Source organism: Coregonus lavaretus (assembly GCF_964263955.1).
Source record: "Coregonus lavaretus genome assembly, contig: SUPER_35_unloc_1, whole genome shotgun sequence".
Lineage (NCBI taxonomy): Eukaryota > Metazoa > Chordata > Actinopteri > Salmoniformes > Salmonidae > Coregonus > Coregonus lavaretus.
Window position 1 is genome coordinate 505,901 of NW_028167181.1, and position 61,165 is coordinate 567,065.

The following is a 61,165-nucleotide window of genomic DNA, read 5'->3' on the forward strand; positions in this document are numbered from 1 at the left end:
TTACCGTGTGCTTCCCAGTTGAAGCAGTTATTATTTTCAGCTGTTCATGCACACACCATTTCTTCTTTAGGCTAGTCGAAATTCGGTAGCCGAAGTCTATGCACCTTCGTCGGTGATTGGTCAACAGTAGGGATTCTTCAATGAAGTGTTTGTTGTCATTCAACAACAGACAACTAGTTTTCATGCAAATTCTTTCACTTGAGAAATACTGCACCAAACATCTTATTTAGATGTAAAATTGAGTGACTATGACCTCCTCGGCAAAAACTGAGCTGAGGGATACCCTGGAGCTGAGGGATACCCTGGGGCTGAGGGATACCCTGGGGCTGAGGGATACCCTGGAGCTGAGGGATACCCTGGAGCTGAGGGATACCCTGGAGCTGAGGGATACCCTGGGGCTGAGGGATACCCTGGAGCTGAGGGATACCCTGGGGCTGAGGGATACCCTGGAGCTGAGGGATACCCTGGGGCTGAGGGATACCCTGGGGCTGAGGGATTCCCTGGAGCTGAGGGATACCCTGGAGCTGAGGGATACCCTGGGGCTGAGGGATACCCTGGGGCTGAGGGATACCCTGGGGCTGAGGGATACCCTGGAGCTGAGGGATACCATGGAGCTGAGGGAGACCCTGGGGCTGAGGGATACCCTGGAGCTGAGGGATACCATGGAGCTGAGGGATACCCTGGGGCTGAAGGATACCCTGGAGCTGAGGGATACCCTGGAGCTGAGGGATACCATGGAGCTGCGGGATACCCTGGGGCTGAGGGATACCCTGGAGCTGAGGGAGACCCTGGGGCTGAGGGATACCCTGGAGCTGAGGGATACCCTGGAGCTGAGGGAGACCCTGGGGCTGAGGGATACCCTGGAGCTGAGGGATACCATGGAGCTGAGGGATACCCTGGAGCTGAGGGATACCCTGGGGCTGAAGGATACCCTGGAGCTGAGGGATACCCTGGAGCTGAGGGATACCATGGAGCTGCGGGATACCCTGGGGCTGAGGGATACCCTGGGGCTGAGGGATACCCTGGAGCTGAGGGAGACCCTGGGGCTGAGGGATACCATGGAGCTGAGGGATACCATGGAGCTGCGGGATACCCTGGGGCTGAGGGATACCCTGGAGCTGAGGGAGACCCTGGGGCTGAGGGATACCATGGAGCTGAGGGAGACCCTGGGGCTGAAGGATTCCCTGGAGCTGAGTGATACCCTTGAAGTCACAGTCACACCCCACCAAGTAGAGAAGGCCAGATGTATTGCAGCCAGGGGCTATCTCATCCTAAATCTGCATGTTTTAGCAGTAGTGGGACACCCTTCTGGTTACACACCAGTGAACAGAGAAAATAGGAAGACAGTTCAGGGTTATCCTATTCCAAAATGACAAAGAGAGCTTGGATCATAGAACGGTGATGTTGCTGACAGGGCAAAACCAAGTAGTAGAGTTCAGTCATGCATAGTTGTATGATAGAAGAATAGTGAATACATTTATAATCTTCTAGACTCTTGCCCTGGATCCACGCGTTAACAACATTGTTGATTCGTAATGTGACAGGTCAAATAAGGGTTAGATGGACATTGTTGAACAGACTTTTTAAGAAATTGAAAATGACAAAGAGATTGATTACGGGCAGGTTTGTATTTTCGTTTAAGTTTCTGGAAATTCTTGACAGCAGAGCCCCACGATAACTTAAATTCACCCTCCCCCTGCAAACCTCCAGGAAGAAAAACAACATTCATCTTATTCACAAGCCTCGAGCAGAGAGAGAGAGAGAACCCCACTAGGTCATCAGGCAGATGTTCACAATTACATGGCACCTTCATGGCATCCATATCACAATGCACAGGAGACATGGGAGGTCAAAGTTCAGCCTGCCTGCTGCCATTATGTACCTTTCAAGTGTAGTGTTGCTAATGCTTTGTGTGAGGCCAACTTCCATTCACTGCACCGTATCCCAATGTGATTATGCAGAGTGTGGGTAGGGTAAGGCTGCTTCATTGGAATATTCAAGATTTGGAAAGGAAATAGGCTTTTCGGAGGCATGTGGGGGAGTTCAAAATGACTCAGGTGGGATGATGTTTTGGAGTGTGCCAGTGGCTAACAGGATACTATAATTCCCTTACTGTGCAGTGAGCTAATGAGCCAACAAGCAAAGTGAATTTATACACATTGTAACCGCCACATGACCAAAATCAAATTGAATTTGCTCACTTCCTGTTATACAAAATATGCTTGTGAAAGCATATTCAGAAGTTGTTCATTGGAAATTAAATCCCTGTGGAAATTCAATCCCCTTTTAAAAACAACTTCACGTGGAATATGCTGATCATACCGGGAAAAAACCCTTACCGCAATTCCCCTTTGTCATAGCTGATATCATGTGATGCCTTATTTAGCTACTTTTCTATTAGAGTCAGGTTTGAAGAATGCAGGGGGTGATTCTGAGGCAGACCGATTCTCTTAGCTACCCCCCCATTCACCCGTGGCAAGCCCTGCTCCTCTCAGGCAGCCTCCTTATCTTTGGCCCTAGTTATCATGCCATTCTGGCTCTTCTCCCAGCGTCTGGGAGGCACAGCCTTCATTGACTCACCCTCCTCGGTGGAGCATTACTCCTGTCAGAGTCGGGGTAAATTCCATTAAAATTCCAGTCAATTCAGGAAGCACACTGAATTTCGAATTCCTATTCTCTTTTATGCAATTCATAGACGAACATTTGGAATTAGAATTGGAATTTGGTTTACTTTCTGAATTGACTGGAGTTGACCCCTACCCTGACTTTTCTGCCCCAACCCATAGAAACATAGTATTGTTAGGAATGGGAGTTGTTTAGGGCTTCGGTAGGCTTCCACTCTACACTTCCACTACACACATCCCTAGAAGCAGCAGAAACTGGGCCAGGTACTGAGAGTGATAAGCAAGTGATTGCTCACAGGTAATCATAGTGGAGAGGTGAAATTAAGTAGCCTTCCCGCGTTTATTTGATTAAATTTTTTTTCGATAGCATGCATTTTTATGTCTTTATATTAGTAATTTGTGTCATTAGCCTCAACATTAATTATCTGCTTGGGCTAGCTGACTACCGAGTCAAGACAGAGCTCGCCATGGACCCTGGTAAGAACGCTGTCACCTCGGCACGTGCCTCTAACAGAATGAGTTACAGTGAGAGAGGAACATTGTGTGTATTATTATTGAAACCAAGAGATTATAGTTTAGTTTAGTTTAGTTTATAAGGATCACCGTTGGTTATTGCACATGCAGCAGCTACTCTTCCTGGGGTCCACATAAAATGTACAAATACAGGACAAAGTATATATCAGTAATAGACTAGAACAACATAATATAGTACATTCAATTCAAAATAAACACATTTTTACTCCAAGAGACAACAAAAATACTTTTTACACACTATTCATATATACACTACCAGTGAAAAGTTTGGACACACCTACTCAATCAAGGGTTTTTCTTTATTTTAACTATTTTTTATATTGTAGAATAATAGTAAAGACATCAAAACTATGAAATAACACATATGGAATCATGTAGTTGTGTGTGGGGGGGGGGGTATACAGAAAATAGCCCTTTTTGGTAAAAGACCAAGTCCATATTATGGCAAGAACAGCTCAAATAAGCAAAGAGAAATGACAGTCCATTGTTACTTGAAGACATGAATGTCAGTCAATACGGAAAATGTCAAGAACTTTGAAAGTTTCTTCAAGTGCAGTCGCAAAAACCATCAAGCACTATGATGAAACTGGCTCTTATGAGGACCACCACAGGAATGGAAGACCCAGAGTTACCTCTGCTGCAGAGGATAAATTCATTAGAGTTACCAGCCTCAGAAATTGCAGCCCAAATAAGTGCTTCACAGAGTTCAAGTCACAGACACATCTCAACATCAACATTTTACATTTACATTTTAGTAGATGCTCTTATCCAGAGCGACTTACAGTTAGTGAGTGCATACATTTTTTATATATTTTTTTCATACTGGCCCCCCGTGCGAATCGAACCCACAACCCTGGCGTTGCAAGCGCCATGCTCTACCAACTGAGCTACACGGGGCCCCAGCATACATTGTTTTGCACCGATATTGAATTTCAAAAGCCTTTATTATAGACCACATGGAGAATTATAGAACCACAAAGTCCCATTTTACATGAATAAAGACTTGCTAAAGTGCCACAATTCAGCATTTTGACATGTCCCTCTGTGCACCCCTTGTGACTTATAGGAAGATTTTAGCCCACTTAATCCCAACATTTCTCCAAATGTTCACTATCATTGTAAAGCCCTAGTTATTTTGTTGCTTTGACAAATACATTTCTGAAGATTATTATTGATTTCATGTGATTAGTGATTCATTTACATCTGTCCCGCATTTTAAGGTCAACCATGTTACGTGAACTGAACTATCGTTTTAATACGGTGAAACTATTCCTTAAAAAAAAAGATTTTAAAAAAAAATACAAGAAAAAAAACAGAAAAGCAGTTCAGCTGGTTCTACTCTGTCATTTTCTGGTGTTTTGTGGTGGAAAACTGAGTGGGTCAAGCATAACACTTCAACCCAGTTACCCATAGATAGACAGGCTAGAAATGTTTTAACAATAAAAAGTTAAAATGTGAAGCTTGCATTCAATTGCCACTCTGCTGCACACAACAAGCTTCCATTTCCTCTGTCACAAGGGGATTTATGGCTGATTTAAGATGAAATCGTCAACTCTTACTTTATTTAGCACTTACTATAGTCATTATTTTATTTAACATGTGCTCTTTATGACAAAATGTTAAAATTAGGTAAAATCAAAAGTTTTTTGATCAAGTTACACTTATCAAAAGGCACCGAATTGGTGGAACGACCCATATACTAAAGGACATTTCTGTCAGGAATGCAGGCCTAATGAAATTAGCATGGAAAAGCAATCCTCTTGCTACAGTGTAGTTTATTTACAATGCAACAGTCAAACTCCCTGGTTCCTCCCCAGGAATAGCAGAGGAGTTGGAATTACGGACAACAATCCCATACTTGGCACAGCTACCCTCCAAGCCTTGAGGAGCACCCCACCCCCTTCCTCACACAACATCAGTACAGGTGCTCAAGAGGGACATTAGTCAACCAAAACCAGGCTTTCAGAAACATCATTTTCTGACACACCCTACAAGACTCTTACACCTTAGTGTTTTATATTGGTCTAATTTGTGTCTTTTTTTATATAGAGTATTTTTATAACTTCAAATAACGGATTTGGAAATAGGGTGTCTCTATTTATATGAAATAGTTCAAAAAACTCCCAAATGTCTAAGTATAACTGAAATCAAAGCAGATAAAGATAATGTGGTCTCTGCTGGTATATTGTAATATTACCTCCTTATTTAAACCTTCCTTCCAATCTTTACATTTGATAGGGGAGTAAATCAAATCAGTGGTTCAAATCCTGTTGTCCACTTGAGGGAATGGGATAAATAACACTGAATTTAAAAAGAGCTTTGTCTTTTACTGTTTGTAGCTCTTGCTCCGGCCGACCACTCGTCCTACTCTCCTACTCTCCATCCTCTCTCCTCTCCGGTCTCAGTTATTGTCTTTTAACTGTGCTTGTGATGCGTTTCGTTGTAGTGCATGATCCTTAGTTGCGGTTGCTGTCTGGGTCGTGCTGAACTGGCCGTGCTTTTCTTGTGACACTGTCTGTGATTTATTTAGAATTCAAGGTACACTTAACCAGCATGGCTACCACAGCATTCTGCAGCGATATGCCATCCCATCTGGTTTGGGCTTAGTGGGACTATCATTAGTTTTTCAACAGGACAATGACCCAACACACCTCCAGGCTGTGTAAGGGCTATTTTACTAAGACAGAGAGTGATGGAGTGCTGCATCAGATGACCTGGCCTCCACAATCCCCCGACCTCAACCCAATTGAGATGGTTTGGGATGAGTCGGATGGCAGAGTGAAGGAAAAGCAGCCAACAAGTGCTAAGCATATGTGGGAACTCCTTCAAGACTTTTGGAAAATAATTCCAGATGAAGCTGGTTGAGAGAATGCCAAGAGTGTGCAAAGCTGTCATCAAGGCAAAGGGTGGCTATTTGAAAAATCTCAAATCTCAAACATATTTTGATTTGTTTAACACTTTTTTGGTTACTACATGATTCCATATGTGTTATTTCAAAGTTGTGATGTCTTCACTATTATTGTACAATGTAGAAAATAGTAAAAATAAAGAAAAACCGTTGAATGAGTAGGTGTGTCCAAACTTTTGACTGGTACTGTACATGTTCGTATTCCTACATACAGTTAAATTAGATCATTAGAAAGAGCAGAGGCGCTGTGATACAAAATGTTTTATTTTTTATTTTATTTTATTTTTTTAAGTTAAACTTGCTTTTTGTTATCGCTCTAGACATAACTTAGCAACACATTAAATCTGGTTTTGGTTTGGGTACCGTGAAGAAACCCATAGTGGTGTGTCTGGTGGTGTATGGATGTCTGTTTGAAGTGTATGCAAATAGATTATACAAGTGGTTAGGCATTTTCAACACACAAACGTTTCTTAAAAAGACTAGAAGAGTAGTCAATTTCTCCTCATCCGTCAACCATGAAATACTATTTTTATTTTAGTCATTTAGCAGACGCTCTTATCCAGAGCGACTTACAGTTAGTGCATTCATCTTAAGATACTATAGCTAGGTGGGACAACCACATATCACAGACTATCATGTTGTTGATAGTTCTGTGTGTGCAGTTAAGGGCAAGGCAGGCTTGCTTTATAGAAATCAGGCAACATTAGTCATAATGCTCCATTGTTCTTTTCTTGATCTAATGCCACCCAGAGCACAGGGTGGCACAGTTGGCATTCCAAGCGCAAAGCCAAGACATATTTTGCCAATGGTTGGCAGTGACTAGTACCTCCAGACTGCTACAACATTGTATGATCCAATCCCCAAAGTCCAAACACAAAGAATAGCCCTGGTGATAAAATGTGTAATTCCAAATAGGCTGTGAGTCCCCTGCTATTGTCCCTACTGTAAATCCCCTAGTATTGAAGTAATAACTGCTGGAAAACAAAGTCACAGGAGTTGTTGCTGTTGTTTGTCTATTACCACCAGTCCCTGTGCATTCTCCTGAGAATAACCCCAATGTCACTCATTGTGTCATTGTGTCATTTGTGTCTCTTCGTGGATGGAGTCATTCCAGGGTCATTTCTAGAATTAATCTCTTTCTTTCACTCTTTCAGGTATTTCCTCCTTCTGTCTTTCCTGTCGCCGAAATGTAGCACATAGGTCTGTTCTGTGCATTGCATGGGGGCATAGGTGGTTGACATAGACCACAGGAGGTTGGTGGCTCCTTAATTGGGGAGGACGGGCTTGTGGTAATGGCTGAAGCAGAATTGGTGGAATGGTAGCAAATAAATCAAACACTTGGTTTCCATGTGTTTGATGCCATTCCATTTGCTCTGTTCCACCCATTATAATGAGCCGTCCTCCCCTCAGCAGCCTCCACTGAAGTAGACCTAAATGTTTGTGGACATTAAAGCACTTAGAGGAGGAATACCAGAGTAAAAACATTGTTACATGGCATTTTGAATTTGTTTTCTGCATTCCTTGGATAGCAACACATTTCATACTACACCACATGTTCACATTAAAGGACTACATGTAAGCCTATGCACACGATGTGAATTGTGTTATCTCTTCAATATGAGTGCTTGAATGAGCTTTTCATTTGTTCCACTCAAATCAAACACATGTAAATACACACATTCTCTCCAGTCCACATACTGTCTGTCACGTATGTATATTTCTCTCTCCTCCACTCTTTGTTTTGTTACCAGTGTTTTTCATTATCAATTGATCTCTGTTGTGTGGTACCAGGAATCCAGCCAGCCGATTATTGGCGTTGGGATTCATTTCCATCCTGGCAGCCGCCCCGTGTTTCTGTTCTGTGACATGGAGATGTTAATAATCTAGCACAACAATGGACCGAGTTCATTTCCAGCCAGTCAGTTAGTTAGTCAGCCAGCCATCCAGTCAGTCAGTCAGTCAGTCAGTCAGTCAGTCAGTCATTGAGTCAGTCAGCCATTCAGCTGTTCAGTCTGTCAGTTAGTCAGCCATTCAGCCAGTCAGTCAGTCAACCAGCTAGCCAGCCAGCCAGCCAGTCAGTCAGTCAGCCAGCCAGTCGGCCAGTCAGTCAGTCAGTCAACCATCCAGCCAGCCAGCCAGCCAGCCAGTCAATCAGCTAGTCAGCCAGTCAGTCAGTCAGTCAACCAGCCAGCCAGCCAGCCAGCCAGCCATTTAGCCAGTCAATCAGCCAGTCAGTCAACCAGTCAGTCAGTCAACTAGCTAGCCAGCATCAAAGTCAGTCAGTCAGTCAACCAGCCAGCCAGCATCAAAGGCAGGCAGCATTGAGAGTGTTTCCCCCTCCACCCACTTGAAGACACCCACCCTAGTCGGAGTGTGAGGAGAGTCTCCTTGGCTTTTACTGCCAACTTTACTCAGTAAAGTAAAGTAGACCCCTAACGTGTTATTAAACCGCCACAAGGGTTTACAGGACATTAGGCTGAATGTATAAACTGGTATGATGGGCTGGTGCTCACACTGTAAAGTCCTGATGGAGATAACAGGTTTAGTAGAGAGCAGTAGACCCACATGCCATCTTTGTATTAGCAAGGCTTATATTGATGACCCTTTCCCTTAGTTAGTAGACTACCTGCACAAGGCCTCCGTCTGGAACCTGTGTGATGTTTATTAACAATGGCACAGAGGAACGTTTTTAATACATTATTAAATCAGAATTTAATTTAGAAAAATTGAAATACATGGTTTTCCATTTCAAGGTCATACTACATTGTTTTCCCATGGCTTGTGTTTTCCCCACCACCAGTCCATTGGACAGACGGTGCCAAAAGAACAGTCTCTCATGCCAGACTTCAGCTACATTCACAAACCTGGGCTACATTCCAAATGGTACCCTATTCTCTATATAATGCACTACGTATGACCAGGTCTCATAGGGCTTCTGGTCAAAAGTAGTGAACTACAGTATGTAGGGAAAAGGGTTCCATTTGGGAGGCATTTCTCGAGTGAGGGTTCTCTTGTCTAGTTTTAATCTCTTCCTCTTAAGGGCTTCAAAAGCACTATACATATCCAGTATAAAATACATTTGTACCAATATGACTGTGATATTTACTCAAATTATCGGATTTTGATGTGAACATAATTGAAACCTCAATCTTTAAGTGTTTGATATAAAACAATATTTCTCAAACACAATCATATTTACTTTGTATTACATCTCATTCAGCTTTTGATTATTTTCTTGGCATTTCTGCTGTGGACACGGCTAACAAACCGTAGTTTGTTTTGGATAGGCGACCAATAGTTATAGTTTTGAATCGACAGGTTTGAGTTGAGTTTGTGTTCCTCAGTCTACCAAGTGTCACTCAGTACTTTATGTAGCTACAAGTAACTAAACTAATATAAAAACAAGTCGAATTTGCATAACATTTGCTTGTATAATACACCAAACAGGCACATACAGGGCAACTACTGGCTTCTGAATGCAAAAGCTTTGTGAGGGCTGTGGATTTATACCCCTCCTCCCTTACACCCACCCTTTCTATTGTTGTTCACTGAGTCAAAGACACACCCCGTTCCTAGCACAGACACACACCTATAATAGGAATCTACACCCCCCCACCCCCCTCTACCCCCACCCCTTCACAGAGGTCATAAGTCTTCCACAATTTCAATAGCAGGAAGATCGCATGATAGTAAATAATGGGTACAATGATGTAATATACGGTGTGAATGCTTCGACTGTGCCACAAACGCTTATCTGACAATCAGTAAGACCAAGGCAATTGACACTGTTTCCTTCCCTTTGCAGAGGATATTGATCATCCTTTAAAGAACCTTTTTCGGTGGTTAAGGCGTTTGTTATTGTCAAACCGTTTCCAAGGGGACAACCCGGACAACAAACTATATTCCAAAGACATCCTGTGAAGTTAGATGTATTCACTGGTGTTAGGGTGTGGGTTGGTTAGTTGTAATGGTGGTTGTCTCACATTTGGAAAGATTTGCTTTGTTTTATATTATAATTTACATTTGAGACTGGTGTATTTTTCTTCAGGACCTCTGTGTAACCTACAAGGTGCTTGCAAAAAATTGAAGTTGAGAACTGAAATTAAAAGCAAAACATCTGGATCGGCCAAACTTAATTTTCAGTCAATTATACAAGTCATCAAATATATTATTTTTGTTGATGCAGCTACATTTTGCAGCTCTTTTGTGGCAAAGGTCTTACTGTCAAACAGCGAAACTAACAATGTTGGTTTTGCAATCATGGACTGTAAGGTTTGAGACTGTACTACCCATTCTCGTTTGAAATTCAACGATGCGACAAAAGATTGAATAGTACTGAAAAACAAACTGCAGGCTTTATTGGTAACCAATAGGACTTAGCTACTTAGACCAGCTGGCACACCATAAACCCAATGTCTCATGAAATGTGTATTTGTGTCTCTGTTCTCAATGCCACAACCCTAATGGGTTCAGGATTCAGGAGTATTGTGACCATGTGACCTGACCAGGGAAAACTCAGGCGCTAGTTAAGGTCGTCACTAGTTACCACAGCCACAAAGTCATAATTATGGCTAAACTCCACCTATTTCTACAATTGGTCTTCTTAAAATCGGATTTTTAACCTAACCTTATCTCTAACCCTAACCTTAAACAAGTTAACTTGTCTTTACTGGTCAAGTCACATGGTCAGGAAGAGCTCCTGGCTCATACACACAATCACATTTTAATGTCTTCTGAGGAAGTTCTAAACGGTGCCTTAGAAATGGTGTCCCATAGAGAAAGTATGACGACTGTCTCTTGGCCGGAGAGAGAGAGACCTGAGAAACATAAAGGAACATGGCTGATTTGTATAACAAACCTGTCACAATTTCCTCCAAAACGCTGACAAAGCTTCTTGTCCGTGGGCGGTGTGTTCCCTTTGATTAGAATGGATGGCCCTCTTCTGCAGTGTGGAAAGGAGCACAATGTGGAAAATGTGAAGTGAGGAAGTACAGATGTAGGATCTTAATTTGATCATCCTGCAATGCAGGAAATGTAAAACTTGTAGTGTATTTGAGGTTTAAATAGGCTTCTGAAGTTTGTAATTTCCACTTTGAAATTTCAGACTTGATTTTCCCTTACAAGAAATGTATCAACCCCTACAAAAATGTCCATGAATTATAATCCAAATAAATAGTTCACATTTCCTGTTGCTGCAGGATAATTTTCCTGCTGTAGCAAACTGGCTCAAATTAAGGTCCTACATCTGTATGGAAGCTTAGACCAAGGTGTGTGTTAGGATTTAGACTAGGAATGGAAATCCAACCTGTGGCATACACAAAGTCAGCAAAAGGTAACTCAGTTAGATAGTTGCAGCCAGTTAGTTGTGCCAAGTCTATTATCTTCCTCTCTTGAGCTGGGAGTTCAAATTCTCACACAGCCCAGCAGTATTGTTTTTGGTGTTGCAGTTTGTGGTCGTGATGAACATAAACGCGTTTGTGTCTCCCCGTGGCGATATTGGCACGCCGAGGCCTACTCAGCCTTTCATGGTTTGCAGAAGGAGTGTGAGAATGAGATTTTACACGCTGTAGCGAATCAGTCTTCAACATAGTGGACTTCTCCACAATGCCCAACAAAAATACATGTATACATCCTGCCTGTAACTTAATAGGGTGCTCATAAACCTCTTATAAGAATATAAAATCAGTATTGCTTAAGCTTACCATGAACCTTAGATTGGGAGACATAGTAAAACTCATGTTTGTTTAACTAAGCAAGGTAAAGCATTTTTTTCCCCTTCAACAACAGCATACCAACAAGTGTCTGTGACAATTAGGCAATTCTAAAATGTGAGAAAAGCAATCTTCAAGCAGAGAAAAAAAATGCCTTTCCTTTCTAAGTAGTGTTCCGTGTTTATGGCTTAAATAGGGCTTACTAGTAAATGGGGCTCATGCCATTGATTCTGTTTGAATTTCATTCCAAGAGTAAAAAAGAGAATCCTTTATGGAGTGCGGAGAGGGCCAAAAAAGGAGCAGTAGTGTTGTGGACAGATGGAAGTTATCAGATTGCTGTGGAAACGCTGGGTCATAACTCAGCTAAAGAGGACTGCGATGCACCCTAACGTCTACAAGAGCTTGAGTTATGGAACGAAGAGAAATATTCACTTTTTGGAGCACTTTTCTTTTTCATCCTAAAATGGGTGCCAGTGAATTTTGTATGCGTGTAGTTGAAATAAAATGATTGGAGGAAATGTTTGTCTGGGACTGTGGTTGGCAATTACTGTTAAAATCAAATGCAACTGATACTCGGACCTAAGCCTCAATCTCTAAGTTCATACCCTCTTGCTTTAGTGAGTGACATTAGTGATATAGTGGAAGAACTATACAATAGAACCTAATACTGTATAGGCCTACTTTATGGATATGATTTGGATGAATGGAATCTAATTTATTCCCATTCTATGGACAAATTGTTGCTATATCAGAGGTTTTTTCCAGTCTTGTAGTATTGGAAAAAGCTGCATCCTGACTAGTTCCTCACTGTATTCAGGCAGGCACACTGCTGGAGTTTGACCTAGAGGTCAGGGTTCAGAGATCCATTGCTGAGAAGGTCATCTCAGTTAGCATCACCAGTGTGTGGCCTATGAGCGGTAGAGCTACAAACCACCCATAAACACAGCAGAGTCTATTGGGTATAACTCCGTCTGTGTGATCTATGGACCACTTGAGAATATGGGTGATGGCTTGACACCTTGAGAGAAAGTAAGACTGAATCATAGCTGAGTAGACAGAAGATTTTGTATTTGATGAAAGATATGTCTGTTTTGGAAGAAAACAGTATGTTTGTTGTGCGTGTCTAGCCGTGCCACAAATACACTTTCTCCTAATCTGTTTTAAGTGCTCTGCTGTTTTTCTCCCCTATGAAAACAATAGTTGATTAAATTCATAACTACAATTGTTTTACACTGACACAAACAAGAATTTTAAGTGAAAATAAAAACATGTTCAGTTCCAACTTTGTTTGCCTTAACTTGTGTTACTTACAGCATACTGAAATTGGACTCCAGTGACTTCAGTGCCTGTGAGAAACTGTTTGAGTAAAAAGGTTGAAACAGAATAATGTCTCTGTCCTTATTCTCCTCTAGTCAGTCTAAACAATCAGTGGTTTTCCTCAGCTGTCTCATGGAGCCATTTACATTGATCACCACATCATTTAAATGCACAGTAACTCGGAGAAAACGGTTTACTTGGGTTCTGCCGCCTCTCTCTGAACGTCTCGTTTAAAAAGCAATCTGTGGTGGAAAATGCTAAACAGATGTAGTGTGTTGTTTTTATAGTGGAAACGTAACAGTACACACAGTGAATATTGGATCAGTAATGATGCATTTCAATACTCATCCTTTACCCCACTACTAATTAATAAGCCATGACAAGACAACTTTTTGATTCCACTTATGCTTTCGAATGAAAAATGTCTGTATTTCAGCTTACACAGCAATAGCAAGATCTCATTTATTTAAGTGAAGGCTATTCTAAGAAGATAAAGACAGACTAATTTGAAAAATGTCCAAATATATCGTTCTCATGAAAGCTTCAAGTCTGTAGAGGAAACATTTATAAGATTTAAACAACCAATTTGTCACAAGCCGGGCTAGAACTCCGGTCTCAGATGTGTAGAGCTGGGGGTACTACCCCTTAGCCACAGAGGAGATGTTGTAGGACCCAAATGAAACACCCAAGGCAATACTCCAGGCAAGTAGATTTAATGTTCCAAAACAGGAGGCAAAACAAAACAACTCCACGAGGGGAGAAAAACAAACTAAAGATAACTTCGAACAACTTACTAGGACTGACACGGTGGGACAAAGCAGGAGATACATAGTCAGGACGCAATAACCAAGTGAGAAACAAGGGGAAAACACACAGCTAAAATACTAAAGGGAAAACAAGGCACAGGTGACCTGGATCAAACTAATGAGGACACATGAGGAAGAACAAAGGCAGAGGGGAACACAGCTGACCTCTAGAGGCCAGGAGACGAACAGGAGAAGCAGGAAGCTGACAGGACCCCCTCCTCTAGGAACGACTCCTGACGTTCCTTCCAGAACACCCTGGCCTCAGGGTGCGAAAATCTCGGACCAACCCTGGATCCAGGATGTCCCTGGCTGGAACCCAGGAGCGCTCCTCTGGCCCGTAGCCCTCCCAGTCCACCAGATACTGCAGAGAGTTCTGGACCCTCCGGGAGTCCAGTATCCGGCGGACTGTGTAGGCTGGCTGGCCGTCAATAATCCTGGGAGGTGGCGGGGGTCTGCGTGGGGGGGCAAAGGGAGAAGACAAGACAGGTTTAATAAGTGAAACATGGAAAGTGGGGTTAATACGAAGGGAGCGAGGGAGAACCAAACGATAAGACACAGGGTTAACCTTTCTAGCAATGCGGAAAGGGCCGATGTATCTCTGGGAAAGCTTCTTGGATTCGACCCGGAGGGGCAGGTTCTTAGTGGCCAACCAAACTCTCTGACCAGCTCGGAAACTAGGGGCCGTCCGGCGGTGGTGATTAGCCTGACTTTGGTATCTCTGGGAGGTCCGAAGGAGGGCACGCCTGGCCTTCTTCCAGGTCCGCCTACAGCGTTGGACAAAGCGCTGGGCCGAGGGAACACCAACCTGCGCCTCCTCCTCTGGAAATAATGGAGGGTTGTAACCGAACTGGCATTCGAATGGGGACAATCCGGTGGCTGAGGACTGGAGGGTGTTGTGGGCATATTCAGCCCAAATGATATAGGTGGCCCAAGACGTGGGATTACTGGCCGCCATACACCGCAGGGTGGTCTCCAGATCCTGATTAATCCGTTCTGTTTGGCCATTAGACTCTGGATGGAACCCCGACGATAGGCTGGCTGTGGCCCCAACAAGCCTGCAGAAGGCCCCCCAAAACCGGGACGAGAATTGGGGACCTCGGTCAGAGACCACGTCCAGGGGAATACCAAATATCCGGAAGACATGGTTCATGAGGAGCTCAGCAGTCTCCTTAGCCGAGGGCAGCTTGGGCAGGGGGATAAACCGGGCAGCCTTAGAGAACCGGTCTACCACCACTAGGATGACGGTGTTGCCCTGGGATAGAGGAAGTCCCGTAACAAAGTCCAGAGAAAGGTGTGACCATGGCCTTCGAGGAACAGGTAAGGGATGGAGCAGTCCCTGGGGTCGCTGGCGTGTCGACTTTCCCTGGTTGCACACAGGGCAGGCCTCAACATAGACCTGCACGTCCTTCTTGATGGACGGCCACCAAAACCGCCGTCGGAGGAACTCCAGTGTGCGAGCACTGCCTGGATGGCATGTCAAGGGCGACTCATGACCCCACTGCAAGACGCGGGCCCGAACAGAGAGAGGAACGTACAGGCGACCGGCAGGACCACCGCCTGGATCGGGCTCCTGGACAAGAGCTTCTCGTACCCCTCTTTCTAGTTCCCACTGAAGAGGTGCGACGATCCTAGACCTCGGAATAATCGATGCCAAGGGCTTCTCTTGTACCTCGGGAGAGTAGACTCGAGACAGAGCATCCGGCTTGACGTTCTTGGTGCCAGGTCGGTAAGTCAGGAGGAACTGGAATCGATTAAAGAAAAGAGACCATCGTGCTTGCCGAGGGTTCATCCGCTTAGCCTGTTGGAGATATTCCAGGTTCTTGTGGTCTGTGAGAACCTGGAAAGGGTGCTGAGCCCCCTCAAGCCAATGGCGCCACTCCTCCAAGGCCAGTTTTACCGCAAGCAACTCTAGATCCCCCACGTGGTAGTTGCGCTCGGCCTCAGACAGGCGGCGAGACATGAAGGCACAAGGGTGTAATCTCCCATCCGCACCCCTCTGTGACAGGACGGCTCCTACCCCCACTTCTGAGGCGTCCACCTCCACCACGAAAGGTCTTTCTGGGTCAGGGGTCACCAGAATCGGAGCAGAAGTGAAGCGGCGCTTGAGATCCTCGAAGGCCCCTGCTGCTTCCGGACCCCAGTGAATCTTGGTCCCTCCTCCCTTGGTAAGCGTCGTCAAGGGGGCTACCACCGAGCTGAAATTCTTGATGAACTTCCGATAGAAGTTAGAAAAGCCAATGAACCGTTGAACCTCCTTGACCGTGGCAGGTGTGGGCCAATCGTGGACCGCCTTGACCTTCTTGGGATCCATCTCTAGGTGCCCGGGAGTGACAATAAACCCGAGAAACTGAGTCTGAGAAACATGAAATTCACACTTCTCAGGCTTAACGTAGAGGTGATTGTCAAGGAGCCTCTGGAGAACCCGGCTAACATGCCCCTCATGCTCCTTCAGTGACCTCGAGAAGATGAGGATATCGTCCAGGTACACGAAGACGAACAGATTAAGCATATCCCGGAGAACATCATTAATCAGGGCTTGGAATACTGCGGGGGCATTGGTGAGCCCGAACGGCATCACCCGATATTCATAGTGCCCCGTGGGCGTGTTGAACGCCGTCTTCCATTCGTCTCCTGGCCGGATCCGCACGAGATGGTAAGCATTGCGGAGATCCAGCTTAGTAAAAATGGAAGCCCCTTGAAGCAGCTCAAAAGCAGTGGCCATGAGAGGAAGGGGGTATCGATTCTGAACCGTGATCTTGTTGAGTCCCCGGTAATCAATACAAGGCCTAAGACCCCCGTCTTTCTTTTCAACAAAAAAGAAGCCCGCCCCAGCCGGGGAAGTAGAGGCATAGATGAGGCCGGCTGCCAAGGACTCCTTAATGTAGGTGTCCATAGCTGCGTGCTCGGGGGAGGACAAGGAAAAGATCCGACCTCTAGGAGGGCAGCACCCAGGGAGTAGATCAATGGCACAGTCATACGTGCGATGAGGCGGTAAGGCAGTAGCCCGGGCATTGCTGAACACTGCCTTGAACCGATGGTAAACACTGGGGACTCGGGAGACGTCAACAGACTCTTGAAATTGGGTACTAGGGGCTGAGGGACTCTGAAGCATGCAGGTGAGTTGGCAAGTGGGACCCCAGCTTAGAATAGTGCCAGTAGGCCAGTCGATCTGGGGATTATGTCTGCATAGCCAAGGGTGACCCAGGATAATAGGATACTCGGGAGAGTCAATGAGATAGAAGGTCTCCTCCTGCTGGTGTTGAGAGATGGTAAGTCGCAGGGACTGAGTCGCCTCAGTAACCTTTCCTGGTTCCAGAGGTCTGCCATCTAAGGCTGTAACTGCCTGGGGTTGAGGAAGTAGTTGGGTAGGGATCTTAAGTTCCTTCGCCAAGGTTACATCCATAAAATCACCTGCGGCACCGGAATCGATCATAGCCTGGACCCGATGCTGGTGGCCCTCCCAGGACAGAGTGGCTGGAATAGCTAGGACCGCGTTAGTAGGAGGAGCTCTAATTTTCCCCATCACAACCCTCCTGTAGCTGGGCGGGGACAGGCGTTTCCCGAAAGCTCGGGGCAAGTGGAGCGGAAGTGGCCGGCAACCCCGCAGTAGAGGCACCGACGCTCCCTCATGCGACGTTCCCTTTCGTTGGGAGAAAGCCTGGAACGGCCTAACTGCATGCTCTCCGGGGAATCCTGGGGCAGTTCAGGAGCCGGGGCAGCTCTGAATGACGGAGTCCAAACAGGAGAAACAGAGCTGCTCAGAGGAACTTGGGACTGAGACACCTGACGGCGAGCCGTTCTCCGCTCTCTTAGACGATTGTCCAGGCGGATGGCCAAGGCTATGAGGGATTCGAGATCTCCAGCTGGTTCTCGGGTGGCTAACTCATCTTGAAGGGGCTCAGATAACCCTCCTTGAAAGCAGACCCTCAGCGCTTCATCATTCCATCCGCTCCTTGCTGCTATGGTCCGGAAATCAATGGCAAAATCTGCCGTGCTTCGGGAGCCCTGACGGAGAGACAGTAGGCGCTTGGAAGCCTCCCGCCCACTGACAGGATGATCGAACACCCGCTTGAACTCTTCTACAAATGCAGCGTGGGAGTCACAACAGGCCTCCTGGGACTGCCACACCGCAGAAGCCCAGGCGAGCGCCTTTTCTGAAAGAAGGGTAATGATGTAGGCAATCTTGGAACGGTCTGTGGGAAAACTTGAGGGTTGGAGCTCGAAGGTGAGGGAGCATTGGGTGAGGAAACCCTGGCAAGAGCTTGGATCCCCAGAAAAGGGCTTGGGAGGTGGTAGTCGGGGCTCCGCCAACCGAGAAGGCCTGTCGTCACTGGGGGGTGACCTGGGGGAAGGGAGAGGACCAGGGAGGCGTTCAAAGAGCTGGCGAAGGGCACTCATCATTTCGGCCAAGAGTTGAGAATGACTAGCCATCAGCTCCTCTTGTCGGCTGAGAACGGCTTCATGGCGCTGGAAAGAAGCCTCATGTCGAGTGATCACCGCCAACAGGTCCTGGGAACTGAGTGTTTCTGGGTCCATGATTGCCTTGGTTATTCTGTCACAAGCCGGGCTAGAACTCCGGTCTCAGATGTGTAGAGCTGGGGGTACTACCCCTTAGCCACAGAGGAGATGTTGTAGGACCCAAATGAAACACCCAAGGCAATACTCCAGGCAAGTAGATTTAATGTTCCAAAACAGGAGGCAAAAAAAAACAAACTAAAGATAACTTCGAACAACTTACTAGGACTGACACGGTGGGACAAAGCAGGAGATACATAGTCAGGACGCAATAACCAAGTGAGAAACAAGGGGAAAACACACAGCTAAAATACTAAAGGGAAAACAAGGCACAGGTGACCTGGATCAAACTAATGAGGACACATGAGGAAGAACAAAGGCAGAGGGGAACACAGCTGACCTCTAGAGGCCAGGAGACGAACAGGAGAAGCAGGAAGCTGACACAATTACAGCCAAATAAAACAATCCAACAATTGGGAAAAATAAAACGGCGAGACAGGGCAGAAGAACTACTGTAAGACAAAATTAGATGAATATCCAGTTTACTTTTATTTTACTTGTTTCAACAGTGTTCTGTGTACCTTGTGGTGGGGTTGAATTTGGTGCTGTCCCCTTCATCTTGAAGTGACTAGTGGTTTTGTTTGCTCTGTAACCCGATTAGTGGCTCATGCTTGGTGTGGACCACCGACTCTCTGTCTGTCTGTGGGTTTTAGAGAAACGAGCTTGCCCAATCCATTACTCAGTCAATCAGTTAATCAGTCACTGTAACAGTGTCCCCCAATCAAGGTCATTGAATACCCCTCGGTCTGTTTTACTAACCATCTCTGAATTGGTTTCTCTATCTAGACTCTCTACCTATTCAACTGAAGGACCCACATCTGATATCAGTCACTGTCATTAATCTATACTACAATAATTATCCATTTCAGACAGCGGATTTTAGAGATAGATGGAGCAAAAAATACAGCACACCAACTGTTGGTCAAGGGCCTAAATTGTCAGGCCGATTTGTGAAGTTTCAGTTTCTGTTAGGATGCTGTCTTTTTACAGTGAAACTGTGAGTCATAATTTACTGCAAGTTTTAAATGGCATAATCACAACGTGACCGAGTTAACAAAGGAAACTGTGCCTCTTTGAGATTTTAACAACCAAGCCCTGTTGGCCCGAAGATAAGGAATCTGTCAAGCTCCTTTAGAATTCTGCATACCACACATACAGCATACAAATTCACCAGGCACAACCTCTAGGAATGGACCCCGAGCAGTAGGCTTTCTGAGGTCCGGTAATCAGAGAATGTATGCTGGTGGGAGGGAGTTTGTTGTAATTATTGACTTATTTTCTTTACAGGTGGACGTATGGATGTTTTCATTGCAGAAAGAGAAACACACCCAGTCTCCCACTTGGCAATTTCCACATCCTCCCTTTCTTGCCTTTAGATTCATTTTTCATTACTACTTAATGGTTTCCCTTTCCCACAGCCTAAATAAACACCAACCATTAGAAACACCTCATGCTCACCCTGGCTGGCCTCAACACACACACACACACACACACACACACACACACACACACACACACACACACACACACACACACACACACACACACACACACACACACACACACACACACACACACACACACACACACACACACACACTCTGATAGGGTTCAAGGTACTCTGACTCTCAGGGCACAATGTGCTCTATTCATTTGATTTGACTTATACAGAACCAGTCAAAGGTTTGGACACACCAACTCATTCAAGGGTTTTTCTTTATTTTTACAATGGAGGGGGTATACAGAAGATAGCCCTATTTGGTAAAATACCAAGTCCATATTATGGCAAGAACAAATAAGCAAAGAGAAACGACAGTCCCTTATTACCTTAAGACAAGAAGGTCAGTCAATACGGGAAATTTCAAGAACTTTGAAAGTTTCTTCAAGTGCAGTCACAAAAACCATCAAGCGCTATGATGAAACTGGCTCTCATGAGGACCGCCACAGGAATGGAAGACCCAGAGTTACCTCTGCTGCAGAGGATAAGTTCATTAGAGTTACCATCCTCAGAAATTGCCGCCCAAATAAATGCTTCACAGAGTTCAAGTAGCAGACACATCTCATCATCAACTGTTCAGTGGGGACTGTGTGAATCAGGCCTTCATGGTGGAATTGCTGTAAAGAAACCACTACTAAAGGTCACCAATAAGAAGAAGAGACCTGCTTGGGCCAAGAAACATGAGCAATGGACATTAGACCGGTGGAAATGTGTCCTTTGGTCTGGAGTCCAAATTGGCGATTTTTGGCTCAAACCGCCGTGTCTTTGTGAGACGCGGTGTGGGGGAACGGATGATCTTCGCATGTGTAGTTCCCACCGTAAATCATGGAGGAGGAGGTGTGATGGTGTGGGGGTGCTTTGCTGGTGATTTATATAGAATTCAAGGCACACTTAACCAGCATGGCTACCACAGCATTCTGCAGCGATACGCCATCTCATCTGGTTTGAGCTTAGTGGGACTATCATTTGTTTTTCAACAGGACAATGACCCAACACACCTCCAGGCTGTGTAAGGGCTATTTTACCAAGGAGGAGAGGGATGGAGTGCTGCATCAAAGCTGTCATCAAGGCAAAGGGTGGCTATTTGACGAAACTCAAATATAAAATATATTTGGATTTGTTTAACACTTTTTTGGGTAACTGCATGATTCCATACATGTTATTCCATAGTTGTGATGTCTTCACTATTATTCTACAATGTAGAAAATAGTAAAAATAAAGAAAAACCCTTGAATGAGTAGGTGTGTCCAAACATTTGAATGGTACTGTAAGTTTTTTTTCAATTGATTTCAATCCAAGTTATTTTATGACTCTGTCAGATATATAGGATTGTAGAAAAGCAGGGTATGGGGAAATATGTTGTTTTTGTTGTGAGGTGTGTGGGAGAAAGAATGATGGTGGTTTTAGTTCTACAGTAGTATGTGATGCGGTCGTAGCTTTCTTTCGCCTGGGAACCTCTTTGTAGGCGATTTGAGCTAGTATTGACTGGTATATTTCTCTTGTTGATTGTGGAGTGGGTGTAGAAGAAAAGGACTGTGGTCAGAGTACTAAGGCAGGAAGAGGGTGAGGTCCAGAGGCAGGAGTAGTGAGAAAGCTGGGGGGTGGAGGAAACTTTGGCCTGATATAGGATCAGTTTTGCCTTTTAGATAATAGTAAATAAGATCATATGGAAAGCAGGGACCTGATCCTAGATCAGCACGCCTACGCTATTTGAATACAGGCCCAGGGCTACTCAACAGAGGAGAGAAAGAGAACCAGTGAGGGCCAGGCATTGTTCCTAAAAATCTACGATTCATTTGAATTCCAAACTCTTTCTATAAGAACCCTGTGGATGTTGCTGACTAATTGTGGTAGGCCCAGTTCCACATGAAATGCACCGTTTCATCCAATTATAACACAAAAGTCCCATTTTGATCCAAATTCCAACAACTATCAGCATGAGAGAGATCAATATTAGAGAAACATTATGAGACGTTTATGTCACTCATTTTCTAAAGCAAGAACGTGAACCAGAAAACAACAGCAGAACTACACAACCCGGCCAGATCCATAAACCAACGGAGAGACAGAGGATGCGTCTCAAAGGGCATTCTATTCTCTAGGTAGTGCACTACAGCCCAATGCGCCCTGGTCAAAAGTAGTGCACTATATAGGAAATAGGGTGCCATTTTTGGACGCAACCATAGAGAACAATGGTCTTTTCCAACAACTCACATAACAGCCAAACACTGACATGATTTATGAGTTCTGAGAAGACAGAAAGACAAAGAGTCTGTTTCCCATACCTGTCACTCAATCTATATCTGATTCCAGGTATATGTCGCTGGGCTACACATTCACATCAGCGCATTGTAGCGGACCATACCAAATGGCAGGCTTGTTGTTGTAACTGGAATGCAGTCAATGTGGATAATGTGTGTGTGTGTTTGTGTATGCCTGTGTGCGTTCACGTGTGTGTGTGTTTGTGTGTGTGTGTATGCATGGGTGTGCATGTGTGTGTGTGTGTGCGCGCATATGCACATGCCTGTGTGTGTGCGTCTGTGTACCTGCCTGTGTGGGTGCGTGTGTGTGTGTGTGCGTGCGTGCGTGTGTGCGTGTGTGCGTGTGTGCGTGTGTGCATATATGTGTGTGCTGTAGACATTAGGATAATCCCATTGAAAAAGAAAGCATGAGGACAGACCACAGAGTTTGGACTGAGGTGAAAGCCAGACCTCTCTGTTGGACTGAGCGGGAGGTGTGTTCCCTAATCAGCTGTGAAAATAAGCTTCAACTCAACAGCTGTTTTAAAGGCGAACAGTACAGACAACAGACCCCTCAGACTCCATAAAACTTCATAACCATAATCCAGTTTGTGTTTTACGGTAACCTGAGAATTTGTTACTTAAGAAGTAAATCATAATGGATATATGTGTGGATGTCAACTCTCATACAGTATGTTACTGGCTACGGGCCGTACAGTTTTGACGGTGTTCCATTTGGCCTCAGTAATGCACCAGAGCTTAGTTATCAGTGCGTTACAAAGATGAATAATCGTTTTTAGGATCATTTTCTAGTTGATTGTCAAATTAAAATGAATTTCAAGGAACACATCCCCTTATGACCAAAAAGGCTTTTTGGTTGAACTATTTGCTGGCTAACGGTGTAGCCTGAGACTATTGGCAGGCTAACGGTGTAGCAGGCTAACGGTGTAGCCTGAAACCTTAGTCAGGTGGAAGATCTGCCGGTGACTGATAGAAGTTTAAAGGAACAGAAGAATAACAATATCCAGACCTTGCCTAATGCTCTGCAGTTCCTCTGTCTGTAACTTCCTGTGAAAGAGGGAACCATCATACCAGTAGCCCCTCTAGTTAAAACTTTTTACAAGGCTCAGTTGCTATATAACATACTGCCAACCTGACAGACATGATATATCTAGTATTACACCACACCTGACAGACATGATATACTGTATATAGTATTATAAACTGGGTGGTTCGAGCTCTGAGTGCTGATTGGCTGACAGCCCTGGTATATCAAACCATATTCCACGGTTATGACAAAACATTTCATTTTACCCATCAATTACGTTGGTAACCAACTTATAATATCAATAAGGCACCTCGGGGGGTTGTGGTATATGGCCAATATACCACAGCTAAGGGCTGTTCTTATGCACGACGCAACGCGGAGTACCTGGACACAGCCCTTAGCCGTGGTATATTGGCCATATATCACAAACCCCTGAGGTGCTTTATTGCTATTATAAACTGGTTACCAACGTAATTAGAGCAGTAAAAATAAACGTTTTGTCATACCCTTGATGTACAGTCTGATATACCACGGCTGTCAGCCAATCAGCATTCAGGGCTTGAACCACCCAGTTTATATATAGTAGTACCCCACCGTACACCACACCTGACAGCCATGTACCATACATTACACTGGATTAGTGTGAGGGGCTAAATAGAGCAATAATAACAGGACTAACACAGGGCTCGTTCACAACGGGAGACCTGGCCCTGGCACTGACAGCAGACAGACACATAACTCAGGCCAGATGTAGCCAGGTCACTCAGGTGTGTTATAACTACTACATAGCCAGACAATGAGACTGTAATGGTTTCACAATGATTTTAGGCCATGAGCACTGCACTCCACACAGACCACACACAGAGGGAGACCTCGATGTAGACGGTGTCACATATCGCATGCTTGTATAAATGTTATTAGTTTTTTACACTACCCCGAGATTTCTTATTATGAATGTAATCTAATGTAATCTAATGTAAGTTTCATATAATACATTTTTTTGGTTAAAAAACTGTTTTTACCACAGTCTTAGTAATTTTTCTATCTAAACAAACCGTGTTGAATGTCTGGAACTGTAGAACAAACCGACGAAACAAGACACTGGTTTGTTTAGGTGGCTGTCTGTTCCATCCTGCAAAGTGTTTTAGTTTCCCACTCGGCGGAACACACCAATACCAAACATTGGCCTGATCCCATTCCCGTGGCGACCCACTTTAATACAGTGGAACATAAACTTTCATCCTTGACCGCAAAAGTCAAAGAAGGGTTAAATCAGTAAGACAATGTTTTTTCTCTTTCAGCTTTCTTTCTTTCCTCTGTTGATGCGATGGCTGTTTCTGGTTATCTGTCTGTGTTTCACGGTCCACAGTAACACATGTTCTGTCCGACTTCTTTTGAGGTGAATCAACAGGAAAATAATTTGGACGGGACTCAGAGACAGAGCGTGATCTACCATGTCATTATAAAGCCCTGTTTCTGGAAAGGAAGGAACTTACTTTTAACATACAGTCATACTTTGAACAGACATATGAATATGTAGCTGTGCTGGTTCTTCTGGATTAAGATAAAGAGTCTGGATAAAGATAAAGAGTCTGGATTAAAATAAAGAGTCTGGTTTAAGATAGTTTGGATAAAGATAAAGAGTCTGGATTAAGATAAAGAGTCTGGATTAAGATAAAGAGTCTGGATTAAGATACAAAATCTGGATTAAGATAAAGAGTCTGGATTAAGATAAAGAGTCTGGATTAAGATAACGAGTCTGGATAAAGAGTCTGGATTAAGATAACGAGTCTGGATTAAGATAAAGAGTCTGGATTAAAATAAAGAGTCTGGATTAAGATAGTCTGGATAAAGATAAAGAATCTGGATTAAGATAAAGGGTCTGGATTAAGATAGTCTGGATACAGATAAAGAGTCTGGATTAATATAAAGAGTCTGGATTAAGATAAAGGGTCTGGATTAAGATAAAGAGTCTGGATTAAGATAGTGAGTCTGGATAAAGATAAAGAGTCTGGATTAAGATAAAGAGTCTGGATTAAGATAAAAAGTCTGGATTAAGATAAAGAGTCTGGATTAAGATAAAGAGTCTGGATTAAGATAACGAGTCTGGATAAAGAGTCTGGATTAAGATAAAGAGTCTGGATTAAGATAAAATGTCTGGATTCAAATAAAGAGTCTGGATAAAGATAAAGGGTCTGGATGGAGGAAAAAGCGTCTGGATAAAGTGTATAGGTGGAGGTAATGGAGGTAATGTGCTCCAGATGCATTGCAGTGGTGAAGCTGCTGAGACCTCATAAGCGAACAATGGTTTAGGGGTGAGGGTTGGGGGTTCAGGAGGATAAGGGCCCACCTGGTGTGTAAATAAGAAAGAGGTGGAGCTCTGTTTAACTGGGGAGACCAGCCGTAACCCCATTTCTACCTCTCACCCCTCCCCTCCCAATGGAACTATGAATTTATGGCATTATTGGGGGGCTATGCACTTTGAAATACTTTATAACATAGTGAGTGGTCCCTCTAGTAGTTGAGGCAGGTCCAAAACGGGAATGTCCTGTCCAGGAATATGTCCAGGAAAATGGCGTGCACACACACAGACACAGACGCACGCACACACACACATACACACGCACACACAGGCACAGACGCACAGCAAAAAAAACACACACATACACACCACACTAACACTAACGCATTGGCGTGGGACAAGAGCAGCAGATGATTTATTATATTTACAGTGGTCAGACGAAAGTGTGTGTGAATATCAGGTGGAACCAGGCCAGTTCCAAAGCTCATAAATACACATCTATTAAGTGACATCTGTGGTCTTTCACGCACTAAGCCGGTGGCTAGCTTGCATATCCATGTCAAGATAAAAGTGTGCCAACTCTCCAGTTGAAATAAGCCAAAACCCACAGTCCATCTATCTTGCCGTCTTTCGTTGCCCTTCCGCCCAAACTCTTTGCTGCGTCTATTTCTAGTTTTTCTGCACTCAAGACAAACGACAGAAGAAGTAAAAAGGAAATATTTGCTTCCACATAATTGATCAACCCTCAGTCAGTTACATCAGTCCACTCACTGACTCAGAATAGCTGTGCTTCTTGCCAAATTGGTGATTTATTTTCCAGTAGAAAAACATAGGAACAATACAAATACTTCTGATGTACAAAATGACCATGACACACTTCAACACTATAACAAGAACTATGACTCTTGTTTAAACCCATATTGAGTGAGCACCTTAGAAACATCTTAATAACCATTTGTCCTTAGCCCATTGTCTCTTTCATGGTAGACTTTTAAACATCCATTTACTTGTCCGATGAGTTTTGGTCAGAGGATTAGGAGCATTCTCATACTGGTCTTAATCCTGCTGTACTTTAGATTGGATATCCTTATCCATTTTGCTGATTAGGGTTCTCCATAGTAGTATTATTCATTAATTGACAAGGCAGGATTCATGTATTAGTTCACTGTATTCCTTCCTTGGAGGTCTCCTGTACTTGATGTTCATTTATAGGATATTCTCATCATGTCATAAAATGGGCCAGACCTGGAAAAACTTGTGGCCCTATCATCATGATCATAGAACTGAGAGCCCAATGCTAGTATTGCTGGTGAGGTGGTTGACCAAAGATAAAAGTGATATATGGTATATTTTCAAGTATCTAATGTAAATGTATGTGTATATTGTGGATGGCAGTTCAGAAATCACATGCTATTTTGCATTATTTCATATAGAAATTGAAATGACATTTTAGTTGTGTAAAGATAGCCTGCCATAAAATCATAATGGTAAGATAAGTGTGTACAGTCGTGGTCAAAAGTTTTGAGAATGACACAAGTATTGGTCTTCACAAAGTTCGCTGCTTCAGTGTTATGAGATATTTTTGTCAGATGTTACTATGGTATACTGAAGTATAATTACAAGCATTCCATAAGTGTCAAAGGCTTTTATTGACAATTACATTTAGTTTATGCAAAGAGTCAATATTTGCAGTGTTGACCATTCTTTTTCAAGACCTCTGCAATTCGCCCTGGCATGCTGTCAATTAACTTCTGGGCCACATCCTGACTGATGGCTGCCCATTTTTGCATAATCAATGCTTGGAGTTTGTCAGAATTTGGGGTTTTTTGTTTGTCCACCCGCCTCTTGAGGATCGACCACAAGTTCTCAATGGGATTAAGGTCTGGGGAGTTTCCTGCCCATGGATCCAAAATCTCTATGTTTTGTTCCCCGAGCCACTTAGTTATCACTTTTACCTTATGGCAAGGTGCTCCATCATGCTGGAAAAGGCATTGGTCGTCACCAAACTGTTCTTGGATGGTTGGGAGAAGTTGCTCTCGGAGGATTTGTTGGTACCATTCTTTATTCATGGCTGTGTTCTTAGGCAAAATTGTGAGTGAGCCCACTCCTTTGGCTGAGAAGCAACCCCACACATGAATGGTCTCAGGATGCTTTACTGTTGGCATGACACAGGACTGATGGTAGCGCTCACCTTGTCTTCTCTGGACAAGCTTTTTTCCGGATGCCCCAAACAATCAGAAAGGGGATTCATCAGAGAAAATGACTTTACCCCAGTCCTCAGCAGTCCAATCCCTGTACCTTTTGCAGAATATCAGTCTGTCCCTGATGTTTTTCCTGGAGAGAAGTGGCTTCTTTGCTGCCCTTCTTGACACCAGGCCATCCTCCAAAAGTCTTCGCCTCACTGTGCGTGCAGATGCACTCACACCTGCCTGCTGCCATTCCTGAGCAAGCTCTGCACTGGTGTTGCCAACTTTAGGAGAAGGTCCTGGCGCTAGCTGGACTTTCTTAGGCACCCTGACGCCTTCTTCACAACAATTGAACCTCTCTCCTTGAAGTTCTTGATGATCCGAGAAATGGTTGATTTAGGTGCAATCTTACTAGCAGCAATATCCTTGCCTGTGAAGGCCTTTTTGTGCAAAGCAATGATGACGGCACATGTTTCCTTGCATGTAACCACGGTTAACAGAGGAAGAACAATGATTTCAAGCACCACCCTCCTTTTAAAGCTTCCAGTCTGTTATTCTAACTCAATCAGCATGACAGAGTGATCTCCAGCCTTGTCCTCGTCAACACTCTCACCTGTGTTAACGAGAGAATCACTGACATGATGGCAGCTGGTCCTTTTGTGGCAGGGCTGAAATGCAGTGGAAATGTTTTTTTGGGATTAAGTTCATTTTCATGGCAAAGAGGGATTTTGCAATTAATTGCAATTCATCTGATCACTATTCATGACATTCAGGAGTATATGCAAATTGCCATCATCAAAACTGAGGCAGCAGACTTTGTGTCATTCTCAAAACTTTTGACCACTACTGTACATTAGTTATTTACAATCAGTAACTACAATTGAATATGATAAACTAGATTAGAAATAAGTTAACAATATACAACTTTTATTTTAAAGAGGCATCACATGATACAAAAATATTGATCACAGTGTATTTTCTTAGAAAGATTGTAATTGCAATAAACAAAGAGGTTGCAAACATTAATGGCAATAAATTATATAATCAATATCTGACATACGAATAACAAAACAATTACAAAATAACAAGAATAAGGCTTTAGCCTTCAATTGCTCCCCATCCTTCAGTCTTTTCATTAGATCCTCTCATGATATTTGGGGTTCATATCAATACGTCCATAATATGTCCCAAATGTCACTTTATAATTCCAAAGTAGCCCACAAACTCTGTGTCCTTTCAACCATTTCCGAACTAGGTCCAGGCTAGGTACTTCTCCACAAGATGGCGGCTATCATAATAGATTATAATCATTATAATCGGGTAGCAGGTCAGCTGCATAATGTGAACTCAAAGTTAATCCTGTCCTCTCCAGTATGTTGGTACGCACCGGCAGACCTCCTCGCTGAAGTAAAAACCTGATGCACAGCGCCGATTCCTCCGCACGTCACAAGGTGGTCTGTAGCAACTAGGGGAAGACAAAGAGGATTCATGTTAAAGGGACATTTCAACGATTTTCAACTACATGTTCATTAACATATGTGAAAATGGTGTGTTTCTGTGTTTTGTAGTAAAAAATAGAGAGGAATGTAAGTTTTTCCAATGACATCATCGGTGTGCATTATGTGATTTTAACCACCTATGAGCATTACCTACTATTTACCTACTAATTGTCTACTAATTGGTTGATGATGTCATTGGAAACGCATCTCCCTCTATCTTTTTTACTACAAAACATAGAAACGCGCCATTTTCACATATGTTGATGTTGAGGTGGTGCTGGAGATGATGAGTATGAAGTTGACATTTTTTGAAATGTCCCTTTAAATCATGTAACGTGCAGGAGTTTTAACCATATATACAACCACAGGTTTATTCCTCCTTCTGGTATACCCTTTCTTTTCATCGTTGTCCTACTAGGTACAACCTCTTACTCAGTATATGTCAATGGTATGGCATCAATATAAGGACGTCCCTCAGGTGTCAGATAAAAACTCCCTCAGTTGGGGTCGAAATCAATAGCACACATTTGCTTCAGGAAATGAACATTTTCTAGTAAGTTTGGTATCAAATAAAAACAGGACAAAACGAAAGCTGATTTTATTCTATCGGCCGTGTTCCTGACATTGGATCCTTACTGCAGATGGATAGTCATAAATCATATTAACGTGGGGTTACAAGGGGTCACCGTAGAGGGTTGTGGGTTGTTCCTTCAGACATGGGGAACTAGCAGTTAACTGACAGCAGTGAGGCAGTGAAACCTTCTATTTGCCAGTGAAATGTGTTGTACTATAACCAATTAACACCAAGCCCTCAAACTGGGTATAGTTTATCACCCTGGCGCTGGTTTAAGACCACAGGAGCAGAACTAGCAACGTCACCTGAAGAGTGAGATCACTGGTAAATGGGCAGCCCTTATTCCAGGGTTTTTATCGCAGTGTAATTTGCAGGACTGCAAGTTCATTTACAACTCTGGGCGGATTTGTATTCACAGGACTTCTCTCCTTGCAGACTTCTAAAAATAAAGGGGTTGTAAGCTTTGAAATAAAAATGATTGATGTCTAATTCGTGTCTGAGGGCATCTGGAAAATGAACATGCATGACTACCAGTCATGCAATGTCATGTCACAGACATGATACAGTATATAGTATAGCAGTCCATATGAGTTTCTTTGTGTGAAAATAGACATGTTTTTGAATCCTCAATTGTAGTCATCAGTTAATATAATTCATATATTCTAGTGGTTCGCTGACATAATAACTCTTCACTTTCTATTTGAGCCCGTCATTCTAGCTTTGTTGGAGTTCTTAATGATAGAACACTCCACAGCTCTGGATGTGCGGCTGCATACATTTTCTCCGTTACCCAGAGTCTGGAAGCTGGATGTTCTAAATCAAGGACATTTAGCATGGCTCTGATAGAGACCAGCTGGAAAGGGTTAGCCTTAAACAGGCCATGTCATTGTAGGATTTGGTAAACTCAGCTGTATATTACAGCCTTGTGGCTTAGCGGCATGGATCTAACAGGACTTGTACCTAGACTGCATCCCAAATGGCACCCTATTCCCTATTTACTGCGTCCCAAATGGCACCCTATTCCCTATTTACTGTGTCCCAAATGGCACCCTATTTCCTATTTACTGCGTCCCAAATGGCACCCTATTCCCTATTTTCTGTGTCCCAAATGGCACCCTATTTCCTGTTTAGTGCATTACTTTGACCAAGAGCTCTATGCTCTAGTCTCTTCTCCAGTAACTGGCTACTTGAATTACCAATGACTATGCTAATGTATATGGTTTGCTACGGAAATATGCTTTGAAAAGATCTGAAAAGGTTGTCACGGTAGCAATTTGGATTGTCATCATCAGACGTCCCTATCCTCTATTCGTTCCCTTTCTCCATGTCGTCCTCCTCTTTCTTTTCATCAACCCTTCTCATCCTCATCATCATCATCATCAAGCTGTATTTACCTGCAGGTGGCCTGGTGGAACCTTTTGCCTTTTAGGAAGCACCTGTTGGGTGACTCGTTGCACTCGCAGGCACACTTGCTGCGGTTGAGCGGCTGGTGCTTGGGGCACGTCCTGCCGCAGGAGCACTGGCACGTGTCTTTATTGAAAATCTGGTGCGGCCCACAGGACGACGGGAGCGTCTTACACACACACTGGCACGTGTTCTTATCAAGGTAGCGGTGGGGTCCACATGTGCCCGAGGCCCGAAGCTGTCGTCTGCACACACACTGGCACGTCTCCTCGTCCAACTCCTTATCTGACCCGCAGATATCCGCTTCAAACGAGTCTAGAGAGATACAGTGGAGAAGATTAGATAAGAATTATACTGAACAAAAATATAAACGCAACATGCAACCATTTCAAAGATTTTACTGAGTTACTGTTCATATAAGGAATTCAGTCAATTGAAATATATTCATTAGGCCGTAATCTATGGATTTCACATGACTGGGAATACAGATATGCATCTGTTGGTCACAGATACCTTCAAAAAAAGGTAGAGGCGTGGTTCAGAATACCAGTCAATATCTGGTGTGACCATAATTTGCCTCATGCAGCGCGACACATCTCCTTCGCATTGAGTTGATCAGGCTGTTGATTGTGGCCTGTGGAATGTTTTCCACAGGCCACGATCCAGAGCATCCCAAACATGTTCAATGGGTGACATGTCTGGTGAATATGCAGGCCGTGGAAGAACTGGGACATTTTCAGATCCTTGTGACATGGGGCCGTGCATTTTCATGCTGAAACATGAGGTGATGGCGGCGGATGGATGGCGCGACAATGGGCCTCAGGATCTCGTCACGGTATCTCTGCGCATTCAAATTGTCATTGATAAAATGCAATTGTGTTCGTTGTCCGTTGCTTAAACCTGCCCATACCATTACCCCACAGCCACCATGGGGCACTCTGTTCACAACGTTGACATGAGCAAACCGCTCGCCCACACAACACCATACACGTGGTCTGCGGTTGTGAGGCTGGTTGAACGTACTGCCAACTTCTCTAAAACGACATTGGAGGTGGCTTATGGTAGATAAATGAAAATTACATTTTCTGGCAACAGCTCTAGTGGACATTCCTGCAGTCAGAACTTGAGACATCTGTGGCATTGGGTTGTGTGACAAAACTGCACATTTTAGAGTGGCCTTTTATAGCTTGTTGATTTGCCACACTTGTCAGGTGGATGGATTGTCTTGGCAAAGGAGAAATGCTCACTAACAGGGATGTAAACAAATTTGTGCAAAAAATGTGAGAGAAATAAGCTTTTTGTGCATATGGAAAATGTCTGGCATCTTTAATTTCAGCTCATGAAACATGGGACCAACACTTTACATATTGCGCTTATATTTTTGTTCAGTGTACATTAAAAACTTTATTGTCCAATAGGTTGGCACAAAATGGAAAATTGGCTTTGGCACTCTTGGCATTGAAAGGATAAAAACAGACATTAAAAGTATAAAAACATACACATTACACACATTGAGCATTTCCATGTCAGTTCACCATATTCTTATTGAGAGATCAGGGATGAGGTCAATTATATTTCAATTCAGTCAATTCAGGAGGAGCTTCCTGAATTGACTGAATTGAAATGGAATTGACCCCAACCCAGGAAGAGACAGGATGTGCTCTGAACTGATCACATAAAATAAAATAAAATAAAATACAATTTTATTTGCCACATGCACCGAATACAACAAGTGTAGACCTTACAGTGAAATGCTTACTTACAAGCCCTTAACCAACAATGCAGTTTTAAGAAAAATAAGTATTAAGTAAAAAATTGTAGGGAGGCTATATACAGGGGGTACCGGGTAAAGAGTCAATGTGCGGGGGAACAGGTTAGTCGAGGTAATTGAGGTAATATGTACATGTGGGAAGAGTTAAAATGACTATGCATAGATAATAAACAGAGAGTAGCAGCAGCATAAAAGAGGGGGTGGGGTGGGGTGGACAATGCAAATAGTCCGGGTAGCCATGATTAGCTGTCCAGGAGTCTTATGGCTCGGGGGTAGAAGCTGTTAAGAAGCCTTTTGGACGTAGACCTGGCACTCCGGTACCGCTTGCCGTGCGGTAGCAGAGAGAACAGTCTATGACTAGGGTGGCTGGAGTCTTTGACAATTTTTAGGGCCTTCCTCTGACAACACCTGGTATAGAGGTCCTGGATGGCAGGAAGCTTGGCCCCAGTGATGTACTGGGCCGTACGCACTACCCTCTGTAGTGCCTTGCGGTTGGAGGCCGAGCAGTTGCCATACCAGGCGGTGATGCAACCAGTCAGGGTGCAGCTGTAGAACTATTTGAGGATCTGAGGACCCATGCCAAATCTTTTCAGTCTCCTGAGGGGGAATAGGCTTTGTCGTGTCCTCTTCACAACTGTCTTGGTGTGTTTGGACCATGATAGTTTGTTGGAGGTGTGGACACCAAGGAACTTGAAGCTCTCAACGTGTTCCACTACAGCCCCGTCGATGAGAATGGGGGCGTGCTCAGTCCTCTTTTTTTTCCTGTAGTCCACAATCATCTCCTTTGTCTTGATCACGTTGCGGGAGAGGTTGTTATCCTGGCACATCATTGTCAGTGATCAGGCCTACCATTGTTGGGTCGTCGGCAAACGTAATGATGGAGTTGGAGTCGTGCCTGGCCATGCAGTCATGGGTGAACAGGGAGTACAGGAGGGGACTGAGCACGCACCCCTGAGGGGCCCCCGTGTTGAGGAACGGCGTGGCAGATGTGTTGTTACCTACCCTTACCACCTGGGGGTGGCCCGTCAGGAAGTCCAGGATCCAGTTGCAGAGGGAGGTGTTTAGTCCCAGGGTCCTTAGCTTAGTGATGAGCTTTGAGGGCACTATGGTGTTGAACGCTGAGCTGTAGTCAATGAATAGCATTCTCACATAGGTGGCCTCCTCTGTAGCTCAGTTGGTAGAGCATGGTGCTTGCAACGACAGGGTTGTGGGTTCAATTCCCATGGCGGGCCAGTATGAAAAAATGTAAGTCGCTCTGAATAAGAGTGTCTGCTAAATGACTAAAATGTAAATGTGTTCCTCTTGTGTAGGTGGGAAAGGGCAGTGTGGCGTGCAATAGAGATTGCATTATCTGTGATCTGTTGGGGCGGCATGCAAATTGGAGTGGGTCTAGGGTTTCTGGGATAATGGTGTTGATGTGAGCCATGACCAGCCTTTCAAAGCACTTCATGGCTACAGATGTGAGTGCCACGGGTCGGTAATCATTTAGGCAGGTTATCTTAGTGTTCTTGTTCACAGGGACTATGGTGGTCTGCTTGAAACATGTTGGTATTACAGACTCAGTCAGGGACATGTTGAAAATGTCAGTGAAGACACTTGCCAGTTGGTCAGCGCATGCTCGGAGTACACGTCCTGGTAATCTGTCTGGCCTTGTGAATGTTGACCTGCTTAAAAGTTTTACTAACATCGGCTAAGGAGAGCGCGATCACATAGTCATCCGGGATAGCTGATGCTCTCATGCATGCTTCAGTGTGGCTTGCCTGGAAGCGAGCATGGTTGTGCTTCCCTTTGTAGTCTGTAATAGTTTGCAAGCCCTGCCACATCTGACGAGCGTCGGAGGCGGTGTAGTACGATTCAATCATAGTCCTGTATTGACGCTTTGCCTATTTGATAGTTCGGACGGCATAGCGCGATTTCTTATAAGCGTCCGGGTTAGAGTCCCGCTCCTTGAAAGTGGCAGCTCTACCCTTTAGCTCAGTGCTGATGTTGCCTGTAATCCATGGCTTCTATTTGGGGTATGTACGTACGGTCACTGTGGGGATGACGTCTTCGATGCGCTTATTGATGAAGCCAGTGACTTATGTGGTGTACTCCTCAATGCCATCGGAAGAATCCCGGAACATATTCCAGTCTGTGCTAGCAAAACAGTCCTGTAGCTTAGCATCTGCGTCATCTGACCACTTCCTTATTAACCGAGTCACTGGTGCTTCCTGCTTTAGTTTTTGCTTATAAGCAGGAATCAGGAGGATATAATTATGGTCAGATTTGCCAAATGGAGGGCGAGGGAGAGCTTTGTATGCGTCTCTGTGTGTGGAGTAAAGGTGGTCTAGAGTTTTTTTTCCCTCTGGTAACACATTTAACATGCTGGTAGAAATGAGGTTGAACGGATTTAAGTTTCCCTGCATTAAAGTCCCCGGCCACTAGGTGCGCTGCCTCTGGATGAGCGTTTTCCTGTTTGCTTATGTCCTTATACAGCTCATTGAGTGCAGTCTTAGTGCCAGCATCGGTTTGTGGTGGTAAATAGACAGTTACGAAAAATATTGAAGAAAACTCTCTTGGTAAATAGTGTGGTCTACAGCAAAACCTGGAGACTTCCTTAATATTAGATTTCGTGCACCAGCTGTTGTTTACAAATATACACAGACAGCCACCCCTTGTCTTACCGGAGTCAGCCATTCTATCATGTCGATGTAGCGTATATCCCGCCAGCTGTATGTTATCAATGTCGTCGTTCAGCCACGACTCGGTGAAACATAAGATATTACAGTTTTTAATGTCCCGTTGGTAGGATATCCTTGATCTTAGGTCGTCCATTTTGTTTTCCAATGATTGTACGTTGGCTAATAGGACTGATGGAAGAGGCAGATTACTCGCTCGCCGTTGGATCCTTACAAGGCACCCCGACCTACATCCACAATATCTCTGTCTCTTTCTCATGCAAATGACGGGGATTTGGGCCTTGTCGGGTGTCTGTTGAATATCCTTCACGTCCGACTCGTTGAAGATAAAATACTCTTCCAATACGAGGGGAGTAATCGCTGTTCTGATATCCAGAAGCTATTTTTGGTCATAAGAGACGGTGGCAGAAACATTATGTACAGAATAAATAACAAATAACGCGAAAAAACACACATAATAGCACAATTGGTCAGGGGGCCGTAAAATGGCAGCCATCTCCTCCCCTCCGGCGCCAGTGATGATATGCAGGTGTTCTAAAGACAGATGTGTTTTATATCCCTGGTTGCTATCGTTTGTGAGTTGTCAGCACTTGTTAACAGATTGTGAAATGTTCTATTTTCGGCTAGTCGTCCGTGTGGAGACGTTGATGTTGTAACCCCCTGGATCGGATGGTATGGAACACTTGGACTTTTCTGAAGAGCTTACAGATGTAGGATCTTAATTTGATCACCCTGTTGTTGCAGGAAATTTCCTGCACAGAAGGAAATGCAAATTTGCTTCTAAAGTTTAATTCCCACTTCAAAATGTCAGACTTGATTTGCCCTAACCTTTCCTGCTGTGAGAAACTGGTCAAATGAAGATCCTATATCTGTACATAAGAAGAACATAGCAATATCCTGCAGAATTGGAAGTTAGCTAGAGTTGTTGTTTGACATCACAGCAGCAAACTATTGGAGATAGATTGAAAAGATTGAGCATTCCTGCCCTAAATCCCTCACAATATATTTTCCCCCCAGTGGAGCAAACAGATGTTTTCCTTACAACACAGGCGAATAAACAAATGTGATATCTTCCAGAGAGAGAGAGAGAGAGAGAGAGAGAGAGAGAGAGAGAGAGAGAGAGAGAGAGAGAGAGAGAGAAAGTGTGTGTGAGAGAGAGAGAGAGAGAGAGAGAGAGAGAGAGAGAGAGAGAGAGAGAGAGAGAGAGAGAGATTTGGCTGCAGTCAGGAACTAAATTCCTGTCGTTACTGTGTTTATGTGTTTGCTGATGAACAGACCCAGATTGCGATGGCAACGCACAGAGATGTTAACCACAGAGAGGTTTCCTAACCCTAACTCATTAATGGACTGTTTGCTTGTATTGTTTGCTGTTGTGGTGCTTCAGATGAAGAGAAAAATAAATGTCCACTTTTCATAATTCATGAGTCTTTAGTGATTGATTTTATTCAATAACACATCCGATAATTGGTCAAGTATTCCTTATGGGATATGCTTGAATATGCATAATGTTGCACTGTGGTTTGCCATGAATCAATGTCATTTGTCAATTATTGAGTCGAATTTACAGTAAATCATAAATCAAGTTAGGCTTTTCCAACAACTTCGCAAGCTGAAAAAAATCACCACATTTTCAGTGGCAACCAAGTCAAAGTTTTTTACAGTTTTACACAGAAGTTTGACACTGTGCCCGCTGACGTCGCCATAATTAACGATGTGTCGACGGTGTCTCTCTGATTTTGGTCATCGTCAGGGGAGGTAGTGTACTGTAGTTAATGGAGCCAGAAAGGTCTCTCACTGATCTTCAGCTCCTCTGTCTTGTGTAGAGATCCTTATAAGCCAATGTTCTGCTTATCTGAAGGGAGAGAGACAGGAGGGAGTGAGGACGTAGCTGCCAGCCAAACTCTGGTTGATTAGCAGAGGGAGTCACCCATAACTACCATTACTTATGTGACTTATGAGATCACCACAAACCTGGAGACAAAAAACAAACGTTCATTCCCTCTACACACACTCTCACTCTTTCTCTTTCTTTCTCTCCCTCTCTCTCTAATTTTCTCTTTTTCACTCTCTCTCTCTCCGATCTCTCCCCTCTCTCGCTTTCTCCATCTCTCTGTCACTCTCACTGTATGCCTTCGTCTCTCCATCTCTCTCTCGCTCTTTCTCTCACTCTCTCTCTTACTCTCTTTATGCAAGAGGAGGTGATCGCAGAGAAATAGGAGAGTGAGCCCTCTATTAGTTATTAGTGACAACCCTGATGCAGTCAAACCAAAGAAAAACTAAACCCAGATCTAGCTACCTCACCTCCCTCTGTGAATGATACCGCACTCTAGATGAGGGTTCAATCCAGACGGACCATAACCAAGGCACAATGACATATCTGTCTCTCTAAATCAAAGTGCTAATCCCCTATAGGAGTAATGACACCAACTGTATATTACACAGGCACTATAACTGTCCAGATCTAGGGTTTTGGTGTCTGTTCCTCTGAAGACTTCAGCTAGTGTTTCATACTGACCTGGGGAGCCTCTGACTGCATAGCGGAGACATTCTATTCCATGGGTGCGTCCCAAATGGCTCCCTATATTCCCTTTAATGTGCTTATTTTCACCAGGGCCCATAGGGCTCTGGTCAAAAGTAGTGCACAATCTAGGGGATAGGGAGCCATTTGGGATACACATGGGATACACATGCACCTCTAATGCACCATTTGGGACACACTGTCCCTGTGAGCAGAGTAGAGCAGAGCACGCACCTCTAAGCTTCTAGATCTACCTCTGATTGGGCCTGTCAAAGCTGGTTAGTGTGAAGAGGAAACATAAATCAGCTCTGCAGCTCTCGTATGGCTCTTGCTATCAAGTCCTCTCATAGAATTATTCGTCTGTAATGTGGAAGATATAGGCCTAGCTAAATGTTTCTTTGGGTTCCATCAAATTGTAGAACATGGCATTGGGGTTGAATGATAATCAATGAGCAATTCAATTAATTGTCAGCCAGTAAATGCCATTGTATGACTGGACAATAAGCCTACAGATGATCAACATCATCTTTAATTTGGCAACTGCATGAGAAACATCAGCAATGTTTTGATCAAACATTTATCAGCTGATGAAAAGGGGTGATCCCCATTAAACCAAATGTTGATGGCTTGATCTCCCCAATTTACCCAGACCCTTTTTAAAATACATTTAGCAGACGCTCTTATCCAGAGCGACTTACAGTTAGTGAATACCTATTTTTTTTTATATATACTGGCCCCCCATGGGAATCGAACCCACAACCCTGGCGTTGCAAACGCCATGCTCTATCAACTGAGCTACATCCCTGCCGGCCATTCCCTCCCCTACCCTGGACGACTTGTGCGCCGCCCATGAGTCTCCCGGTCGCGGCCGGCTGCGACAGAGCCTGGATTCAAACCAGGATCTCTAGTGGCACAGTTAGCACTGCAGTGCCTTAGACCACTGCGCCACTCAGGAGTACGAGTGAGTAAACTTTGAAGCCAAGTCTGTTAAGAGAGATTAACTTTCATGCAACAACAGAATTGTTTGATTGGCTTCCTGCTTTCAGTGCTTCATAAACATTGTGTGGCAGGGGTAGAGTGGCGTGAGCCATGGGCTGCATCCCAAAAGGCACCCTATTCCCTACATAGTTCACTATGGGTCCTGGTCAAAAGTAGTGCACTATAAAGGGAATAGGGTCGAATTTGGGACGATACTATGGAATCCAGAGCTCTGGGATTCTTTCTGCATTCTTCTGTCTCTTGTTTGTTCACTCAGAGATCACTCTACTGCGTAGCCATGTCCGCTGAAAAACAACTGCCATGTTGTGTTTTCATAGTGGCAACTCACTGAGACGTGGCCTGGGAGCTTTCAACATCTGCCTTAGAAAAAAAGTGGACTCGGTTTGTAAATAGTGTATGGGGATCACGCGTACATTCTCGCGTCACATTGAATTGAGCGGAATGAGTTGTTCTCTTGTTGGTGAGTTGTTGAAGAGACTCAAGTGCTGGTCTGTGTCTCTGTGAGGATTTTGAGGGCTGTTGTAAAAAACCAAGAGCACATTGTCCTTCTCTGTGTCCGTTTTCTTTCTTTATTATACTGTAGCATGTTGCTTCACTCTGTCACAGTCTTGTAAGTGGCCAATAAAAGACCAATAATCGTGCACAACACCTTCTCTTGACTCCACCTTCAATCCATACCACATACCACAACTAGGAAACCTTCAGAACAGCATAAGCCTATCTTAGTAATATTGAACTCAAAGAGAAACATAATTCACCACATTAAGCGGTAATTCAGTCTAATAAGCAGTATCTAATTCAGTCTAATAAGCGGTAATTCAGTCTAATAAGCAGTAATTCAGTCTAATAAGCAGTAATTCAGCCTAATAAGCGGTAATTCAGCCTAATAAGCGGTAATTCAGCCTAATAAGCGGTAATTCAGTCTAATAAGCGGTAGCTAATTCAGTCTAATAAGCGGTAGCTAATTCAGTCTAATAAGCGGTAGCTAATTCAGTCTAATAAGCGGTAGCTAATTCAGTCTAATAAGCGGTAATTCAGTCTAATAAGCGGTAATTCAGTCTAATAACTGGTAATTCAGTCTAATAAGTGGTAATTCAGTCTAATAAGCAGTAATTCAGCCTAATAAGCGGTAATTCAGTCTAATAAGTGGTAATTCAGTCTAATAAGCGGTAGCTAATTCAGTCTAATAAGCGGTAACTAATTCAGTCTAATAAGCGGAAGCTAATTCAGTCTAATAAGCAGTAATGCAGTCTAATAAGCGGCAATGCAGTCTAATAAGCGGTAATGCAGTCTAATAAGCGGTAATGCAGTCTAATAAGCGGTAATGCAGTCTAATAAGCGGTAATACAGTCTAATAAGCGGTAATGCAGTCTAATAAGCGGTAATGCAGTCTAATAAGCGGTAATTCAGTCTAATAAGCGGTAATGCAGTCTAATAAGCGGTAATTCAGTCTAATAAGCGGTAATGCAGTCTAATAAGCGGTAATGCAGTCTAATAAGCGGTAATGCAGTCTAATAAGCGGTAATTCAGTCTAATAAGCGGTAATGCAGTCTAATAAGCGGTAATTCAGTCTAATAAGCGGTGCAACAGGTGCAGTATCAGCATCAGTACTAGGTCCTACTCACCCGAGTGTTGTGTCTGGGGCGGGGGAGGGGTGTCGCGTTGCACCGCCATACATCTGCACAAGCGGTTGCTCCAGCTGTGGTTCTTTGGGCAGGTTTTATTGGCTACCAGACATCTGTAAAGGGAAAGCAGTTATTAGCATTAGAAGAGGGGGAAACCGACAGACAAAGGCTGTTGACCAGAGCCATATGGGCCCTGGTCAATATTTTATTTATTTTTTATTTCACCTTTATTTAACCAGGTAAGCCAGTTGAAAACAAGTTCTCATTTACAACTGCGACCTGGCCAAGATAAAGCAAAGCAGTGCGATAAAAACAACAACACAGAGTTACATATGGGGTAAAAAAACATAAAGTTAAAAAATACATCAGAAAATATATATACAGTGTGTGCAAATGTAGCAAGTTATGGAGGTATAAATAGGCTATAGTGCAAAATAATTACAATTAGTATTAACACTGGAATGCTAGATGTGCAAGAGATGATGTGCAAATAGAGATACTGGGGTGCAAAATAGCAAAATAAATAACAATATGGGGATGAGGTAGTTGGGTGGGCTAATTTCAGATGGGCTGTGTACAGGTGCAGTGATCGGTAAGGTGCTCTGACAACTGACGCTTAAAGTTAGTGAGGGAGATAAGAGTCTCCAGCTTCAGAGATTTTTGCAATTCGTTCCAGTCATTGGCAGCAGAGAACTGGAAGGAATGGCGGCCAAAGGAGGTGTTGGCTTTGGGGATGATCAGTGAGATATACCTGCTGGAGCGCAGACTACGGGTGGGTGCTGCTATGGTGACCAATGAGCTAAGATAAGGCGGGGATTTGCCTAGCAGTGATTTATAGATGGCCTGGAGCCAGTGGGTTTGACGACAAACATGTAGTGAGGACCAGCCAACAAGAGCGTACAGGTCACAGTGGTGGGTAGTGTATGGGGCTATGGAGACAAAACGGATGGCACTGTGATAGACTACATCCAATTTGCTGAGTAGAGTGTTGGAGGCTATTTTGTAAATGACATCGCCGAAGTCAAGGATCGGTAGGATAGTCAGTTTTACGCGGGCATGTTTGGCAGCATGAGTGAAGGAGGCTTTGTTGCAAAATAGGAAGCCGATTCTAGATTTAACTTTGGATTGGAGATTCTTAATGTGAGTCTGGAAGGAGAGTTTACAGTCTAACCAGACACCTAGGTATCGTGAGATTTTGAGTGAAAACCTCCTTCCATCAGCCAGGGCATTGAAGATGAAACGTGGCTGGGTCTTTCAGCATGACAATGATCCCAAACACACCGCCCGGGCAACGAAGGAGTGGCTTCGTAAGAAGCATTTCAAGGTCCTGGAGTGGCCTAGCCAGTCTCCAGATCTCAACCCCATAGAAAATCTTTAAAGGGAGTTGAAAGTCTGTGTTGCCCAGCGACAGCCCCAAAACATCACTGCTCTAGAGGAGATCTGCATGGAGGAATGGGCCAAAATACCAGCAACAGTGTGTGAAAACATTGTGAAGACTTACAGAAAACATTTGACCTGGGTCATTGCCAACAAAGGGTATATAACAAAGTATTGAGAAACTTTTGTTATTGACCAAATACTTATTTTCCACCATAATTTGCAAATAAATTCATAAAGAATCCTACAATGTGATTTTCTGGATTTTTTTTCCTCATTTTGTCTGTCATATTTGACGTGTATTTATGAAGAAAATTACAGGCCTCTCTCATCTTTTTAAGTGGGAGATCTTGCACAATTGGTGGCTGACTAAATACTTTTTTTCCCCACTGTACATAGCTTAGTGTAGCTTGGGCCAGGTAAATGAATGTCGATGAAGTGAGGAATTTCCTCTCCAGCTACTGGCACCCAAATGGCACTCTATTCCCTATATAGGGCACTACTATTCCAAACTGTTACAGACCTATATCCATCCTGCCCTGCCTTTCGAAAGTATTTGAAAGCCAAGTTAACAAACAGATCACCGACCATTTCGAATCCCACTGTACCTTCTCCGCTATGCAATCCGGTTTCCGAGCTGGTCATGGGTGCACTTCAGCCACGCTCAAGGTCCTAAACGATATTATAACCGCGATTGATAATAGACAGTACTGTGCAGCCGTCTTCATCGACCTGGCCAAGGCTTTCGACTCTGTCAACCACCGCATTCTTATTGGCAGACTAAATAGCATTGTTTTCTCAAATGACTGCCTCGCCTGGTTTCACCAACTACTTCTCAGATAGAGTTCAATGTGTCAAATCGGAGGGCCTGTTGTCTCGACATATGGCAGTCTCTATGGGGGTGCCACAGGGTTCAATTCTTGGGCCGACTCTTTTCTCCGTGTATATCAATGATGTTGCTCTTGCTGCTGGTGACTCTCAGATCCACCTCTATGCAGACGACACCATTTTGTATACATCTGGCCCTTCATTGGACACTGTGTTAACAAACCTCCAAACAAGCTTCAATGCCATACAACACTCCTTCAGTAGCCTCCAACTGCTCTTAAACACTGGTAAAACTAAATGCATGCTCTTCAATCGAACGCTGCTGGCACCCACCCACCCGACTAGAATCACTACTCTCGACGGGTCTGACCTAGAGTATGTGGACAACTACAAATACAGTGGGGGAAAAAAGTATTTAGTCAGCCACCAATTGTGCAAGTTCTCCCACTTAAAAAGATGAGAGAGGCCTGTAATTTTCATCATAGGTACACGTCAACTATGACAGACAAAATGAGAAGAAAAATCCAGAAAATCACATTGTAGGATTTTTTATGAATTTATTTGCAAATTATGGTGGAAAATAAGTATTTGGTCAATAACAAAAGTTTCTCAATAATGACACAGGTCAAACGTTTTCTGTAAGTCTTCACAATGTTTTCACACACTGTTGCTGGTATTTTGGCCCATTCCTCCATGCAGATCTCCTCTAGAGCAGTGATGTTTTGGGGCTGTCGCTGGGCAACACAGACTTTCAACTCCCTCCAAAGAATTTCTATGGGGTTGAGATCTGGAGACTGGCTAGGCCACTCCAGGACCATGAAATGATTCTTACGAAGCCACTCCTGCATTGCCCGGGCGGTGTGTTTGGGATCATTGTCATGCTGAAAGACCCAGCCACGTTTCATCTTCAATGCCCTTGCTGATGGAAGGAGGTTTTCACTCAAAATCTCACGATACATGGCCCCATTCTTTCTTTCCTTTACACGGATCAGTCGTCCTGGTCCCTTTGCAGAAAAACAGCCCCAAAGCATGATGTTTCCACCCCCATGCTTCACAGTAGGTATGGTGTTCTTTGGATGCAACTCAGCATTCTTTGTCCTCCAAACACGACGAGTTGAGTTTTTACCAAAAAGTTATATTTTGGTTTCATCTGACCATATGACATTCTCCCAATCCTCTTCTGGATCATCCAAATGCACTCTAGCAAACTTCAGATGGACCTGGACATGTACTGGCTTAAGCAGGGGGACACGTCTGGCACTGCAGGATTTGAGTCCCTGGCAGCGTAGTGTGTTACTGATGGTAGGCTTTGTTACTTTGGTCCCAGCTCTCTGCAGGTCATTCACTAGGTCCCCCCGTGTGGTTCTGGGATTTTTGCTCACCGTTCTTGTGATCATTTTGACCCCACGGGGTGAGATCTTGCGTGGAGCCCCAGATCGAGGGAGATTATCAGTGGTCTTGTATGTCTTCCATTTCCTAATAATTGCTCCCACAGTTGATTTCTTCAAACCAAGCTGCTTACCTATTGCAGATTCAGTCTTCCCAGCCTGGTGCAGGTCTACAATTTTGTTTCTGGTGTCCTTTGACAGCTCTTTGGTCTTGGCCATAGTGGAGTTTGGAGTGTGACTGTTTGCGGTTGTGGACAGGTGTCTTTTATACTGATAACAAGTTCAAACAGGTGCCATTAATACAGGTAAAGAGTGGAGGACAGAGGAGCCTCTTAAAGAAGAAGTTACAGGTCTGTGAGAGCCAGAAATCTTGCTTGTTTGTAGGTGACCAAATACTTATTTTCCACCATAATTTGCAAATAAATTCATAAAAAATCCTACAATGTTATTTTCTGGAAAAAAAAATCTCAATTTGTCTGTCATAGTTGACGTGTACCTATGATGAAAATTACACTCCTCTCTCATCTTTTTAAGTGGGAGAACTTGCACAATTGGTGGCTGACTAAATACTTTTTTTCCCCACTGTAGCATTTGATGTTGTTTTGGTTGTTGGATAAAATGTGACAGGGCTGGACTGATAGGGCTATTTTAAGGGTTATTTTGTCAACACCCACCCAGCACATCAAAGTTGGGTTAGCAGCACATCTAATCCTAGCGTGAGAGTGAATAAGCCAATTGGCTCTGATGACATGAAACATTTCTGTCCCCTTAAAGATAAGAGGGATGCTGATTGGCTGAGTTTAGACAAACAACCATCAAAGAGAGAGGAGTCATGGGAAGACATCAATGGACAGCAATGAACTTAGAACTGTAGAGCTTCCTTCCATTCCACATTACACGTCCTAGTAGTGAACATTTTGATTATGAAACACTGCATAGTTCCTGGTCAGAAGTAATACTTTAGAATGTGGCACTTCTATCGCCACTGGATCTGTCAATGAGGATGATCATTTAGGGGAGGAAAGTGAAAATAATAAACGTCTGAGACACTTTGCCGCTCTATCTCGAAGCACATGGTGAGGCTGGCACGCACGTCACCTCTCTCTCTCTCTCTCTCTCTCTCTCTCTCTCTCTCTCTCTCTCTCTCTCTCTCTCTCTCTCTCTCTCTCTCTCTCTCTCTCTCTCTCTCTCTCTCTCTCTCTCTCTCTCTCTCTCTCTCTCTCTCCTCTCTCTCTCTCTCTCTCTCTCTCTCTCTCTCTCTCTCTCTCTCTCTCTCTCTCTCTCTCTCTCTCTCTCTCTCTCTCATCTCTCTCTCTCTCTCATCTCTCTCTCTCTCTCTCTCTCTCCTCTCTCTCTCTCTCTCTCTCTCTCTCTCTCTCTCTCTCTCTCTCTTCCTCTCTCTCTCTCTCTCTCTCTCTCTTCTCTCTCTCTCTCTCTCTCTCTCTCTCCCTCTCTCTCTCTCTCTCTCTCCCTCTCTCCTCTCTCCCTCTCTCCCTCTCTCCCTCTCTCCCTCCCTCCCTCCCTCCCTCCCTCCCTCCCTCCCTCAGAGTTCAGCGATCATCTCAGGCTCTGTTTTTCACAACCTCCACAATAATATACTACTCACACACTTTCCATTGGCTTCCCATTGACAAAACACATCAGCCAAATGATTGACCACCGTGGACAGTGTGTTTCACAAGCACATCTGACACTTGCCAGACCAATATGGATCTATTTTGTTTTTGACATGTCTGACGTGTCCATACACAAAAAATTTATGCACACATGACTGTAAGTCGCTTTGGATAAAAGCGTCTGCTAAATGGCATATTATATTATATTATATTATATCATCCATTTCGGAGCACAGTGCTTTGTTATTTCTCAGACCGTTACACATTAGGCTAGACCAATGCTGAGAATACAGTTGAAATCACATACTGGCAACCGACCCACACTGACTTTATCAGAGCCAGTGTCAGCTCCAGCCATCTGTCTTTTTGCTCTGAGACAAACGCACGACTCGTGCTACAATACAACCGCTGGCCAGTGAAAGCACAGTCGCATACCAAGATTAACTTGATTCTGGCTGATTTAACTGCTGTGAAAGAAAAGGGTTAGCTCTCAGCATGGTGGAGTTGTGGACTGAAATGGGACATGTTTGTACTATCGAAGATGCAGTGGAGTGCATTTAATACAGGTCAACTTTATATTAACTTTATATGGAAAATGATTGTTGCTATGCAACATCTGACCCACATGAATGTAACAGCAGTAGAACTGCAAGTGTTTTGATACAAAAATAGAACGCCTATAAATCCAGTTAAAATGGATTGAAGTGAATTAGTATTTAGTTCAACTATCAGATTCTTTGTATACACTGCAGTTTCTTCTTTCCATTTACCAACCTCCAAAGACAATATACTACATTTCCGGAGAACCAGAGATATTACATATACCTGTATACTCTAGTCAGTAGTTCCTGCCAGACTGAGTATATCACCACTAATGAAAATGCAATAAAAAGAGAACCACACTAACTCCATTCAGCCTCTTAAGAGAGAGCCAACAAATAGCACTTTAGTGCCTCTATGGGGGGATCGTTGTTGTAATCCTTTCAAGAGGGTGGAGAATACGAATGGAGCAGGTGGGAAGTTTACGGTAAAGAAAAGACGTGTATAAAATGAATTATTGCATTTACTTTCCGGTATGTTACACACGAGGGTAAGTACTGTTTTAGAGCTATGGCTTCCACTGTAGCTCCTGGAACTCACACTTGAAGCTTCATGTGTTTAGGTGCAAAAATGCTAACAAACTCTAGTACCCCCAGCACGGAACATTCCTAAACAGTTTGATAAGGCTGCGTTCAACGCACACTTGTGTAACTAGCCACTGTACTGTGAGTGCATGCCGGTCTAAGGCTTCATTCGACGTGCAGTACAACTGTATAACTAAAGTGTTACAGTGCATTCAGACAGTTAGTGCGGTTGAAAAGGCATCCGTAAGGGCAAACCCACTGTTAAAAAACGGGCCTCTGGTTCAGTAATATACCCTTTTTCTATAACTCTATCCTGAGGAAATGCCAACCATACAAGAGCCCTGCGAGAGGTGAACTAACAGACAGACAGGGGAACTAGACCGTTTGTTTCCTCCTGGAAGTGAAAAAGCAGGTCTTACCCTTCTCTGGTAGTGATTTATGACTCTCCCCCTCCATCTCAACCTCCGTCTCCCCCACAGTCTCTATCTCCATCTCCCCTCCGTCTCCCCCTCTGCTCTGGCAGTTTGATTTAAGTGGTCCAGTCATGGCAAGCAACTCCACGGACGACCAGGGCCTCACCCCCAATATCACCCCAATATCAGCCCCAGCAGGTAGGGGTTCAGGGGTTCAGCCTCAGCCTGACTGACTACGAGTCCACTATGAGGGACAGGAGGACCCGGACCCATGTTCCGCTCCATGCCTCCAATCCATGCTCCGAGGAGCACCCCCTCACCTTTGCACCGAGCCACAACTGAGAAAGTGGACGGATGTAACAGCTAAGGTTACCCCCTTTCTGCGATTGATTGAGCCCCCTTTGTCGGGGGGTGACGGGGTGAGGGAGTGAGATGAGTGGCACGGTCAGGGGTTTATCAGACACAGACGGTCAGGGAGACCTGGGACTCAGGTTGGGAGGCATGAAGCCTCCTTCACCTCCCCCATATCACGGGCTTCATGCCCCCCTTCTTCTCCCCAGGTCTAAGATCATCCTGTCTTCAAATGGAGGTCCTGTCTGATGTATGACCCTGGTACAACATTCTGTCATCAGAGGGTGTTGGGGTGATGAGTAAGGGGGATGGGCGGGCGCTTTTATTATGGAAATCCTGGCAATAACAAAATTAGTCAGGCCTCTTTGAGGTCAGAACCTCTGAACCTCCGAAAACATATCTGGGACATTCCACTATTGGTGTGCAGCTCACAGTAAGCATCCATGAGCTTAGTCGACCTGATAACAAATTACAGTTAGTGGTTAGAGCACTTCAGAAAAAAATAACTGCTTTGAATTCACAAAAGCATTAGTTTCAAATGCAACAATGCAAACAGATGTTGGCTTAATTAAAGTTTTGCGTTGATTATCTACGCAAAACAGAAACATACCCTTTCAACTATTTATTTGAAATAAAACAAATTGCTGAAGTTGCCATGAAACGGCTCATTGGCAGCTCTACACGTTCGAGGGATTGTCAATGTGCTTCCAATTACCATACATGCAGTGGCTTAAACAGACAACACATTCCAAGTGGATGAAAAAGAAGGAAAGTAACGCACTCTCCTGACATGTTTGTGGCTTCGGAGGAAGACACGTAATCTGATTAATAACACGTGCACCTTTCATAACACACAACAGACGTGTCCGTTTAGACAGCCAAGGTGTCACCACCTTGATATTACAAAGGCTGTGGTAATCCCAAGAACATGTTAGTTCTACTGCAGCCGGGAAACTTTGCTGCATGTGATTTGATTAATATAGTACAACTACTGTCTATAATTCATATCACGATGGGATTTGTATGTGGAATGTGCAGGCCTCTCTTGGTATGTGTTGTTTTGATTCATATACCAAATCAAGTACTGTCTATATTTCCTATGAGGAATGGATTGGTATGTACAGGGCCTCCCCTGGAATGTGATGAATTGAAATAAATAATAACCGTGTACATACGATAGAAGGTAGACTATGTGCGTTAGATGAGGTATCCACCTGATTTAGTAGTTTTTCTGACGGTAAATGTATCTGGTGATATAGAGCATCACTGTACATAATGTTATATATTATAGCTCTGCCGTCTTGCCGTTACCTGCTGTAATGTCCTTTCCTGCTCCAATTTATGGCACAGGTCTACAGAGTATGCGCGTCAACATTCCATATGCCAAACGTCCTCTTCTTGAATAGGTCCCCCATTAAATGTTCATCTGTAAAACTAGCTATGCATCAGTTGCAAAAAACCTTCATCTTTCAGAGTCGAAAGACTAGCTTCACTCAACATTTTACCCACATCTACTCAAGCTCAAGCAAAGATACAGTGCCTTGCAAAAGTATTCATCCCCCTTGGCGTTTTTCCTATTTTGTTGCATTACAACCTGTAATTTAAATTGATTTTTATTTGGATGTCATGTAATGGACATACACAAAACAGTCCAAATTGGTGAAGTGAAATGAAAAAAATAACTTGTTTAAAAAAATTCTAAAAAATAAGTAACGGAAAAGTGGTGCGTGCGTATGTATTCACCCCCTTCGCTATGAAGGCCCTATATAAGATCTGGTGCAACCAATTACATACAGAAGTCACATAATTAGTTAAATAAAGTCCACCTGTATGCAATCTAAGTGTCACATGATCTCAGTATATATACACATGTTCTGAAAGGCCCCAGAGTCTGCAACACCACTAAGCAAGAGGCACCACCAAGCAAGCGGCACCATGAAGACCAAGGAGCTCTCCAAACAGGTCAGGGACAAAGTTGTGGAGAAGTACAGATCAGGGTTGGGTTATAAAAAAATATCCCAAACTTTGAACATCCCACGGAGCACCATTAAATCCATTATTAAAAAATTGAAAGAATATGGCACCACAACAAACCTGCCAAGAGAGGGCCTCCCACCAAAACTCACGGACCAAGCAAGGCCAGCATTAATCAGAGAGGCAACAAAGACACCAAAGATAACCCTGAAGGAGCTGCAAAGCTCCACAGCGGAAATTGGAGTATCTGTCCATAGGACCACTTTAAGCTGTACACTCCACAGAGCTGGGCTTTACAGAAGAGTGGCCAGAAAAAAAAGCCATTGCTTAAAGAAAAAAATAAGCAAACACCTTTGGTGTTCGCCAAAAGCCATGTGGGAGATTCCCCAAACATATGGAAGAAGGTGCTCTGGTCAAATGAGACTATAATTGAGCTTTTGGCCATCAAGGAAAACGCTATGTCTGGCGCAAACCCAACACCTCTCATCACCCAGAGAACACCATCCCCACAGTGAAGCATGGTGGTGGCAGCATCATGCTGTGGAGATGTTATTTATCGGCAAGGACTGGGAAACTGGTCAGAATTGAAGGAATGATGGATGGCACTAAATATAGTGAAATTCTTGAGGGAAACCTGTTTCAGTGTTCCAGAGTTTTGAGACTGGGACTGAGGTTCACCTTCCAGCAGGACAATGACCCTTACCATACTTCTAAAGCAACACTTGAGTGGTTTAAGGGGAAACATTAAAATGTCTTGGAATGGCCTAGTCAAAGCCCAGACCTCAATCCAATTGAGAATCTGTGGTATGGCTTAAAGATTGCTGTACACCAGCGGAACCCATCCAACTTGAAGGAGCTGGAGCAGTTTTGCCTTGAAGAATGGGCAAAAATCCCAGTGGCTAGATGTGCCAAGCTTATAGAGACATACCCCAAGAGACTTGCAGCTGTAATTGCTGCAAAAGGTGGCTCTACAGAGTATTGACTTTGGGGGGGGTGAATAGTTATGCACACTCAAGTTCTGTTTTTTTGTCTTATTTCTTGTTTGTTTCACAATAATAAATCATTTGTATCTTCAAAGTGGTAGGCATGTTGTGTAAATCAAATGATAGGAACCCCCAAAAAAGTAATTTTAATTCCAGGTTGTAAGGCAACAAAATAGGAAAAATGCCAAGGGGGGTGAATACTTTCGCAAGCCACAGTATTTATCTTTTAAAATTTGAGAAAACAGAAAGCTTTAGCAGCACATCTGTACTGCGTCTCTTGACATCAAGCGTTTTACTGGCACTGAGGTTTTCTTCCACCGACTGACTGACTGACAGCAGCACGGCAGGATAAATGTCATCTTAGGTAACGGATTGGATGCACTTTGAGCTCCCCCTCGTTCCTCTCGCTCGGCTAATGGCTAACTGTTTATCCTATGATATCCCAGAGAGAGATTTTTTCATTACGCCTGTGAGTAACTCACAAAACCTGTAATTATTACCAGTCTTTTCACCTCACCGCGGTAGCTGCCTGAGAACAGATATGGATAACACACTCTAATATTTCACATTTGAGGAATTGGGATGACCTTACACTCTCAAGTTGAAAGCATTTCTCTTCACTCTGAAGAGTAGCTCATCTCTCTAATGGTTTATTATGTCCAGTACAGTGGGGAAAAAAAGTATTTAGTCAGCCACCAATTGTGCAAGTTCTCCCACTTTAAAAGATGAGAGAGGCCTGCCTGTAATTTTCATCATAGGTGCACGTCAACTATGACAGACAAATTGAGGAAAAAAAATCCAGAAAATCACATTGTAGGATTTTTTATGAATTTATTTGCAAATTATGGTGGAAAATAAGTATTTGGTCACCTACAAACAAGCAAGATTTCTAGCTCTCACAGACCTGTAACTTCTTATTTAAGAGGCTCCTCTGTCCTCCACTCGTTACCTGTATTAATGGCACCTGTTTGAACTTGTTATCAGTATAAAAGACACCTGTCCACAACCTCAAGCAGTCACACTCCAAACTCCACTATGGCCAAGACCAAAGAGCTGTCAAAGGACACCAGAAACAAAATAGTAGATCTGCACCAGGCTGGGAAGACTGAATCTGCAATAGGTAAGCATCTTGGTTTGAAGAAATCAACTGTGGGAGCAATTAGTAGGAAATGGAAGACATACAAGACCACTGATAATCTCCCTCGATCTGGGGCTCCACTCAAGATCTCACCCCGTGGGGTCAAAATGATCACAAGAACGGTGAGCAAAAATCCCAGAACCACACGGGGGGACCTAGTGAATGACCTGCAGAGAGCTGGGACCAAAGTAACAAAGCCTACCATCAGTAACACACTACGCCGCCAGGGACTCAAATCCTGCAGTGCTAGACGTGTCCCCCTGCTTAAGACAGTACATGTCCAGGCCCGTCTGAAATTTGCTAGAGTGCATTTGGATGATCCAGAAGAGGATTGGGAGAATGTCATATGGTCAGATGAAACCAAAATATAACTTTTTGGTAAAAACTCAACTCGTCGTGTTTGAAGGACAAAGAATGCTGAGTTGCATCCAAAGAACACCATACCTACTATGAAGCATGGGGGTGGAAACATCATGCTTTGGGGCTGTTTTTCTGCAAAGGGACCAGGACGACTGATCCGTGTAAAGGAAAGAATGAATGGGGCCATCTATCGTGAGATTTTGAGTGAAAACCTCCTTCCATCAGTAAGGGCATTGAAGATGAAACGTGGCTGGGTCTTTCAGCATGACAATGATCCCAAACACACCGCCCGGGCAACAAAGGAGTGGCTTCGTAAGAAGCATTTCAAGGTCCTGGAGTGGCCTAGCCAGTCTCCAGATCTCAACCCCATAGAAAATCTTTGGAGGGAGTTGAAAGTCTGTGTTGCCCAGCGACAGCCCCAAAACATCACTGCTCTAGAGGAGATCTGCATGGAGGAATGGGCCAAAATACCAGCAACAGTGTGTGAAAACCTTGTGAAGACTTACAGAAAACGTTTGACCTGTGTCATTGCCAACAAAGGGTATATAACAAAGTATTGAGAAACTTTTGTTATTGACCAAATACTTATTTTCCACCATCATTTGCAAATAAATTCATTAAAAATCCTTCAATGTGATTTTCTGGATTTTTTTTTCTCATTTTGTCGGTCATAGTTGACGTGTACCTATGATGAAAATTACAGGCCTCTCTCATCTTTTTAAGTGGGAGAACTTGCACAATTGGTGGCTGACTAAATACTTTTTTCCCCCACTGTATGTGTGAGGGCAGAGAGCTCCTTCCTTGGCACTTCTTGGCCCTGGGTCTTGATAAGTAATGTTAGACCACCTTGTGTTAACGCTGGCAGCCTACTGACTATATGATCACAAGATGTTGCCATTCGGACAACCGCATTCTCCATAGGTTTTGATACGTGTCTATTTATATCACAGCTGAACCGGCCAACTCATGTATTAGACTACCATTCCTTAGCATCTCCTCATGATGTTTCCACTGATATGTATTTCCATCCATAGGTGAGGTCCGTACACATGTTGAGAGACCTGTGCTTGTAATGGTCTGGGTGTCCTGAGCATTCACAACAGTAAAGAGTAAAGGTCCATGGAAAAGAACTGCAGAGAAACCGACCAGAGAAAGATCAAAGCTCTACCATTGGACCCACGGGTCTGTTTAAGTCTTTAGCAGCTAGCTGAATCCACAGCCCAAACTAATCAATTATCATTAGCCCTCACAGCTTAATTTGGTACTATTTCTGTAATCCGTAATAATTCTGGGGATGGATTGGTCTAGACTAGACTCCATTAGGTCACTTCTAGATGTTATATACAGCTTTAATGCCTCTATATCCGCAATCAGAACATAAACTGTTGCTGCTATGTAACTTTACCCCCACTGAAGCTACAGGCAGAGAGGAATGGTGGAAAGAGACACCCCTTAGTGTCAAGGCAAAGAAGAAAAACACCAGGGATGCGTCCCAAATGGCACCCTATTCCCTATATAGTGCACTACTTTTGACCAGAGCCAAATGGGCCTTGGTCAAAAGTAGTGCACTATAAAGGAAAAAGGGTGCCATTTGGGATGTATCCCAGCAGAAAAAAGTTCTGGTCGCCGTAGGAACACATCTGCTTTTTCTTACACGAGGAGCTGAGCGAAGCCTGCCGATGTGTGAGAGAGAGAGCAGATCACTCGCTGAGGAATGATGCATTCCCCCCCCCCCCCCCCCCCCCCCCCCCCTCACTCCTGCTATTGAAAATCCCTCTGACAGAGGAGCAGGCAGAAAAATACTGTAGTAAAATATCACATAATAATAAACAGGTTCGCTGACTCTCTCTGGAAGGATAGTTCTGATAGTTCTCTAGGACCAACTCAGTGTCTTAGGGGACGAACGCTGATCATTTGTCAACTTCCTCTCCTCTGAAATAAGACCTTTATTCCATAATTTTATATGTATTTAATTTAATTTTACCCTTATTTTCCAAGGTAAATTGACTGAAAACACAATGACCAGGCATTTCAATTAGTCACGTCATGTAAGATTATATCCATTAATCACACATTGGTAAACATTACTATTGAACTCAAGCATTATACCATGAGTAAACTTTCCCAAAACACTCAGTCACCTTTATTGTAATTCATCGTGTTTCAACCTATCCTATCGACTGGCCCCTATGACACGGCTAGTGAGAAACAGCCTTGTTGTAGCACGGCTCACATCCTGCCATAGATCTTTCAGCCAGGTAGTCGTGACCTGGACCTCTGGTCTGCATCCCAAATGGCACCCTATTCCCTATGGGCCCTGGTCAAAAGTAGAGCACTATACAGGGAATAGGGTGCCATTTGGAACGTAATCCTGGACCTGGCCGTGGCAGGCCTCTCATCTGGGATCGATCTGCAGCTCTCTCTTGGCAATACTGTCCTCCCTGGTCGGTCACAACAACACCACAGCTTTAGGACATGGAGAACATTAAGGTTTACAGATCAATGGTGTTCCAATTGCCATTGCATTGCTGCAGGAGAGTTTTTCTCGTTGGGAAATGAGTCATTTCTCGGCATGCCGGCGCATGTCGAGAACGGGCAAAAGGCTAATCCTTCAGTCTGTGGGGCTGACACAAGGGCAATAAACATTTACACTAGTCGAACTGTAACAGCGCAATACCGAGCAGAAATAGAGAGCAAGATCCCTTGTTAGTATACTAAGACTTGTATGAGACTTACAGAGAATTTATCCCACCAACATAATTATTCAACAATTGATCTAAACATTGTGTCACTTTAGAGACTATGAATTGACAGTACTTGACATGGCAAGGCCAGTGAATACGTCGGTTGGTGTACAGTTTCTTATTTAGGTTTGAAATTAGCCATTCAATTTAGGGCGAGGAGTTTTTCCTGAACACGTGGACTGAAACAGGTCAAACTCTGGGTCCTTGTTGATTATACGTAGGCTCCAGAGTTATACATAGGGCCCGAGTTTTCCCTTATCCCTGGTCAGCTATGAGCTCATTGTCTATAGTAAATTCTAAGTGTTTATGGAGTGTTGCTCTTCAGCCTGTTTGCTTGCTTGCGCAGCCTTGGTCTTGCTCTCCTCTCCCTGGGGCGTTGACAGGCCGTCCCCACCCTGCTGCTCCATATATCACCACTGTTACTGCTACTGCTACTGCTACTTCTACTGCTGCTACTGCTACTGTTACTACTGCATCTACTACTGCTGCTACTGCTGCTACTACTACTGCTACTGCTGCTGCTGCTACTGCTGCTACTACTACTTCTACTGCTGCTGCTACTGCTGCTACTGCAGCTACAACTACTGCTGTTACTGCTACTGCTGCAACTTGCTACTGCTACTACTACTACTACTACTGCTAGTGCTACTGCTGCTATTACTACTGCTGCTGCTACTGCTGCTACTGCTGCTACTACTACTGCTACTACTCCAGCTACAACTACTGCTGTTACTGCTACTGCTGCAACTTGCTACTGTTGCTACTACTACTACTACTACTACTGCTAGTGCTACTGCTGCTACAACTACTACAACTACTGTTAGTGCTACTACTGCTACTGATACTCCTACTACTACTATTGCTGTTACTGCTACTGATACTCCTACTACTACTACTACTGCTACTGCTACTGCTGTGTGGAAAACCTCTAGCTACATATACCCTAATGTAGAAGAGGCTGATCTAAGTCTGGTTGAGGCTCTGGAAGCAATATTGTCCCCCGACTTGTTCTGATTAAGCTAAACAGTAAACACCCTCCTAGCGCTCCTAGCGCTCCCAGAACTGTATGTAAACCCCGGCTTAATGTAAAGTACATGTGGTGGCGTGAGACTGGGTGCCGGGCTGGGGGTTCGGGTGCGGGGCCAAGTCTACACTCCTCTACTCCTCTGACGTAAACACAGCACACAGACAAAATGAGAATCTGTCTGTAGATACAGCTCCTGTGTAACCTCTTGCTCACAATATACTGTCGTTTTCATAAGGTAAGGTGGGACGTTCACTGCAGAAGTAGCAACATCTCATCTTCGCATCACCCAAGTGGGTGCTGCACAGGTGTGTGTATGATGGAGGCAATGACACTAACTCTAATTATGTCAAAGTGCTTTCAGGTCTGATGACAGAAACACCATCCATTTAACTGTCCTCACTCCACGTAGTGATTATGGACTCAGTCCATAATGCTCCACAGTGCACTGCCCTGCCTAGATGGAAAGTTAATCAAGGTTCACTGCTGGGATTTCCTGTAGTAACACCTCCAATATCAACACACTGACAGGAAGCCTTCACAGCACAGGAACAATAGGTGTCCACACTAAATTGGCCAATATGAACCTCTATATCCTTTCAAGGGAAAATACTGTTGCTGTACAACACAAGGCAACCTCCCATTGTATCCAAAACATACACAACCTTTTCGCCACATATACTCCCAATAAAGAGAACCAGAATCCAGAAACTGACTGGAAAAACTGAGCAAATGTGTTGGAACTGGGGATTTTTGGTTAGCATGCTGACAGCGGAGACGCTATCCTAAGTTTCTTGGTACGAGAGCGAGCTTTCTGCAGGCTTAAATACATCCGCAACATCTTGCAAACTGTTCTTGAAGTGTACTTCCTGTCCTGTGGTGGGCAATGCTTCCTTCTCACTTTCTGGGCATTTGCAAAAGTCCCTGTGACAGATATCTGTTATAATGCTTTTAGCAGTTACTTCAACGGAACCACTGCATTGGACAGAAAAACACAATGGATAGACTGGATTAAGAATCCCCAAAAAGGGCACTTAAAGAGGCCTATATATTGCAGAGAAGATACTTTACTGAACTACTCCTACTATTACTACTATCGCTAACTCCTATAGAGGTAGGAGCAGATCAACATAGCTAAGTTAGTGGACTGGATTAAGAAAAGGAACACTTACTCTGGTAGAGATCGTCGTATGATGGAGTGTACTTGTCTGTAGACGTCCAGTTTGGACAGACAGCGGCACACAGTGTGGTTGGCAAAGCTGATAGTCACTGGCTTGGTCATTTGCGTGATGGGAACTGTGATTTCAAACAGCTAGGAGAAACAGAGAGTGAAGATGAGTCAAGTAACAGATAGTAGGACTTTTAGACAGTTTTCTTCAGTCAACATAACTGTGAAAAAACCCAATTATCAAGCTACTGACAGAGATCATAGTACTCTTTTTTTTCTTTTTTTTTCAATCTATTTGGGGGTAGATCAGCTTAATATTGCAGATAGATTGTAACTTCCATCAATGTAATTGTCTGTATTACTTCCAATCCTCCATGTTTATATATGTTTATATATATACAGTGGGGAGAACAAGTATTTGATACACTGCCGATTTTGCAGGTTTTCCTACTTACAAAGCATGTAGAGGTCTGTAATTTTTATCATAGGTACACTTCAACTGTGAGAGACGGAATCTAAAACAAAAATCCAGAAAATCACATGATATGATTTTTAAGTAATTAATTTGCATTTTATTGCATGACATAAGTATTTGATACATCAGAAAAGCAGAACTTAATATTTGGTCCAGAAACCTTTGTTTGCAATTACAGAGATCATACGTTTCCTGTAGGTCTTGACCAGGTTTGCACACACTGCAGCAGGGATTTTGGCCCACTCCTCCATACAGACCTTCTCCAGATCCTTCAGGTTTCGGGGCTGTAGCTGGGCAATACGGACTTTCAGCTCCCTCCAAAGATTTTCTATTGGGTTCAGGTCTGGAGACTGGCTAGGCCTCTCCAGGACCTTGAGATGCTTCTTACGGAGCCACTCCTTAGTTGCCCTGGCTGTGTGTTTCGGGTCGTTGTCATGCTGGAAGACCCAGCCACGACCCATCTTCAATGCTCTTACTAAGGGAAGGAGGTTGTTGGCCAAGATCTCGCGATACATGGACCCATCCATCCTCCCCTCAATACGGTGCAGTCGTCCTGTCCCCTTTGCAGAAAAGCATCCCCAAAGAATGATGTTTCCACCTCCATGCTTCACGGTTGGGATGGTGTTCTTGGGGTTGTACTCATCCTTCTTCTTCCTCCAAACACGGCGAGTGGAGTTTAGACCAAAAAGCTCTATTTTTGTCTCATCAGACCACATGACCTTCTCCCATTCCTCCTCTGGATCATCCACATGGTCATTGGCAAACTTCAGACGGGCCTGGACATGCGCTGGCTTGAGCAGGGGGACCTTGCGTGCGCTGCAGGATTTTAATCCATGACGGCGTAGTGTGTTACTAATGGTTTTCTTTGAGACTGTGGTCCCAGCTCTCTTCAGGTCATTGACCAGGTCCTGCCGTGTAGTTCTGGGCTGATCCCTCACCTTCCTCATGATCATTGATACCCCACGAGGTGAGATCTTGCATGGAGCCCCAGACCGAGGGTGATTGACCGTCATCTTGAACTTCTTCCATTTTCTAATAATTGCGCCAACAGTTGTTGCCTTCTCACCAAGCTGCTTGCCTATTGTCCTGTAGCCCATCCCAGCCTTGTGCAGGTCTACAATTGTATCCCTGATGTCCTTACATAGCTCTCTGGTCTTGGCCATTGTGGAGAGGTTGGAGTCTGTTTGATTGAGTGTGTGGACAGGTGTCTTTTATACAGGTAACGAGTTCAAACAGGTGCAGTTAATACAGGTAATGAGTAGAACAGGAGGGTAATGAGGAGAACAGGAGGGCTTCTTAAAGAAAAATTAACAGGTCTGTGAGAGCTGGAATTCTTACTGGTTGGTAGGTGATCAAATACTTATGTCATGCAATAAAATGCAAATTAATTACTTAAAAATCATACATCATGTGATTTTCTGGATTTTTGTTTTAGATTCCATCTCTCACAGTTGAAGTGTACCTATGATAAAAATACAGACCTCTACATGCTTTGTAAGTAGGAAAACCTGCAAAATCGCCAGTGTATCAAATACTTGTTCTCCCCACTGTATATATACATGGATATATACATACACACATATATATACACATATACACACATACACACACACATACATACATACATACATACATACACATACATATCCTTTAAAAATATATATATATTCCCCTTTATTACTTTCCAACCCCACTACCCTTTCCCTACTTGGAGTAAACTAGTGAACAATAATGCTTAGGCCTCTACTTCCAGCTCATACCTACTATCTACATCATAGTACTTTGTAGAACCTGTATTTGTCTAGTTGATGTCACGGCGCAACCAAACATGATGATCAACCTTTTGCCATAGTTTCTTTGCAGCATTCTAGTCAGGATCATTTGAAGGCTGAAGATTAAATCTAAAAACAACCAGATAAGTGAGGCTAAGAATGGGGCATGTTGTGCAACTCTAAATCCACAGACCGCTAACACACAACCACACTGTGTATAAACTCTCTAACCCCAACTATATACACCATTGAAGTGGAGTGGATAGCAGCAACAAAAGAGGGAATGAGGCAAGGGAGCTTGTTTTTATTAGTGTCTGCAGGAGCTTTCTGTATCATGCCTTGATCAATTCAACACTATTCTTTGAGGTTACTCAGTTCTAGGGCCGCATAGAGTTTTAGGGAGGAATGGAGTAGACTCAAGCAGTTCTTGAGAGTGAGTCTGTGAATGGCCATTGGCCCCAAAGCATGAATAGCAAACAAAAGTCTTAGTGACTTGAATCCAGACTCTTTTAAACAGACTTTTCTTCCCTTCAATAAAACAAGTCAGTCCACATTCACTCAATAAAATAATAGACCACTCAATGAGGACTATAGCCCTTTAGGATGATTAAAACTGACCTAAGCAATCACCCCGATCCTCCTCCTGGCAGACGTTACCAAGGCATCCCAGTCTGATTAGTCTCAGCACCTTGACATGGGCTTTGGCAGAGGCCATTCCAGCTTCCTTTTAAGAAACCGCTAAAACCTGACACGTGCACCCGCAGTAAATACTGCAACCCTTATCCCAATACATTGACGAGATTGGGAATGGTTTATAAGTGAGGGGAATACCAGAAATACTGTATTAATGGGATGATCTGTCCTCCCTGGTGACAGGGAGGGGTGCTTCCCTACCTTCCCCTACCCGCCACTCCTTTCCATCCACTCCCGGCTCCTTACAGCCCTGCTTACGCACTTACACCGCATCACACATCCACCCCACCGCTCTAAAGACAACACACTAACCCCTCATTAGGCTGGCAACGTACATGAAAGAGATTCCTTAAGGCGTCTTGATGTACTGTACCTGACAATGGACTCTACTCTCACATCGGGGGAAAGGAAGTGAGCACTACCAAAGAGCTGTCTTAAAGAACACTCATACTGTACCTGCAGAATAGTTCATTGAGGGCATAGGAAATAAATGTATATATAAATTTAGTTTATATATAGTTCATCCTAACTATTCAGCGAGTCAATCTGTCTGACTCCCGGCCCTGTCATTGAGGCATTTACAATCCACTGAGCCTGCACATTGTCTGGGCTCAGGTGGGAATAAAGCCAGATAAGAGGTAACTGGAGAGGCTTTAGATTGGCCATTAGTTCTGGTAGTGGGAACCTAACAGTAGGCCTACAGACCAACCTGCCTGGCTACAGACCAACCTGCCTGGCTACAGACCAACCTGCCTGGCTACAGACCAACCTGCCTGGCTACAGACCAACCTGCATGGCTACAGACCAACCTGCCTGGCTACAGACCAACCTGCCTGGCTACAGACCAACCTGCCTGGCTACAGACCAACCTGCATGGCTACAGACCAACCTGCATGGCTACAGACCAACCTGCCTGGCTA

At 43.9% G+C, this 61,165-nt stretch overlaps 1 protein-coding gene across 1 annotated transcript; it reads right to left on the reverse strand.

Annotated features, from left to right (window-relative positions):
• Window positions 1–28,659: 28,659 nt before the first annotated feature.
• LOC311109950 (vascular endothelial growth factor C-like) lies at window positions 28,660–60,267 on the reverse strand (the record flags this gene model as incomplete). Its single annotated transcript, XM_084188467.1, has 5 exons — window positions 28,660–29,214; window positions 31,217–31,541; window positions 40,818–40,930; window positions 57,310–57,449; window positions 60,241–60,267. The coding sequence occupies 5 exons, from the start codon at window positions 60,265–60,267 to the stop codon at window positions 29,103–29,105; spliced, it is 717 nt and encodes a 238-aa protein (XP_084044593.1). The 3' UTR covers window positions 28,660–29,102.
• Between the last annotated feature and the right edge of the window lie 898 nt (window positions 60,268–61,165).